Source organism: Cornus florida, unplaced genomic scaffold (genome assembly GCF_030987335.1).
Source record: "Cornus florida cultivar Cherokee Brave unplaced genomic scaffold, ASM3098733v1 CherokeeBrave_3.0.0_Hap2_Chr05, whole genome shotgun sequence".
In the NCBI taxonomy this organism is placed as follows: Eukaryota; Viridiplantae; Streptophyta; class Magnoliopsida; order Cornales; family Cornaceae; genus Cornus; species Cornus florida.
In genome coordinates this window covers 47,555,010-47,627,098 of record NW_026775575.1, presented here as the reverse complement: position 1 = coordinate 47,627,098, position 72,089 = coordinate 47,555,010, and the positions used below count along the sequence as shown (strand labels likewise).

The window sequence follows — 72,089 nt, the reverse complement described above, 5'->3', positions numbered from 1 at the left end:
CCTGTAACGACCCGGTCATTTGCCTTCCTTTCATTTTTCCTGAAATTTTACGAATGAATTTTTTTCGTTTAATTTTCTTTTCTGAGCTCTATTTCGTGTCGCTTAGTGTCATTTCGAGTGCTCGAAATTGGTTTCTGAGACTCTTTCATGTGAATTGGCAACTTCCTTTGAGGACCGAGTCATTTTCGCATTTTCACTTTTCGAACACTATGCGCCTTTCATCCTTTTCCCTGTTTCGTCTTTTTCCCAATTCTGTCTTTTCCCCATTTGTCACATTATTGGCACAACCTCACTTCTCATGCTCAGAGTTGGTTTTTGAATTTACGTGCCTTCATCTTGAGTGGTTTCCTCAAAATACGTATCTTTACTTTTGCAAGAAAGTACTCTGGTTGCTTTCGGTGTCCATAGGGGCATGGATGCACAATTCTTCAGAATCTTTTTCATTTCTTAGGGTGTTTTTCGTAAATATCTTTTGAAGATATTTTATTTTAAGAGTATCTAAGAAAATATCTTTTGGAAGATATTTTCATTCTGGGACAGTTTCGCAGTTAACCCTTTTTGTAAGGGCCATTGTGCAATTAACGAAAGTTATTGCAAAAATGTCTCGTCTGGAGCCTGGATCCTCGTACGAGATTCATTTTCACATTTTGTCGAGTTGTGGACTCTTAGAATTCCGTTCTGGTTGTTTTTCTCCAGTTTCAGAGTTTCTGGACTCGGTTGCCGCCGAACTTGTTCGGGGCATAACTTTCTGCTCGGGACTCAGTTTTCGATGCCGTTTCTTCCGTTGTTCATATTTTCTTATTTTAAATCTTTTTCATTCAAAGATTTTTGCCGTTTGAGTATGTTTTCTCAAAATCCACTTTTTCGGACCCGGCGGGGTCCTTTCAAGGCACTTTTTGAGACTTACTATAAATAGAAAGTCTTAAAGTGAAAAATTACTTTTTCACTCATCTTCTCCACCTCTTGGCCGGCAGCCATGGGAGCTCCTTGGCTGCCACCCTTTCTCCTTCTCCTCCACTTGATTTCCTTAGTAGAAATCCTTCGGCCTTTACATTTATTGTTCCCCTCGACGTGTTCTACAAATCCCCCTTATTAGAATTCATTTCTGACCATTTCTTGAGTTTGGGTTTGAGGTCAAGTTGTGATTTTCATGGGGCTTCCTTCAGATTCATGTAGATCGTGTTGTCCCTGACAAAACCCTTCAGTTTCGGCGAATTCGGCACACTTTTTTTTCAGTGGGGATTTGAGATTTTCATCTCAAATTGAGGTAGGGGTGTTATAATTTAAATTCTTGCTATATTACATGCTTGTGATGCTTATACAACTTGATTACATGCTTGGATTCAAAATCTAGAGATTTTATTATTTATTTTTCTTGTGAAGGATTTAATTTTCCCGGTTATCCATAACTTTGTTTAATCATGTGGCATGATAGAATATTACCCCTTGATATGTAGATTGACATATATTAAACCTAGATTATTTGGACAAGAAATGAAGATTTTATTTAATATTTATCTTGAGTAAAATATTAAATCATGTGGCCTTATCTAGCTTTAAATCAACATGTGATAGCATATTATATTAGCCCATAGCATACTCTTCAACATAGATTAAATTGAGAGTAATCGGAGAAGTTTTGAAATCTAGTAATATTTAATTTATTAGACTAATTAATTTGCTCCAAGTGTACTATTCATCCCGTTGGATTTCCGACTTGAAATTCTTGATGTGCATCAATATAGTTTCACATATATTAAAACTAGAATATTTGATTTGGTTTTGAAGCCTTTCATTTATTATTTTTCTTGTATTAAAGTTTAATACACATGGCCGTAACTTGTATAGAATGTACTTGTATTATGCTCTTAAATCAAGTCTTGACATGTTTAATAGCATATATTAATTTGAGATCATTTGGACGAGTTTCAAAATCTAGAAATTTTAATTTAATGAATTAATTAAAATCCATTCAATGGTTCCATGAGCTAGATTAAGTTTCTAACCTTGTATTCATGATTTCCTTGGCAAGTTCCCTCATGTGTATCAAATCAAGAATAATCGGATAAGTCTTCAAATTTATATTTAATTAATTCCCTCACATGGTTGCATCTTGTATGTAATGGACTTGTAACTTGACAATGAAGTTGGCCTTGACATGACCCTTGAAATAACTTGTTCGTAGAATATTTGGACTTGCCATGCAACCTTGATAATTTAATCCCTTAGGTAGATTAAATTTCCTTTTATGTCTCCCTCGAGTTAATCATGCCTTGATATCATGTATCTAGACTTCTTGTATCTTCGTTTCATTAATATGCGTAATGAACATACTCATTTGTTTCGGAATGGTTTATTCACACATGTGTTGTTTAGTATACAATTGAATCATGTATCTTATACTTATGGTATATTTGCTTCGATGGATTCCATGTGCTATTTCTCTTGGTTGTGGTTTATATAAATGCACACATTGATTTCTTGATATTTCACATGCCATCATAGTTGAGAACTTAAGGCATGACTTGTGTGTTCCAAAATCTTGGTTGTGCATGATATTTGGTTAATGTATTTCTTATATTTTGATACAATCTTGACTTGCACAACTTGTTGATTTTGGGACTTGGGATATCAATCAAGAATTGTCATGGCTAGGACTTGGTTCTAGTACGGGGGATTGTCCTCCTACACTATAGTGCGCACTAGGGGAAAGGTACCCATGGGTTAGTAGCCCTAAAGTGATCTCAAGAGTACGGTTTTAATCCGGGCGATATCCAAGTTTCCATATTGGTTGATTTCACTCTTTAAATTTCAAGTTGCTATTCCTTGAAGATTTCAACTTGTCGTGTATGTGAAATGCACCAGTCTTGTCTCATTGAATAGATTTTATGCTTCATTCGTGATTTAACTCCTTATATTTTAAGTGTTGTATTCCTTGAAGATTTAAGACTCTTTTCATGTTATGTGGTAGATTCTACCCATGTTTAAATGCATAGATATTATGCCTTGCTCCTGACTCCATGTATCTTCCTTTTCGTGTTTTATGGAATATCCTATCTTTGTTTAATTGCGTAGATATTATGCATTATCCTTGATGTCATGTGTAACTCTTTTCGTGTTATGTGAATGGTTCCAACTTTGTCTAATAGCATAGATATTATGCCATGTTCTTGATTTCGTGTATTAACCCTTTCGTGTTAATTGGAATGCTCCAATCATGTCAATTGTATTGATAATGCAATTCATGTTAGTCTATGTTCTAGTATCCTTTTGTCGTGTTGTATGGAATTATTCCAAGCCTTGTTTAATTGTATTGATAATGCAATTCATGTTAATCTATGTTCAAGTAACCTTCTTGTTATGTTCTTGGATTATCCCAACTTTAACTTGTCTTATATATGTATATATATCTTGATTCTTGTTGCTTATACTCCATGGTAGCTTAGGATGATCCCTGAGTTTGATCTTTGACATAGACGTTAGGTGGCATGATCCCTTTTGAACTATATCATGTTAGTCCTAAAAATCTCTAAAGAAATCGAGTCGATGCATGCTCATCCCCTACGAATAAACTTGTTAGTCTTGTTTATACAACCCGAAGTTACTGGGTGTTTTGCAGGTAAAGAAGCTTTGTTGTGGGATACACAACACTTTTAGACATGCTAGAAGTCTTGAAGTATTTTTGATGACATTGAATATGCAAATGTTAACATATCATGTTTGCTTTTGTTTATTTTGACAAAGCTTGTATCTTTTGATTCCATGTATGTAATGTGTACCTAAGTACACTCTTTACAATGTATTTGATATGTATGAGATGAGGCCGGAGGCCATTGACATGTATATTAAATTCTATGTATGTTTTAACTTCATGAAATATTATGAAAATATTGAAAAATGCCAAATCATTGTCTCACCATGGTTGCATCGGATGTGGGAATTCTATTTTCATTCTTTCATAGGGTCTCATAAATCTTGTATAAAGTGTGGCCAAAGGCCAAACGGTCATTTGAAATCATTTATCAATTTTGGTTTTCATGTTTTCCATTTCAAATCCATTTTTGCCTTTTCAGCCGTTGGGGGGTCAGATTTTGCATCAATGGTATTTTTAAGCCGTGGATCATTGTAGAGCATCCAAATAGGTAAGTTATGTTTGTGTGCATGATCGTTTTCAAGAAAAATCTCATCCTTGGTGATTTGGGCCTCTTGTGGACTCATTTTACAACTTTGTTGCATAATCTAATTTTAGGGTATCCTGGGGTTTTCCTTCAAGACATAAATTCCGGTCTTCACATGGTCACTTAGAAAACGTGATTTTAGGAGGGGTTACTTTTTCGTGTTTTTCCAGAAAATGTCGTCTTGGTGCCGGAAATTGATCGCAAAGTTCAGCTTTCTGTTTTTTTTAGCAGCTTTTTGGACCTCCATGACCAGATTTCATGGAGGGGCATTTCGGGCATTCTACATTGCGTTTTTTTTTTTAATTCTGTGAGATTCACATAGAAAACTCAATTTTGAGGAGGGTTTCTTTTTTGTGTTTTTCCAGAAAAATTCATCTTCTAGCCCGTTTTTGCTCTCAGTTGCAGACAGTCACTGTAGCAACTTTTAACCCTCTTGTTCAATTCTGATCTAGGGGCATTTCGGGAATTTTCTTTGAAAAATAAATTTCTTTCTTGACATGTTCACATAGAAAACGTGATTTTAGGGGGGGTTTCTTCACAACATTTTTCTAGAAAACGTCATCTCGGACCCGAAAAGCCAGCGCCAAAATCTAATTTCCTGTGCGCATTTGCACTATTTGAACAAGTCTGTTGTAGGGGCATTTTGGGGATTTCATGTCAAAAATAAATTTTTCTTTTGACATGATCAGCTTGGAAAAATTATTTTAAGGGGGGTTTCTTCTTCGTGTTTTTCCAGAAAACATCGTTTAGTACCTCAAAACAGTACACAAACTTCAGCATTTTCCCCAAGTTACTATTCACGACCGCGGCGACGTCAAAACTTTGTTTTGACTTTTCTCTTCCATCCGGACTCCGAATCAAGTGATTCTTGAGTCTAACTTAATTCATTTTTCACTGTCTTCCCAGCGGTGTGCTTGGTAGCACCCAATTTTATACTTTTTTAGAAATGACCATTTTGCCCTTGAGGCTATTTTTGTCCGGTTTTCGTGTAATTCGCTTCCGCTACTTTCTTTTGAGTTCCGTGACTTCACGGGAAGTCATGGATGTTTCTCGAGAATAATTTACATTCTAGGGACGTCATTTTTATGTAAAATGACTATTTTGCCCCTGGGGGCTTATTTGTTATATTTTTGACCTTTTGCTTCGCATCAGTTCTCATTGAGTTCTACGACCTCATGGAAGGTCACTTTGACTTCATAGAGTCTTATTTTCTGTTTTCGCTTCTGCATTTCAGATCCGTTATCGGATCATCCTTTCGATTCATCGCAGGACACGCTGGCCTAAAAACTAGGGTCGTCACATATCCTCCGATTCCAACCATAACCATCGGTTTCCATCTCTAATTTCTATCCAAAAAAAAAAATAGCACAGCGAAGAAAAGAAAAAGATCGAAAAGCTTTGTCAACTCCGAATCCCATAACCATCAATTTCTAGTTGTATCACAATATTATCAGAGTTGAGAGAGAATGGGACGAAAGAGACGAAGACGAGAGAGAACTAACCTTATTGTTGCCACAGAGTTCTATGATTTTGTTGCCGAGTGGTTGCCGGCACAGCTGCACAAGGAAATGTTTTACGCCTAGTTTAGGGTTTCTATCTTGTTTAAGTTGTGATGTAAGAAATTTATTCAATGGCTAAGATTAAATCATGAGTTGGGCTAGACTATTTAGTTAATAAAATTGACTTCTAATCTGAAAAAGAAGAAGAAGAAAAGAACAGGTTTGTAAAGATTATAATATGAATTGGGCCCATGAGAGATATGTAATATATGGGTTACCTTTGCATGGATGGACTAAGCTTTTACATATATAGTAATTTAAATATAATTAATTTTATGTAAATGAGCTTGTTCACGAGCTTCGTGAGCTGAGCTTACTATTGCTCAAGCTCGGCTCGTTTACTAAACGAGCCTGAAAATTGAGCTCAAGCTTGGCTCGTTTAGTTAACGAACGAGCTCGAGCTAAGCTTTTAACAAGCCGAGCCCGAGCTGTTCGTAAATGAATCGGTTCATTTGCAACTCTACTACAATTAGTTCAGACAAGCTAAAGAAGAGACAAGCCACATGGGGCAATTCTGCAATACTGCAGGTTAATGTCTCTCATGTTTTTCACACACTCATTGTATGTGATATTGTCGTATTTTAGAGAAAGAAGTGTGTGGGTGTCATTTATTGAAGGCTGATATGGCATGTTGACAAGTCAGAACGATGCTAATCAAATCCTCCGTGGTGATTTAAAAAGTCAAAAGTCTCGAGGGACCAACTTTCGAGCACCTTAAGCCTTGGCATCACTCCAGGCCCATTAAGCCTCGAAAAATCAAACTTCGAGTACCTTAAGCCCTGGCATCGCTCCAGGCCTATCAAGCCTTGAAGAATTAAACTTTGAGCACCCTAAGCCCTGGCGTAGATCCAAGCCCATCAAGCCTCGAAAAATCAAACTTCGAGCACCTTAAGCCCTGGCATCGCTCTAGGCCCATCAAGCCTCGAATAATTAAATGTCGAGCACCCTAAGCCCTGGCATCGATCCAGGCCCATCAAGCCTCAAAAGATCAAACTTCGAGCACCGTAAGCCCTGGTATCGCTCCGGCCCATCAAGCCTCGAAAAATTAAACTTCGAGCACCTTAAGCCTTGGCATCGCTGTAGGCCCATCAAGTCTCGAAGAATTAAACTTCGAGCACCCTAAGCCCTAATGTCGATCCAGGCCCATCAAGCCTCGAAAGATCAAACTTCGAGCACCCTAAGCCCTGGCGTCACTCTAGGCCTATCAAGCCTCGAGGAACCAATCCTCGAGCGCCCTGAGCTCTAGCATCGCTCCAAGCCCATCATGCCTCGAGGGACTAACTCTCGAATACCCCCAAGCCCTTGCGTTGCGCCAAACAACATCACGTTGAAGGACTAGAGCCCCAAGGGACTCGCCATTAGAAGATTGCATATAGCATAAAACGAAGGTAGGGCCTTTGCAGCTATAGGGGATCTATGCTTGGGAAACTTAGGAGGATCTTGGATTGGTGGATGAAAAGTCAAGAGGTGCCTTCGCTCTCAGCAAGGCCCGATTAGCAAGATGATGGGATTATACATGTCATGACAGCAAACCTTAAAATCACATTTAATGCTGTGTCAGGCTTGACCAACTGACGGCCAAACAACATTTAATGCCCCTGATTAAGGGAGAAGTGACATAGCAATGTAGGGCAAGGATCAAGGAAAAGGATTAGACCCTTCAGACTCCTAAATCTCCAGGATTACTCACGTAATCCAGATTGGGAGTAATGCATGCAAGTAACCATGCACGGAAGGGACCATTGGATAATAACCAATGGAATCCAGATCTATAAATAGTACTGTCCTATAAAGGAATAACCAACCTAAGAAAAGGAGGTTGTCATAAGATATTATATACTCGCCCTACTGCCATCTTTATCTTGATAATTGGTCTTCTTCTCTTCCACCTACACTGAGTATTTCCTCTGTTTTTCCTCGTATTTGTATTTCTAATATCACTATTGTATTATTGTATTACTTGATAAAAAAAAGAACCCCTATATTTTGGCGACTCTACTGGGGATATCAGTACTAGCAGATGGAATCACAAGATATGACAACTCACCATTCAGAACCCTCTGTTGGAGGAGGTGGTGACTCTCCCCTCCAGTCTCAAGTGCCGTCATGTGTTTCCAATGTTCGTGCACTACACATCATAATGCCGGACAGCTCAGCAGCCCCTTCCGTTCATGAGAAGTTGCAGTCCAACCGTGACCTTAATGATTGCCTTAATAGACTGAAGGCCCTGATTATGGAAAGTACACGGGCCAGAACCGCTTCTCCCGCAAGGGTAGCCTTGCCTGAGCACGACCAGCCAGGCAACTCATCCACTCATGTGCCACCACTGTGGTATCCACCAACGCAGGCCTAGGCAGCCCCAAAGCCCACCCCGGTTCAAGTTGTTCCTCCCGCAAACCCTTCCCCGGAGTATGTCACTGAATCCATGCTACGTAATTTCTTCATAAAGCATGCCCCGTCCGTTGTACGCGCGTTAGTTCTACGTACGGAACCTCCGCACCCAAAAAGCTTCGCTCAGACTCCATACCCATAAGGGTACATCATCCTAAAATTTCCCAAGTATGACGGTGTCAAAGGGGATGCCGATGAACACTTACAAAGATTCGGAGAATCTCTAGGCCAGTATTGCCACGACGAGATCCTGCGTCTTCGAGAATTCTCCAAGTCTCTCACAGGGCTCGCATACAGATAGTTACGAAGCCTATAGCCAGACTCAATTACCACTTGGCAACAGCTCTCCCAAAAGTTTTATAACAAGTTTGGCCAAGCCATCGAGAGGGTCACTACCCTCTCCCTCACCAAAGAAACACAAGAGCCTCATGAGGAGCCCCTTAAGTTCATCTCTCGCTTCCCAGCCCGTGTGAGGGAATGCTTTGAGGGTAGCAGCGAGAGGGATCTGGTTGATATTTGCATATAAGGCATGACCAAGACTTACAGGATATACTTAGTCAACTTGGGACTCAACAGCTTCAGTGACCTCACCACAGCTGTGCGAAACATTTGAAAGACCTTGCACCTCCCAAAGCAGAGGTCGCTGGACAGGTCACTCACAAAGACACGCCAGCTGCTCCTCGTAATGACAGAGCAAAGAAGCGCCGCGAAGTAGATGCCAGAGCCAAAGGATCTCATGTTGAGCGAGCTAATGATCCTCCCCCATTCCCAATGTGTATGGAAGAAGTCACCACCACCCTTGAACAATAGGTCAAGCATAGCGTAGTCGTGCTACCTGTTCCTCACAAAAAGCCAACTGCGGAGGATCGCGCCAGTCCAAATTTTTGTATCTTCTATCAAGCTACCACACATCTGACGAGCGCCTGTAGAACTCTGAGGCGAATCTTTCAACAGCAGCTCTAGGTTGGTGATCTCAAGTTGACCGCATCGAAGGATGTGCGACGCAATCCTTATCCTCGCCATCGCGGAATGGCTGTGGTCACGTATTATGATGAGCTAGAAGAAACCAATCCCATGCAGTCAAAGACTCAAGTAGAACATAGTGAAGAAGAGTGTTGCGCAGTCACTTCGTCAATTCAGCGCATCTCTCAACAGACCCCTTTGACTATTTCTTTCTTCGAATTTGACAAGAGGGTGTCTACTCCTTAGAATCGTCCTCTCTATGTCACTGTGTAGGTCAATGGTAGGGAGTTCTGGTGTGCTTTTCTAGATAATGGATCCTCCATTAACATTGTGTCATGGGTAACTTTTCAAAAAGCCAGTTTGCCCCAAGATCGTCTTGTCATGGAGGCCATCGAAGTTTATGGTTTCGGCGATGAATCCCACCAAACCCTTGGTTATGTAAATTTTAATCTAGTAGTCGGCAGATTCTGCGCTCCCACCAAGTTTCATGTCATTAAAGCCAATACTTCCTACTCCTCGGACAGGCATGGATGCACAGTTTCGGCATATTGGCCTCGACCTATCACCAATGTTTCAAAGGCATTTTGGGTAACAAAGTCATTGCGGTCCCATGCTCCGATAAGCCCTTTGCCAAACACGAGGTGCACTTTACTGAGGCCCTCTTCTTCGATGAGTTGGACGATGAGGATGAAGAAGGAGAGGCGCATATCATTTGTACTCTGCTGCCCAAGTGGGAAGAGGTACAGCAAGGTATCTTCTACCCCCCACAACCATACATTCCCCACCGTGACACAGGAACCACTATCCCCCAGGAATGTAAACGAGTCCAGCTGCCGAATGGGCGATATGTCTGCCATTTATGATAGTGTGCGGGATCAGCTTCAGCGAGCCTAGTTCTTAAGACTGCATCTGTGGAAGAAGAACCACTGCACCTTCCAAAGCTCGAAGAAGCAAATCTAGCCCCCGCCGAACAAGAGCCACGGACTACCTTCTTCTCCTCGTAACTGGACCCATAATTTCAAAGTAGTCTCGTTTGCTTGTTGAAAGAATTTTCAGATATTTTTGCTTGGACCTACAGCGAGATGTCAGGGTTAGACCCCCAGCTCGTGACACATCATCTCAGCACCATGCCTGGATCGCGCCCTGTCAATCAAGCACCTCGAGTCTATCGACCGGAGCTCGAACTTCAGATCAAGACAGAAGTTGAAAATTTACTTCTCGCAGGTTTCATTAAACCAATCTTACATCCTATTTGGCTGGCAAACATTGTCCCTGTGAAGAAAAAGAACGGGCAAATCTGCATCTGTGTTGATTTTCATGATCTCAACAAGGCATGCCTAAAAGATGATTTCCCCCTCCCAATCATTGACACGCTGGTTGATGCAACGGCCGGGCATTCACTTTTTTCCTTCATGGATGGTTACAGTGGCTACAATCAGATACGGATGGCCGAAGAGGATGCGTACAAAACCGCATTTCGATCACCGCTTGGCAATTTTCATTATACCGTCATGCCCTTCAAGTTAAAAAATACAGGTGCCACGTATCAGAGAGCCATGACTGCCATTTTCCATGACATGCTACATCACACAGTAAAAGATTATGTTGATGACTTAGTGGTGAAATCCAAGCAACAAGAAGGTCATCTTTAAGACCTGCGCCAAGTGTTCGAGCGCTACCACATGTACAATCTACGTATGAACCCTCTTAAGTGCGAGTTTGGAGTAAGTCGAGGCAACTTCTTGCGTTTTTCAGTGCACCGACAGGGGATTGATCTTGACCCCACCAAAGCTCGCATAATCACGGACATGCCTCGCCCTTGCTCTTTCAAGCAGCTCAAGAGTTTTTTGGGCAAGGTTTTCTATCTGCGTAGATTTATACCAGCACTGGCAGAGGTATCTCACCCTTTCAGCTCACTGATTAAAGGCAATGCTAAGTTTATTTAGATAAAAGCTCATCAAAAAGCCTTCGAGAAGATCAAGTCTATTCTCAGCTCCTCGACCACTATGTACCCACCTATCAAGGAGCAGCCACTGCTCCTCTACCTCACCTCGACTGACAAGTCTATTGGTGCCTTCCTCGCTCAAATGGTCAAGGGGCAGGAACGCCTCGTCTATTATCTTAGCCGACTTATCCAAGAGGCTGAAACTCGCTACTTGGCCATTGAGCGTCATTACCTTACGCTCGTCTTCGCCATATAAAAGTTCAGATACTACTTCATGGCCCACCCTATCCATTTAATCACACGATGCGATCCGTACAGACATCTCCTCTCCAAGCCCATCATCTCTAGAAAGGCGTCACGATGGCTCTTAGCCATCTCAGAGTTTGATATCACATGCCATGCACTGTGAGGTATCAAGAGCCAAGCTTTAGTTGACCTGTTCGCTCAATTCCTAGAGCAAAAATACGAACCCTTTGATGACGCGTTACCTCTTGATGAGCTCCAGGTCACGGCTATACAGGACAGTAATGATGAGTAGCAACTTACTTTTGATGGCTCGTCCACTACTAAGGGAGGAGGAGCAGGCATCGTCCTCACATCTCCAGCTCAGCAGGTCACCACGTCTTTCAAGCTTGTGTTTCACTGTTTTAACAACAAAGCTGAATATGAGGCATTAATTCTGGGACTCCTAGCAGCCCTAGATAAGGGTATCTCGAGGCTATGCATATGTGGAGATTCCAAACTAGTTATCAGACAGGTAACCGGCGAGTATGCTATTTGTGAGCCTGCACTCGCATCTTACCGGACCATCATCCAGAAGCTCCTCGCCAAGTTCTTTTCCATCCGTTTCACACACGTACCTCGCTCCAGCAATAGATATTCGGACGCGCTCGCAACATTAGCCTCCAAACTGACAATCGCAGATGATATGATTCAAGACCACATTGCTAAGCACATTAGCCCAACCACAATCACCGAGCTTTTTCTAGCCATGTCTGTTCCAGACAATAACTAGCAGACCCTAATCATTAATCAGCTCAAGTGCATGATAGGGCCTTTGCCAGTCTCACAATTGAAGTCATTTCAACTCTTGTAAGGGTTGCTGTACTTCTGTCTACCATGTGGAGCATTGCCTAGGTGTTTGGACCCCAAGAGACAGAGGCAACCCTCAAGACAACTCACGAGCAGCACTGTGCTACCCCCCTTGCGCTGTATCAACGGCTCCAGCATTATGGTTACTATTAGCCAGAAATGGCCATACAGGCCAATACCCTTCAGCGCACCTGCTCGCAATATCAAGCCATGATGGATGAGATGGAGTCTTATCTCCTCGAGGTTGCTGATTGGCGGTACCCATTTTATCAAATTCTTATTGCATGGCACTCTCCCCGAAGATAAGTAAGCTACTGCGAAGATAAGAAGAAAATCTGTACGGTTCGAGCTTAAGGAGGGAGAACTTTTTTAACGTGCCCTCAATGGCGTGTATTTATAATGCTTGTCCCAAGGTCCTAAAACAAGCTCACCAATTCGAGCATCAAGGCGCGCACAAGCTTTTCGCGCATTTGCTGCGCAAGGGAGTTTATTGGCCCACCATGGAGCGCAATACCAAGTCTCATGTACAGAAGTGCAAGTCTTGCCAGCACCATCATCATTAGATCCACACTCCAGCTATTCCCTTCCATCCCATTGAGGCCCCTTGGCCATTTCACATGTGGGGGTTAGATCTTATTAGCCCGATCCACCCGCCCCGTGCGAGGTCACATGTGGATCCTAGATGCAACGGAGTTTTTCACCAAATTGATCAAGGTTATCCCTCTCAAGCATGCCACCAGTGGGGCTATCACTGCATTCATACAAGAAAATATCATCTGTCAGTTTGGAATTCCTCAATATCTCCTCACCGACAATGGTACCCCTTTTGTAAATCGCAAAGTCAAAAGGCTACTCGTGTAATATAACGTCCAACATATACGCTCGTCGCCTTATTACTCATAGGGCAATGGCCAAGCAGAGGCCTCCAACAAAAATATCATCCGCATCCTAAGCCGAACTCTTGAAGAAAACCCGACCACATAGGTCGACCAATTGCCCCTGGCACTGTGGGCTTACCACACTTCCAGCAAACGTTCTACTGGTCAAACTATGTTCTCCCTTGTCTATTGAACCGAGGTTGTCTTACCAGTAGACATTATAATCCCTGCAGCATAGCTCGCCTTGCAAAGCATGGTTCACATGTCTCGAGATAACGAATTGGAAGCCCTCAACAAAAGACGCGAGGCAGCCCTGCAGCATCTCCAGCAATATCAGCTCAGCATAGCGCGAGCATACAACAAGCATGTCCAACCTCGACAATTCAAGCCAGGCGAGCTCGTCCTTAAAGCCGCCCCACACATTATGCGAGGTCTCTCAGCTCCCAAGTTCTCACCTAATTGGGAGGGCCCCTACATTGTCAGAACATTTAGTGATAGTGGTTTAGTGAAGTCCTACTTTTGTTAAGCTTGGTTATCCCAAATGAAAATTTGTCTTGTTTATTTATTTTGGTGCATGCCTCACGTTTTTGCAAGGTTCAATCATGACAAGGGAGGGAGAGAACAAACAAAAAAGAAAGAAAATCATAATTTTTCTCATTCAATGTTTTAAATTACAATGGTTGAGTCCTCGACTCTTACATACATCAATAACAAAAGAGCAACCTATGACTCTAGTCCGAATACGAGGACAGCAGTGAGTAATCATCGTTGAGCTCCTGTGAGTATGCCACCATCACCACCAAACTTTCTCGCTCCTATGAGAGCTCCCCCTTTAACCTTTCAATGCGAGCTTGTGTTTCATGAAGGCGTGGTGTGAGCAATCGCTGCTGGAGGCATTTCTAAGCCATATATAGTCGTTTTCGCAGCCATGAAACAGGAACCTCTAGCCTTTGAACATCATCCAATAGGAATGTGGCCTCCCTGACGAGATTTTCATTGGTCAAGCCCTGTTCGATCTCCACAAAAAATTCTAAAATCTTGCCAAGGCATAAGTACATGGATTGCCATACATATGCATGGCGCAACGATAGAAATTGTGACACCTCAGGGTGATGCATGAGAGTCGTCTTGAGAAGCTGTACATAAGCCCGAGGGAGTGGCATGCCCATCCATTCCACCTCCACACTAGTAGTATATGTTCCTGCACCAATATCAGCGACTTGCTCACTTACCAAAATTGGCTCACTAAGTGGGCGCGAAGCCTGTTCTGTTTGAGCAACAACTTGTTCACCCCCCAAGCCTGTTGCAGTTCGCTCAACAATAGGAGATGTAAACTGTCTCGTTTGAGTACCTATGGCATCCACCATAGGGGTCTCAATCTGCAACTCCGGGAGGTCTTGCGAAGTTTGCAACCCTGTCAAAGGAGAAGATTGAGTCCTTTCCTCTAGGGAAGCCTCCTCGTTCATGAGGGAAACCTGCTCTGCCTCTCGTGTTTCTAAGGGTGAGATTTGATCTTCTCTGTTTGATGCCCTATCCCTCTCAGAAGAAGCTCGCTCTGCCATATTTTCATCCCTAGGTTGTGAAGGCTCTCGCACTTCTATGGGTGAGCTCAGGGCTATCTCTGTACTTTTTTTGCAAGGGCACTTCTACATTTTCACCCCTGAGTGACCCAACTATAAGTTTGTTTGAATGAATTGTCACTTCAGGAGTAGGGGATTTCAACCAGTTCTCATCCCTCGCTGGGGCATCATCGCGAGCCATATTTTCCCCCTCTCGGGGAAGTGCTGTCTCCTCAGTAATGTCAGCATTTGCTCGAGGTGACTCTGTGTCACTAACATACTCTTGCATCATTTCTACCACCGCAACAGCATGGGTATGTACAGGCATGTCTCGAATGGTAATGAGAAGTGAGACATCCAGCGCTAGATCTTCCATTTCTTCTTCTCTTGCTCTCGCTAATGTATCCTCCTGACCACAACAATGTAAGGCACTCTCACCTAAGGCTTGTATAAAGTCAAAAGTAGGTAAATTTAGAAATTCACTGTCAGAAGCTAATACCTCGCCAGAGCTTATGTCGTGGATGATGGCGTCAATTCCGCCATCTCGCACACGGCCAAGCCTGTGTGCTCCACCTCGACCAGGCCCAAAGGTAGTAGCCATCGAGCCATGCTCTCCAACGAGAGGCTACTCTCCATCATCTTCAGAAGTGTTAACATCTTCACTCTCGGATGGCTCATCCATGAGTGGAATTCTGCTAGAGGAGGCCATGGGTCGAGATGTGTTTGGCGCTGAAGGCCTCACACTCTCCCCCCTCGCAGTTGCAATAGCTGGCTTTGCAGCACTTATAGCTGCTCGCTTTCCAGGGGGGCAATGTTTGCTCGGGAGCTGGCTCTTGTTTTGTGCCTACGGGCAGGCGCTGGGGCTACCTCGACCTCCGGAATAACTGTCCTCGTGGCAGGCTGCGAGGACTCCCCTTGTTGCATTACAGCCGACGCAGGATCAGGGGAAAAATTACAAAGGGCCCCCCTGTCAAATTCTATAGGGAGTCTCAACGAGTGGTCCCCCGCGTAGATCACTAACGCCTTTGCACATTAGGCAGGACTTGGGCAAAAATCCTTCCAGCTCGCTAACTCTATAGCCCAGAGTGAGCGAGCTACCTCTGTACACCTAGGGATCCTGCCTCTCCCTAGCAGGAAGAAAAAGCCAATCCCTTCGTGAAGCAGTCCAATGCGATCCGTTACAAATCTCGCAAAGCTGCTCTCGTAGGAGTCCTCACCCTCAACAAAGATGTATTGCGAAGGCACCCCTCTATCATAGCCAAATTATAGAGGCACTCTGCGAGGATTGTATGTCTTCGATATTTGGCCATCCTCCCATATGGCGAGCAAATAACCAGGGGTGGTCATTAGTAGAAACACCAGCACCTCGCTCACGTTTAATCAATGAGCACCTGCTGGAATATGCTCATCGTCGTCAAAGTACATGGGCAGGGTCAATGCCCCAGGTAGGATCGCAGCATAAGGGCGACTAACAAATTGGAAGCTTTGGTCCAAGGTATATCCTAGCCATCCTCGCGGAGAGTGTCCATGCCACCTCATGCCTCGTACTACCTCTTCATCCAAGGCTAAGTCTGCTGAGATGGGAGCATAAGATTAGAACCTCTCATACAGAAACATCTATAAGAAGAGGGTAGACGTGTAAGAGCAATGGACATAGCGCCCCACAAACCGTACCATGTCCTCTCCCACTATATCGAGGCGATGGTACAATGTCCCCAAAAATAGAAGCGCGAGGGCCACTTTCACACCGCTCACTAGCTTCACTGTGAGGTCTAAAAGCCGCAGTAGCGGAGCATTTTCAGGGGTGCCTTCAAGTACGTACCTCGATAGCCAACATAGTAAGTAGGCCGCGAGACTGGAAGAGTTGTCAATCCAGGACCTGGAATTTCTTTTATTCCCTCGTCTGAGAGATTTTTCCTCGCCATTGGAAAATCCTTAAAGTAGTACCGCACCAAAGCCCCGAGAGTGGCTTTGCGCATACCCTTGCCTCGAGTAGCATGGCGAACACCCTGTGCTCCCCACATTGACCTGAAGTCTTTGGTTTCCTCTAAGGCTGCCTCGAGGTCCTGCACTAAAGTCTCTTCAGTTGGCAAGAATTCCCAAGAGCCAGGATTCTCCACCCCCTGAAAAGGTAGACCCAATAGCTGGCTTACATCCTCAATAGTGGGTGTAAACTCTCCCTACGCAGTAACAAAAGTGTACGAGCTTGAGCTCCACCGCGAGGTCAATTCCCATAAACCGGTAGTGTCGCGAGGAATTTGTATTTGGCAAAACAGCTTAATACAAGGTGTCAAGCTCGTCGCATCCAAAACTGCCTTGTACGCAGGGTTAGCGAGGATTGTATCAGTCCATTTGTCCCAACTATGGGCAGGACTAATGTAATTGTTAAAATTCACATAAGACTGTGGATATTGCCCTTGCTCGACCCGAAATCGCAAAATGGTATCAGTAAGGATGCGAGGAGCTAGGTTAATCTTAACCTCCTCTTCCATCAACTCAACCACTTCAAGTGGTTCACCGGCAACCACAGCCTTACTTGCCCGAGACCAAAACAAGTCGTTCTTCCCAAAGAAGGATGCCCGCCGCCATTCCGAATCTATTGACACTTTAGAGGGAGGACAATCCTTCTTGCATAGCTTTTATTTTTTACTAACCATGATGGCAATCTCTCCAACTAAGAAAAAACGAACAAAAAGCTTTAAATTTTAGCAGGTCTTCTTTGCTGGCGATGATGGAAACGAAGGTAACCATAGTAATTTCTAAGTTCTCTTTTCATAAATAGCCCTTCACATCGTTGCTATCCCCTTTTAATAGCCTTCTCACCTCGGGAACCCCTAAAAATCAAAGCAGCAATAGACGGCGCATTAATAACTAGAGGCGACCTTTCAAGCTTGCGTCCCTTCAATCTTCTCGAAGACATAAATGACCTAGCCGTCTAGCCTTGCACATGCAGCAATACGTTACAAATCGCCACACGTGTAGGGGGACAAAATGTGGGTGTCATTTATTGAAGGCTGACATGGCATGTTGACAAATCAGAACGACGCTAATCAAATCCCCTATGGCGATTTGAAAAGTCAAAAGTTTCGAGGGACCAACCTTCGAGCACCTTAAGCCCTAGCATCGCTCCAGGCCCATTAAGCCTCGAAAAATCAAACTTCAAGCACCTTAAGCCCTAACATCGCTCTAGGCCCATCAAGCCTCGAAAAATCAAACTTTGAGCACCTTAAGCCCTGGCATCGCTCTAGGCCCATCAAGTCTCAAAGAATTAAACTTCGAGCACCCTAAGCCCTGGCGTCGATCCAGACCCATCAAGCCAAAAATCAAACTTCGAGCACCTTAAGCCCTAGCATCGCTTCAGGCCCATCAAGCGCGAAAAATCAAACTTCGAGCACCTTAAGCCCTGGCATCGCTCCAGGCTCATCAAGCCTCAAAGAATTAAACGTCGAGCACCCTAAGCCCTAGCGTTGATCCAGGCCCATCAAGCCACGAAAGATCAAACTTCAAGTACCCTAAGCCTTGGCATCGCTCCAGGCCCATCAAGCCTCGAAAAATTAAATTTCGAGCACCTTAAGCTCTGGCATCGCTCCAGGCCTATCAAGTCTAGAAGAATTAAACTTCGAACACCCTAAGCCCTTGGCGTCAATCTAGGCCCATCAAGCCTCGAAAGATCAAACTTCGAGTACCCTAAGTCCTGGTGTCGCTCCAGGCCCATCAAGCCTTGAGGAACCAATCCTTGAGCGCCTTGAGCTCTAGTGTTGCTCTAGGCCCATCATGCCTCGAAGGACTAACTCTCGAATACCCCAAGCACTGGCGTTGCGCCAGGCAACATCACGTTGAAGGACTGGAGCCCAAGGGACTCGCCATTAGAAGATTGCGTATAGCACGAAACGAAGGTGGGGCCTTCGCAGCTATAGGGGATCTATGTCAAGAGGTGCCTTCGCTCTCAGCAATGCCCGATTAGCAAGATGATGGGATTATACATGTCATGACAGCAAACCTTAAAATCACATTTAATGCTGTGTCAGGCTTGACCAACCGACGGCTAAGCAACATTTAATGCCCCTAATTAAAGGAAAAGTGACATGGCAATGTAGGACAAGGCTCGAGGAAAGGATTAGACCCTTCAGACTCCTAAATCTCCAGGATTACTCACGTAATCCAGATTGGGAGTAATGCATGCGAGGAACCATGCACGGAAGGGACCATTGGACAATAACCAATGGAATCCGGATCTATAAATAGTACTGTCCTATAAAGGAATAACTAACCCAAGAAGAGGAGGCTGTCATAAGATATTGTAAACTCGCCCTACCGCCATCTTTATCTTGATAGTTGGTCTTCATCTCCTCCTCTTACACTGAGTATTTCCTCTGTTTTTCCTCGTATTTGTATTTCTAATATTACCATTGTATTATTGTATTACATGATCGAAAAAAGAACCCCTACAAAGTGTATATATATAGAGAGATGGTCTCATAGCTACATCTACATCTACCAGTAGTAAAGTTAGGAGCCCTTACTCTGAAGACAGCCTACAAACCCGTCATCACTAATTAACTCAAGAAAAAGGCCAGTTTACACCCAAAGTTCCGTCCCTTCATCATCAACATTGCACAGGTTTCACACTACACCTCCATATTTCATGATCTCCATCTCTTCATTTCTCAACTCTTTCCAACAAATTAATGCATTTTTAGAGAATTGGTTTAGAGGCAATGACATGCATGTTTATATATGTGTGTGTACTATGTATATAGTAGGCTAGCAGCATATGTAGTAGTAAATTAGTTATGCACAAGATGCAAACTCATGAATCCCTTAGTTGGCTCTTGAAGTGTTGTCTACAAATGGGGCCAGTAGTTGTTTTGACTCAAAAAAAAAAAGAAAAAAAAAAGAAGAAGAAGAAGCCCATTAAGGGTTTTATGTTATCTCCTACTAATCCTTTTAAATATGGCTCCTTTCGGTTGTTTCTGATGGCGTTGGGACGATCTAGGTCTAAACTTTTGCCTGATATGATCAAAGCTATAAAATGATTTGTTGAGGATCTGTTTGGAACACCAAACAGAGTATTAAATTTGACGGGCTCATGGTTGGCCTTGGACGCAAGCGATCACTTAGGGCTTCCAATTTGGAAGCGCCTCAAATACTAATTTTTATTTTTTTTTATCCCTTCAAATTAGGGGAAGAGAAACTCGAATACGGGTATACTTGTTCTGTGAGCTGAGCATTCCATCATTTAGGTCACATAATAATGCTTCACTCGAACATAATTGACACTCCCTCAGTCCCAATTTAAGTGTCGCTTTTAGAAAGTAGTATTTTTTAAAGGGGCATGTGAGATCTGCATTGTTTTCCTGAAAAGTTACTAAATTATCTTTTTAAGTTTTGAATATTGAAATTTGAAATTTAAAATTCAAAGGACATTTATGAAAATATGTGATATATTATTTAAAAAATAAAAATTAATAATTATTTTAAAACAGACAAAGAAAGAAAGCACCCACTTATTTAGAGAGAGAAAAAAGCATTACACTTATCAAGTGATTGTGTCATTTTACGCATGTGGAATTTGTAAGCTATCTGGAATCCAAAGTGATTAACAGGTAGCTAGTTTGGTTCTTCGTTACTAAAAAAAGGTCAAAAATAATACTAATAATAGACTTGTGTTAACTTAAATGACAGTCTTACCCCTTAATACGAATCAGATTTCAGACGCAGAAAAGGAGAAGACGCCACCAATGTCTGAATTCCACACCGATCAGCTCCCCGACGCTCGTTGATGTCTCTCGTCTTCATCACACTCCCACAGACCTAACATCAAACAGGTGGTGTGTGCTACTGTGTGATCTCGCTCACATCACACACCCCCTATGATAAATACGATAGCGTGGGTTTGAGAGAGAGAGGGTGTGTTTCTAGAGAGAGAGTGATTTTATAGAGAGATGATTCTACCATTTCTGAAGCTTGGGACCCTTGCTCTGAAGACAGCCTGCAAACCCATCGCTAATCGACTCAAGAAAGAGGCTGGTTTGCACCCAAAGTTCCGTGAATTCATCATCAACTTTGCGCAGGTTTCACACATCCATATTTGATTTCTCTTCATTTTATAGCTTCAAATCATTGTGGGTAATTTGGATCTTGAACTTGGCATAGCTCTACAGCTTGTATCGAAGTTGATTTTGTTTTACAATTTGCTACTGTTTTCTGCATCATGTTGGACGCTCTAGATCACTCTGCAATTTTAATTACATTTACTCATTTAGTGTGGTATGAATCATATTTTAGCACATTTCCTGGCAAATAAAATAAAATAAAATAAAATAAAAATTCATATATAGTTGCAGCCTGATAATAGTTGGAACTACACATGGGGAACATTGTCACTCAAATTTTTTTAAATTATAAAAAGTTCTACTTTATTTTCCCATTTTTTAGGGTTCATGGGTAACATGGGACAATAGAATGTAATTATTTATCATTCGATTTTAGTAAGTTTATATTTTAGTTTGAGTGTCTTCTGCAACTAGTAGATCAGAGTAGACAGGATTTTCAATATCTCCAACTCAACAAAGCCTTTTCAACTGCATGAATCCAATTATCAATCACATGTTATCATGTCCTTCCTTATTTACTCAACCCATGTTAATTTTTGTCTTCCCTTCCCCTAGCATTACCCTCAATGTAGAGCATGTCTCTCCCCTTAACTGGTGCACTTAGTGGTCTTTTTGCACATATCTAAATCATCTTAATCAATTTTCTCTCATTTTATTACAATTGGTGCTACTTCTACCATCTCATGAATGTTTTTATTTATAATTCTATCATTTCTTGTCTTGCTGCACATCCATCTCAACATTCGCATTTCTAGCACACACACTTTATGCATATGTTATTTCTTTGTTGCCAAATATTTTGTCTCTTAACGATTTCTTTTATAGAACTTCCCTTGAAATGTTGGATTGATACATCATACTCCAATTGCACAATATACCAGGCACAGTCCTTCAATTAACACATCTTGCTTTGATTATGGTATTAACATCATCTCCAATTTCACCTTTTTTGTGAATAATTGAGTCCAAATAACAATAATGTTCACTTTTTGGTATCTTTTGATCCTCCCCCCCCCCCCCCCCCCCCCCCCCTCCTCCTCTTTTTTGATAAGTTTTTCGTAAACCCTTTTAATTCCAGAGCTTCATAACAAACCTCCAATTCATTAATTAAAACAATATCATCAACAAATATCATATAAATTTCACTTGTTTTCCCTACATTTCTTCTAACTATAGTCACACATTCATCATATATGTTCTTTTGTTGTACTACTATACCCCTTTATGACTTCTTTCTTTTCTAAACTGTTTCATATTTGATCTCTAAGTAGTAAGCATCATATCACAGGCCTCCTCTAAATCAATAGTGACCGTACAAAGATCTTCTTTTTCAATCTATATATTTCCATTAGTCTTCTCGATAAGTAAACTAGCCTTCATCAAGCTCCCCAGCAAGAATCCAAATTGCTTTTCTGACACTTTTGTTTCTCATCTTAGTCGTTGTGCAGTCATTCTCCAAAGTTTCGTAGTATGACTCATTAAATTAATATCATGATAAGTATTACAACTTTATATATATATTTTTCATTTTTCTTTAGTTAGTAAAATACTTTTACAACACTCATCAAACATTCTCTTAATTGTTATTATCTTAATTATCTTATTAGACAATTTGCCATCATCCCTTAAACACTTCAAATCTCAATAGTAATGCCATTTGGTCCTAAACGTTCCTGATTTCATCTTCCTTATTACATTTTTAACATCATACTCCTCGATCCTAAGAAAAAATATGTTATCCCTAAATTTATTATGTTTTTCTAAGCTAAACTTCCTTAATGATTTCATTTAATGCCATCTCAAAGTAACTTTTCTATCTTTCATTTATTTTGTCATCTTTAACTAAAATCAGTACATCTTCACTTTGATGCATTTAATATTATTAAAATCTCTAGTTTTTCTCTCCCTTAGTTTAGCAAGTTTATATATATTCCTTTCCCCCTTTCCCACCTATTTTAGAATATAGATGATTGTATTCTCTATATTTAGCTTCACTCACAACTTTTTTGACTTCCTTGTTGACATCTTTATATTTTTCAAAGGTTTCTCTATTTCTAGGTTTTTTAGCATTCTTATTTTTTTATTTTTATTTTTTTTTAATGATGTTTTCGACTGGTTCATTACACTACCAAGTATTCTTAGACAATGACCATATTCCTTTTGATTCTAGGATAAAGTATGATAGGAAACTTTACACGATCTCTCCTAAGTTTTGGATAATTACAGTTAACCCCTTCTAGTATACATTTTTGTAACAAACTGATCCCTACGGTAAGTTTTACCAACGGTCAAAGATGATCAATGCTGATGTGGCAAATTTTTGAGCTCCATATGACCAATGCCCTTCAAATTACTGTGAAGACACTTTTGTCTAATGCTTGTTGTGCAAAAACACGATTATACCCAACTAAAGAAAATGGGATTGATGGAATTCCTAGTTGACATTGTGTCATATATATGTTTGTTGTTTGTATAAACTATTTGCTTTTTACTTTGTTCGTGGAGAGATCATCTGGTTCACTCCTTTAGTCAACTCTACAGTACATTCTCCTGCACGCGCAAACACAATAATAAGGGCATGTCAGTTACTAATCTGTATCTCACCGGGGGTCTGAAATGTCCGAAACCTCACAAATTTGACAGAGATCTCTCACTCTTTCTTTAGTTCCACTGCTTTAAAGTCAACTTTTCATTTGATTTTGGCCATTGTATCATACTGTGTTCGCTGGCTACGGCCATGAGACTCTGCCGCTTGTTATCGGTGACTCATCAGTCTGGTTTTCCATCAATTTTCTTAGCTTTGAGCTGATTTTGGAACATGGTTTTTGATAATTAGCCTGTCTAAGTGTCTATGAATCTGGGTTTCTTATTAGAGGTTAATCATAATCTATTAGGTGTGAACAAGCAAGATAGACTTGCAGATATAGATATCTTCAGTCTAAACCCTAGAAAAGCGTATCCACATGGAAACAACATTGCAATTGGTGTATTCTTTTGTAGACTCTGCGCTTGAACTCAATGATGCATCAGAAATGTTTAATGATATGCCCGTGATGAATGTTGTTTTTTTTGGAAATGCCCTCTTATTGGTTATATAGAGAAAGTTTTTAAATTTTGAGTTTTTGTATTACTTACTAACTACTACCACAATGGCTAGGCGGCAGGTGGATACCATGCTGACATCCACGGTTTTCTCTATTGGCTACCCTTAAAATCCCATTTTTGTAACAATTTCATCATGATGTTAGTTGAATCAGACAACTTGTCCACCATGAACGGTTCACAGCTTCTGGAGAAGGAACTGGTCTTCTCATTTGGGCTAGCATTTATTGAAGGGGGCTTTGTAAGTGGGAAGAGAGAGACACAGAAATTGGATTCTGTTAAAAAATCATTTAAAATAATAAGGGCATAAGAGTAATTTCACATGCTCCGCTAAAAAACATGAACACTATCAGTTATAAGGGAGGTAACTATAATTATCCAAAACTTAGGGGAGGTCCGAGTAATTTTCCCTATCTTGAGAGGAGGTAAGTGCAGTTTACCCTTGATTCTCCAAGGATATGTTTTGATGCTCTTATAATACATCCAGCCATCCTATTGCACGTTATGCTTGTATTATCTTCTAAATTTCCTATTACTTCTTTTAGCATCCTATTCTTAAATAATTCTACTTTCTCCCCCTCTTAAATTCCACCACCTAGTTCTTGAGTTTATAATTCTATTTCTCCTTTTCACTAGTCCTTTTATATATACATCTAAAACTAGTAGCCTATGTTGTGATATTAAACTCTGTCATGGCATAACCTTACAATCTTTGCTTGTTAATTAATCTACCTTTCTAGTTAGAAAAAAGTCAATTTGGCTTATTTTGTTTACACTCTTAAACATTATTAAATGTTTATCTCTCTTTTTAAATAAGTACTCTCAATTATAAGATCAGATGTCACTGCAAATTTACGATAGCCTACCTAACATTATTTCTATCTCCAAACCAGTGTCTAGCATCTACCATCTCAGATCCTTCCACAATCTTTTACTACATGACTGTTAAAGTCTCTTCCGACGTATAATTAAACTATTAGAGTCTCTTCAGATGTATAATTTTTCTCCTCCGGGTATCCCTTGAATTAACTCGTCCATATGTTTCCGAAATTGTGCTGTACTGTGTTCATCTAGACCAACTTGGGATGCATAAGCGCTAACTATATTTCCTCCTAATTCAAGTTTTACGAATATAATTTGTGTTGTCAAAGCATTGGCATAAGCAAATTTTCTAGAACTAGTTAAAAATATGTGCGATGCACATATTTGAAAATTTTTGTGAATTTTAAGGAAGCAATACTAAAAAAATACAAGAACATTGCATAATAAATGAACATTGTTTTCCTTAAAATTTCAATATAAAAATTTTCTACCTGATATTTATCTTGTCTTATCAAATTTGAAAGCTCTTCGGCCTGTTAAAGAACTATATTAAAATATATCATGCATAATAAGTAGAAATTTTTAAAACTCTTGAAATGTGAATTCTTGGAATTATGTTGTGATTTTTTTACCATATTAATTTAGATGAAAAGAGGAAAAAAAGAGAGAGGAAAATTCAGAGCCATTAGACATTTAATTAGTGGGCAATCCAAAAGGGTGTGAAGGCGACCTCTTGGTGTTCACTGAGTAGTCTTTCATTAAGTAGTTTTAAAAAATAATAATAATAATAGACCAATAGGTAATAAATAATGCAAATCTATAACTTTAGAAAAATACAAATAAATACAAGTTGATAGTTTCATGAACATACAAATAAATAAATAATTGACTAATAGAAATTGTAAGTAAATATGTGATTTTTTATTTATGAAAAAATGTGTATAAAAAATAAAAATCCTATTTACATTTATATAGTAGCATAGAAATGCGTATGACATCTAAGGAATCTTATAATAATTTAGGAGTTACTCGTTAAAGGAAACTGTTAAATCTCAAAATTGCAGATACTTGTAACTATGTCTGAAACAATTAGAATGAAAGAACATAAAATCTTTGATCATTTTATGCGAAGCTGAGTAATATGTCAATATCAGTTTTAACCCAAGTGTTCCTGAATATGGTGTAGTTAGAAAAATATTCAGATCTTTGGCTAATATATTTCAATATAAGGAAGGAAAAATATATATAATATATATATATATATATACATATACATATATATAAATATCTAAGGTCATAGGTTACAAAAGAAGGCAAATATCTCGACTTAACAAAACAGAGAAACTTGGAGGTTTATTATGCACTTAATTTGCCTCAACCAAAGATGTCATTATTTTTTATTGTAACACTTTGTTACTAGATTTTAGTATAAGATCATGGTTATCTTGACTCAACAAAATGGAGGAACTTGTTGGCTTATTGCAAACTTATGAGCTTAATTAAGATCTTTGGCTACTATATTTCAATCTAAGGAAATAAAAAGAAAAGAAAAAAAAAAACAAATATATATATATATATATATCAATCTAAGGTCATAGTTACAAAAGAAGGCAAAGATCTTTAATTTGCCTAAACAAAAGAAGTATAAAAGTATTGCTTTGAAAAATATTGAGATTGAATCTGATGAGTGTTCACTGAAAAGAATTGTAGGTTTTAAATCTTTTCTTATTACTTTAAGTGAAGGTAAATCTGGAGAAGAAGACAATGAAGATGTTAACTATGGTGAACAAACAATATTTGGAATGCTTTTAGTCAAATGATTGAAGTTAAGACAAAAAAGGCTAAGAAGAAGTTGGGAAGCCAAGGCATGTAGAGTGAAACACTTGCTTGTGGACTACCAGAACCTCGCCATCGTGACAATTCGCAGCGATTAACATGTTTTTTCCTTATCCAGAATCTTAAGAACATTATAGATAATTCATCCAGTAATTGCAGTTGGACAGTACCAGAATGAAGAGTTTGCTTATCGTGACTGATAGTATGGGATGCTTTGCACATTTAAAACCTATGGTGGCAGTGTGGAGTGTTGGGAATCACAAGGCAAATTATTGAGTAGGAACTCATGCCTTTGTAGTTATATTTTATAATTTACATTATCCATACTGTTTGTGCATCATGGATACCCCTGCTGCTTAGGTAAATGCTAATAATGGCACATGCTTGGGTTGGAGTTTCTGAGGATTTTGAACATCAGATATGTTTCCAATGCCTAATATGTATCAATTTGGGGTTCGCGAATTAGGGGTGGGACTGGGTGGGCCTAACCCAATCAACCCAAATCCAACCTGAAAATTTTTTGTGCTTGGAAAGAGTATTTGGGATCTTGTGATGGGGTTCGAGTTCAAATTTTAGAGCCTGAATTCATTTTAAATGGGAATTGTGCAAGGTTTTGTCTAACTCAAGAAACCCGAAGTATAAAAAAAAATTATATTTTTTTAGAGTTTCAAGACTATATGCTATTAACAATTATTGAGGTTAAAGTTCCATGCTTTACTTTTTGGTGTATTATATTACTGATTTTTGAACCTGTTGTTGACATATATTTTACTATAGTCATAGTTTATCGCAATTCATAACTTGGTTAATTTTATTACAAATTTTTATGACATATATGAACAGCTATATTACAAGTTATTTTTCTTTTTATACGAAATTTTGTCTATTAGCATGTTATATTCACCTAGCTAACTCATTTGACTCGCTTAAATTCTTGAAAGCTTGGGCAACTTGATGCAGAACCTGATGAACCCTAACGAGATGACGCTGGTTGAGTTTTCTTGGGTTCTTTAATTTTTGGGCATGGTGCTGGTAGATTGTTCAGTATCTATTTATAGAGCCCTAAACCCGATTCCTTGTTGGATAAGGATTACAATTCATTGGAGCCCAAGATTTGCCCAACAAGATATATCCTAAAATACAACTCTAAAATAGAAGCCTAATTAAACTAGAAATTTTATACACAATACCTAACACTGACCCGTACTCCTGCCCCTGTCCCTCCCCTAATGCAAATATGCTACCAAATTATATTAAACAAATTTTGAAGTGTAATGAGTGGTCATGCAATTGGATGTGTGAGAGCTGGGAGAATTTAATTTGCATGTTTTGTTCATAGTCATACAATTTACATAAAGCATTTGGAGTTATTTGTCTCATCAAAATAAGATGTTCTTAGAAATTGTGGGCCAAAAGAACATTTGACTCAGCCCATGGATCTAGTGGCGCTGTGTGGGTCCATTTGATGGTCTATATTTTTTTGATTTAACAGAAGTTGGAAAATTATAAAGCTTATAGTTATTTTGTGGGAGTCATGCATTTATTAGGATGGAATTTCAAGGAGGAAAAGACATTAACAAATGTAGATTCAAGACATGCAAAGCAGTTCCAGTGAGTAATTACTGTAGCTGTATTATAATTTTGAATGTAATCTTTTAGATTTATATATAAGCCTTGAAGACACAGGTAAAAGAATGCTTTTGCTGAGTATTTTTTGTTTAGTTCTTTGTAAGCCTCAGACAAAGAGCTGAGTGATTCCACTCATCAATCAAGCATTTCACTTTGTTGCATGAGTGCTTGTGCTTCTGTGATTAGTAACATGAGTTTGATTACCTCAGTTGAGTACTTGAGTGAATTCTAGATTACTAATTCCTTTGTGGTTAATTTCGGTCCCTTTGTCTTCTTATCAGTTATCCAATTCTAATCTTTCCATAAAATTATTAGATGGAATTGCTGTTTGTTTATTGAATGAAGCTTTTACTGATCCATATGATCTTTTGTTAAATGGATATGCCCCTTTTGTTGATTAATATAATTTTTCTTCTTTTCTTTATGCATAAGATAGATCTGCTGGCTTACATAATGTGAATTTTGTTGACACTGTTTCTTTTTCTCCTCCTTTCTTTGTTGTTGTTGTTGTTGATAAGTGTGATTTTTGTTAATACTATATCAGGCAAATCATCGATTCACAACGACAATGCAAAGACGCATATATGGTCATGCAACTGATGTTGAAATTCGTCCTCTGAATGAGGAAAAGGCTGTCCAAGCTGCGGCAGATCTTCTTGGCGAACTGTTTGTGTTTACGGTAATAATTATTCCTGATTTCAAACTCTTCTTTGGCATCTTAAATTTTCATTGACGATGAACATGTTTGCATATTTAACCACAACCTTATTTAGCTGTGGGATTGTGGTTATATTAGTTGTTTTGCGCTTGTGTGTGGCATTCACTGGAAATAAAGTGAAAAAAAGAAAAGAAAAAGAAAAGAAAAAAGAAAACCCAATTAAGATAGTTTGAACATATACAACAACGACCAATAATTGCATCAGCAAGGGTAAAATTATTCACCTTTGAGCATAGTGCTAGGGAATTAGAAAATCAAAACTAATATAGATTGAGATTGATGTAAATTGGTAGGGAACCCAATGGCTACATTGAAGGTAGTTTCAAACAAACCCAGATCAAAGCTGAATTTTGCTTAAATATATTTTTGTTTAGAAATCTGCAATTTCCAGCACTGTAGACTCAACTATGGGGCTCAAAATATTGCCTAGGAAGAAAGAAAGAGCATAAAAAAGAGACTATATTTAGACTATATTTCTCCAAAAGTAAAATTTTCATTCAAATCATTATTACTATATACATTTAAATAGTTAAATAATTTGCTCCTCAAGCATATTATTTGTGTCTAAAGTAACTTCATTGCTTCAATTTCCTTAATTACTTGGTACTTCATCCCATGTAATTCACCGTCAACCGCAGTAGTGACTGTTCGGACTCATTACAACCAATGAACAATTGAAATAGAACCCATGAACCCAACCCTGCCCATGTCTTCACTTTGATCCTCAAAACTTAAATAAACTGTTGCCTACATCCCATAGCAAATGTCCCTCTTTCCATTTCTACGAACCCTGAATAAGTCTACAAATTTGATTACATCAAGAATTTTACATGTTAATAAAAATCCCTGCTAAGCATCCATGTCTGAATGGTTAAAGTGCTCAACTCATAGCTGGCAAAATCTTATGTTTGATTCCTATTGGATGCATGCCTATGAGACCCTCCAATAGATAGGGACCTATTTTTCATCACATGCCCAGCGACAAACTCTTGTTTGTCTTTTGGTAACGGTATTTCTCAGCAAGTTCCTGGTTAACAAGTCTAAAGGTCTTGTTATATCGATAGTGATGATATTAACGCTGGTGAAGATATTTATGACCGTGATGATATCTAATGTGACCTTGTTACAGGCTGGAGCTGCTATATATGACATATGTATTCATGGTTGGATGAGGTTTAACTAAAATGATGGTACACAAAAAGGAACGGCGAGACAGTGTTCATTTAGTTGCTCCCATATAGTTGTCACAAGGCTTTATGGAGCTTAGTAGAGTTGCATTAGTCTGGGTTCACATTGGCGAGTGGTTTTTTTTTTTTTTTTGATAAGTCACATTGGCAAGTGCTTGACTATGTGTTTGGTCGGTTGTAGTGGTGACTGGTGTATGTATTCTGGGCTGAGGATTCATGTGCTTGCATTCTGGTTTCCATTGGGTGCATTATGTTCTTCTGCATGCATACCTTGAATTTATAAATACCAATGCTCATGTGCATCTAGCAATTTATAGAATTTGATGTTGATTTCAATTTTATTTATTTATTTATATTTTTTTTTGTGTGTGTTTTGGGTGGTTGGGTTGCTTATGCTTTGATGTGATCAGTAGGTTTTTATTGTAGTGCAATCATGCAGACATACAAGTCATCATGAGTATACCGCAATTGTTTTTGTCATTGTATTTATCTGGCATGTAGTCCAAGTAATTTAGGAAGCAGGAGTAACACAATGATTAGATAACTCAATGGTGCCATTGTGCTTGCACTAATGCACGTGAGTCTACATGCGTGTATTTGGTATGTGATGAAGTAAAACTAACCAAAGATAAATTAATATGCATAAAAGAATGAGCTTTTCAACAAGGGGATGGTATGTCTGGCAGTTCAACCTTACAACACCTCACTTTATGCAGAATGGGGAATTGCTGTTGGGGCTGCAGTTACAGGACTTGTTCTCGTCTTAAACATATAAGAGCATATTTTTCTGGGGAAAAAAAAAATTTAAAACAGACTTAGAATCCCATAACTAAGAGGCTTGATTCTTTTAACATAAAAAGCTATGGATTGACAACCTACAGATAATGTTTATTCCCTGACCATTCATTTTCAAGTTGAAAATTTCACCTATACCGCATTTTGGAAGAAATGTTTTTTGTCTACTCAATTTACTAAACTAGACACCAATGTGCCCAAGACCGGTTTCTGATCGAGTGTGATGGGTCATGGGTACGATGGACTTGGAGTTGCCTGTAATGGAAGTGATACTTTGTACCACTGTCTTAATAAGAATAATAATAATAAATTGTCAACTTTCTGGTACACATGGTATGGTTCCTTGTAGTCTTACTTGCATTGAAACTCTTGCGATACATTGTGGAGCAATAAGAGGCTGTACATCCTTATAGCATATGCATGTGGCTCATACATGGTCGACATTACTATTTGTGAACTTGGGAAAGTCGATTGATATTTTACATCATTTTCATTTTCTGGTCACCAAAATTTTGTTTCCAATTAAATTTGGAAACAACGGCTGGTTGTGTTATCTTTCAATATAGGAGATGTTTTATTTGAGATATACATTATTTTTGCATTAAGATTCTTTTATACTTAGATTTACATGCTCCATTTGATTTGCTTAGGTTGCTGGTGCTGCTGTTATCGTTGAGGTGCAAAGAAGTTCTAGATCAGAAGCTAGAAAGGAGGAACTGCGCAAACAGGAATTAGAGGTTTATTTTTAATCACCTCCTTCATTACAGGACACAATTTTTTTTTATTTTGTGAGGCATTTTTTTCTCCCCTTGAATCAAGTGGCCTTCAAATGGTGTTCCTTTTGGTAAATGTTCCAAGGGAAGAGGTGAGGAGTTGTGATACCAAAAGAAAAAAAAAAAAAAAGAGGTGTAAAGCAGAAAATCGAGAGATCAAGGGTGTGACTGAAGCAGTATGTTCCTTTTATGGCATGTTATCAAATTTTGCTAACTCATAGCTTATTTGTCATGGACAGAGTGACCAATACTGAGGGATAGCCTGAGGGAAAATTTATTAATAATAAGATGAACCTCAATAAAATTAATCACACTATTGGCAGTTTATATTGGCGATGATGCAGCTGAAAATTTTTATTGTAAATGCTGGCTGCTTTTCTAATTGCTTCTGTTCTTTCTATTGACTCTGCATATAAATTATTTAGAACTTTTCAATTACAATTAGAAATAATCTTATGGGAATTTTCCAAGTTATGGTGATAAATAGTTCATTTAGTTTATATGAATGTGCATAGTTTCTGATTTAATGATTATAAAACAGGTTTAAAGCCATAAATATCTGGTCGTTCTGCTGTTAATTTGAAAATTTGCGACTCTCTTTGCATTTAGGCATTGAGGCAACGAGAGGAAGAGATAGCAAAAGAGATTGAACTTCTTAAACAGAAAGTTGGTGAGCTAGAGCAACTTGGCAAAGGACGAGGACTTAGTGGTCTTTTTCACTTCAAGCATGCTCCTGGCACCGAAGAAGGACAAAAAAATCAACCCTGATCATTCAAGGCTTGGTAACATGATGTTCCAAACTTGTTGGCCAAGTTCAAGGCTTGGTAGATGATGATGATGATAAACTAGATTTTCTTAGATTGTTATCCCGGTTATTGTTACAGTTTTACCATCGAACAGAGTTAAATCCACACAAAGTTTGACAAAGCACCCTTCATGGCGCAAGGATACCCCCTAGCTAACTTTGGGGTTTATACATGCTGATGGGTTTTAACTTTTAATGTTGTATTTGTTGCAAATTTTGTAAAGCCATCCTATGATTTAACAGCTGCATATTCTGCCATTGACCACCAAAAAAAACAGTGAAACGCAAATTTCTTTCATATTCAGTTGGTTTTGAAGTGATAAAACTCTTGAAAAGTATATGATTGATTGAAAATAATTGCTTGTTATTCTTAGCACTAGTGTAGGTTGAAGAACTGCTTGTTAATCTTAGCTGCCCCACATTGAACAAAAAAGGGTATGAATCTCACATATCAGTTCAATGAAAGAGCTTATTGTCCATGTTTAAGAAGGATGCATGACCTTCGAGAGGACAATTCCTGTGCAGACTTCCTGTTAAATGAGGGCCGCAACCTGGTCTCATCGAGTGGGATTTTTGAAGAGCAGCAGCGGCAGCAACAATTGGCTCTCTTCATATTAGTCCCAACTTATTTTTGGAAGTGTACTGCGGATCAATGTGTTGCTGAGCAGGACAAAGGGAGGTTCTTGCTTGGAGAGATTGTGGATCTGTTTCTAGCGAGAGAATCAGGTTGGTTTAGAGGTCCATTACAACCGTGGATAGCAACCACCAAAGGCTGTGGTCTAGTTGTACTTTTTCTCAAAGTAGAAGGTCGAGGATTCACGTCCCATACTTATTGGGACAAGTATGGGTGTGTAAATGTATTTTTTCCCAAAAAAAAAAAAAATAATAAAAAAATAAGCAAGGAAAGAAAAAAAACTTGGTGGTATGTATGATCCTTTCTTATATAAAGAATAATTTGGCGCACAAAGAGTATATAGGACTGGGAGAAGATTTAACTTACAACAAAATTTTGAATTAGATGAATTGAGAAAGTATAAACCATCAAAACCTCAAAACCAGTTGTGTATCCCCAACAGATTCTATATTTTATAACGGTTGCTTTAGAAAAAATTTGGTATTTTCTTATGAAATTTGTTCAAAATGCACTCAAAACTATTAATTCTTTACAAAACAGCAATTTTTGTATTTGTGGGTTGAATCAACTCTTTCTTCTCACCTATGACTTGGTTTATAAGTATGGAATCTCAGAAAATTTGGTTTAGTTTTTTGAAAAGGAAAATGTTTAAATATTTAAAGCTCTTACAACTGTCTTTTATTATTTTCTAAAAACTGTTTTATACTCTCTGAATTCTTGAACTATTTTCAAAATTATAAACCAAGCGGACCCTAATTGCATTTTCTTCCTTCAAGGCAACCAATCTCAACAGCTATAATAATTCAGCGGAAGCATTTTTGCAGGCTGTTTGAATTAAAAATTGTTCACCTTCTTCATCACTTTTAAGGTACTAGGCAAACAGGAATTAGATTCAAGTGTACTCAACAGTAGAAAATAAACAGAACCATCATACTAATAATAATATCATCAGAAGGATCGAACTAGAATCATTTTGTTGTTTAGTTTCTTTTAAACTTTCTTAAAGTATCAACAAGCCAGTGACCTAGCGGTATCAGCCTCTTATTTTCCAAAGAGAGGTCATGGATTCAAGTCTCAAAAAAAATGTCAAAAAACTTTCTTAGGGCAACTTCTCAAACAGGCGACAAAAAATAATTTCTAACTTCAATCAGAAATAATAACAATAAAAAAAAATTTAATAAATGAATGCGGAAGAAAAGAAAGGACCAAGATTCAAATGTGTAACTTGAGCTTGTTGATAAACTTTAGGTCGTCAAAATGTAATCAACCTAACATTCCACTACCATTATGCAAAAATTAATCAACCATTTCGATGCAAAAATAAGGAAATAAAAAAAAAAAAAAAACATTCCAGATCAAATCCTGAGCAATCATATATAGACTAACCTAAAGAGTGACCAAAAAAACCTCTAATAATACACCGAGGAAAGGGAAAAATTACAGAGACGAGATGGAAGAAGAAGAATGCAAATAAAATCACTGAAATCTTTAACTCTTCGCATTCCTTATAATTGGTTTTTGCCACTGGAATATCTTCGTTTCTTTAGACTATGATGAGCAGCATCCAACTTTTTTCACGGCTGATACATCGTCTTTGCCGCCCATATTAATGGTCTGCCCCTTGGGCAAAGCTGTCGGATCATCCCCGATTTCAAGTGCCTTTTTGCTGACGACGCGATATATCTGAGAGAGCACTTCTGTGAAAGCATTTTCCACATTCATGGACTCTAGAGCAGAGGTCTCCATAAAGAAGGTTCTCTCCCTTTCGGCAAATCCCTTCGCATCCTCAGTGGAAACAGCACGCAAATGACGCAAATCCGCCTTGTTCCCCACAAGCATGATCACGATGTTTTGGTCTGTGTGATCGCGAAGTTCCTTTAACCATCTCTCTACGTTCTCAAACGTGATTTGCCGGGTGACGTCATAAACAAGCAATGCACCAACAGCTCCTCGATAGTATGCACTCGTAATTGCACGATATCTTTAACAAAGACATTGAAATGAGAAGATCATATAATTTAGAGGAACGTACTTGAGATACAAATATTTGTTTGAGCTTAAATAACCAATACGGGTGAGATGAAGATCTATTCTTAAGAATCATACAACAAAAACACGGAAATATGTGAAAAGATAAATACTACGAAGCAAAAGAATAAATTGAAGCAAGCAGTCAATTGACATGTACACAAAAGGGAAATAAGGGAAGCGCAGCAAAAAACATCTGTTTGAAACATGAAAGCTGAAACCTGTTAAAACTCGTGTTTGTTAGTTATATCAAAGCAAGCACCCAAAACTTAACGAAACTATGTCTCTATCAAATCATCACCCGGTAATTGATCGATTAATAATGTACTGCTCAAATGAAATTTTTAAATCATTGGAATCTGTTCTTATTACAGAGTTGATGGGCACAAAAGACATTTTTCTGCTGAGAAGAAATAATGGGCTATTCAATAGCTAATAAGGATAAAAAGGCAAAAGCAGTTTTCCATTTTATATCATACTATTACTAGATGTTGTTGGTAGCTTAGACCTATGTTACATGGACTCGGGTACGGGTGTGACACGAGTATGTATCCCTGTGTCAGACGTGTCAAATCTCTGAATAGAAGGACACACGGACACGACTAAATATTCATTTTATTATTTATTTTATTTTATTTTCTAGAGTAAAGTAGTGTTTTTATCTAATATAATGTTCAATATAGGCATTTAACTCATTTTAAAGTAATAATATAATATAATTGAATAATTGGATATGCTTTTTAAATACATGTCCAACCAAAAGTGTCGGACACATATCCCATACCCATGTCCGAGGGATATGTGTCTGACAAGGGTACTTCAATACTTTTAAAGAGTCCATGTAACAGAGGCTTAGACATTTCAAGTCCCTTTTCTCTCTCCACTGTAACCAATTTCAAGCCAAAGCATAAACATAAGAGATAGCAGACATGTCAAACAAATATTTAGTAAATTAGACTCGTCTCTGCAATGAAGTAACAATATTTATAACGCCCAATATATAGAGCATCTCAGCATGCTGTGGGAGTACTAAGATGGTCAATAATTTGCTCCCATAGAAAAGTAACACATCTAAAGCACCATAAAAATAAAAAATATTAGGAAACCAGTGAATCCAGGGATTTTCACAACACATCTTTAGAAATAAGTCAACCATTAATACTATGTTTGGCTGGAAGGAAAGATTGAGGAAGGATTGAAGAGAGGACGAATAGAAGAAGCTTCCTTTGTTTGGTTGGAAGGGAAGAGAGGGATAAAGCATCCCTCCTAGCCCATGTTTTCTTATCCGTCCAAAATTAACGGGAGAGGAAAAAAAGAAAAACTACCCTACAAATATGTAATACCAAACAAAATCACTTGTTAGACCCAAATGAATATTTACCTTTTATAAACTTATCTAATGAGGATACATTGGTAAAAATATATATATCTAATAACACCCCTTTCCCTTCCCTTCCCTTCCCTTCCAACCAAACTAAAAAAAGAAAAAAGTGAAAATTTATACTTTTATTTTGGATCGAGTAAGAGATGATTCCCTTCCCTAGGGATGCATCATCCATTCCTTCTCCTCTCCCTTCCATTCATTTTTCCATCCCTCCAACAAAACAAAGCAACGAATACATTTGGGGTGTGTTTGGATGTCTTGTCGAATTTGAATCATACGGATATTTTACAAGATTTTCTAACTATCATCTTGGATTAGGCCATCTTAGAAAATGGCAACCATCACAAAATGTTGTTCACAATAATAAATTTTATCATTTCAAGGAAACTGAAAATGATAACATGCCATGATATATAATAAACTCCCCTATTTTTCTCAATGCCCCAAATTCGAAGATGATTTTTCACTTCAAATTGCATACCGCATAGAAAATGCAATGGGGCTAATCAAAACTAAAGGGATGCCAAGCGTACTCAGTTTCTGTGAAGATGCTAGAGAGGAAAGATTTTTAATTTTTTATCATAATTAACCACGATACAGAATAAACAGCATTAATCATTACCAAAAGGCTGGTCCTGCACAGGAGGTGCCATGAGGAGGGAAAATTGTAGACAGATCTAACTTGTGACATTATTTTGTATAAGTGACTACTCTCAAACTTGAACCTACATTCTCACTTTTCTTCGTCACTGCTACTACTGTAGCAAGTAATGCCCCTAATGTGAATCTAAGAAACCGTTCAAGATGTGGAAATGATTAGTGTTGCTGAGGGTGTATAACCAAGACGGGGTCGAAAATCCAAGTAAACCTGAAACAAAGTATATTGCCTTAGAGTGATACAACAATTTGGGTTAATTAAGGTGAATCTTTGCTTCGTTTAGCAACCGAAAACATGAACTACCAATCCAAATTTATCCACTTGTATCAAATTCAAATATGAGAATGAAATTTAAAAGTTTATAATTTCCTCAATTCCCTCAGCAATCAATCAAAAGCGTGAAAAGCCAAACTTCAGATCTGATTAGGGGTAAGGTCCAGTGCACGGGATCAATGTCTATACAACAACAAATTTCAAACAATTTGTACAAAAAGACAGAAAATTTCCAGACATTGTGAACCAAAATCCAGTTATGCATTGCAAAAGTTTACAAGTTATCATCCGTGAATGGGAGAAATAGCCTGAAATTATGAACTTCATAAACGTATATACATATATAGATATGTGTGGGTATATATATATATATATATATATATACCTATTGGCATTGTGGAATTGATAATATCTAGACAAATATACACACGAACAATTAGTATATTGTTATCTAAGATGCATAGGAAAAGGAGATAGAACGTGAGATCAGATCTAAACCTTTCTTGGCCAGCGGTGTCCCAAATCTGAGCCTTGATGACTTTGTCGTCGACATGAATGCTGCGAGTGGCGAATTCGACGCCGATTGTGGATTTGGACTCGAGGCTGAACTCGTTCCTGGTGAATCTGGAGAGAAGGTTGGATTTGCCGACGCCTGAGTCGCCGATGAGAACCACTTTGAACAAGTAATCGTAATCGTCGTCAGCTCTGTACGCCCCCATTTACGTTCGAAATTCTAGTAGAAAGAGAGATCTGAAGATGGTTTTGCAGATCAAAGTGTCAGAATCTCTCGTTTATCTGTTGATCTTACACCGTATAGATGCCAACATTTCTAGAGAGAGAAATTTGGAGAGAGAAGGAGGGTTTCAAGAATCTGATCTTCAAATGTTGTCGACACTGCGAAGAGAGAGAGAGAGAGGGCACCGTTATAAAAAGTGTTTTGAGAGAGAGAAAAGAAGAGGGAGAGGTGTTTAAAGAGGAATGCACAGGGCTTGCTTCAACCTACCCAATTTGATTCAACTTTGTTACTATTATTATAATTCATTTTGTTGTTTAAATTGGTTAACTTAGAAATTCTACTTATAAATTGGTTAACTTAGAAATTCTACTTATATATATATATATATATAATTCATTTTGTTGTTTAAATTGGTTAACTTAGAAATTCTACTAATAAATTGGTTAACTTAGAAATTCTACTTATATATATATATATATATATATATTTTGGAAGTTAATTTTTTAATTTTACCAAATTCTTCACATTCCAAAACACTCCAAGGTTTGAGTTTTTTACTTTCCATAATTGGATGTGTAAGTTTTTTTTTGTTAAATAATAATAATAATAATTTTGTCTTCCTTTTAATTAAATTTCTAGTTTCGCCTCTTTGGCTCCTTTTGTTTCAAATTAAAATATTATTTTTGAAAAATATTTTTTTTCAAGTAAAATATTATTTTATTTTTACTTTGTCAGTGTTTGGCAAAGGTCTACGTCGAGGTTGAGGTAGAGTCCATCCGGCAGGATATGTACCTGCCGAAAATTGATAAATAAGTTATTTATGTTAAATTTTAATAATTTTTTTCTTCATAAATATTTTACTAGAACCAAACATCATAAAATAAAAAAATATTTTTTGAAAAATATTTTACGTTCAAACAAACGAATCCATCATTTGATTTGTTAACAAAAAGAATATTACGAAAGTTCTTTAATTGGAGAATTTGAAAAGTGCAATTAGAATTTTTTTTCAAGTGTTTGTTGATACATTATAATAAGTATTTTTTTAAATTAAATTATTTTATAATTTATTTAGTAACATTATAAAAACACTTTTATTACTTAATTTTACAATAATATTCTTTAATAGGGTGTTACCATATTTGATAATAGCAACTTTATTAAGGAATGAATGTAATTATCTTTATAAAAGATAAAAAAGACAAATTTATGTAAAGAAAAAAAAGTTACCTAAAATATTGAACCTCTGTCAAAGAATGCAGTTTTGCAAGTTCCAAATTCAACCTTCATTCAAAAAGCTAATTAACCTAAATTGGGTAACTACTAAAAACACTTTTAATGAGTTAAAATACACCTAAAGACAATTTTTCAAAATAAAAACTGTAGAAATATCAATCATTGTAACTGTAATTAAGGTAGTGTTTCTATTTTTAAGGAAGTTAAAAACTTACCTATTTTAAGACAAAATTGTCCCTTATAGCAATTCTTTCTTTTCACTTGTTTCATATGTGCCTAGACACACGCACACATATATCACACCTTCAGTCTAACGCCTCGAAAATGAAAAAATAAAAATAAAAAAATTCTAATGTCCGATAAAATTAAAGAAACATTTATTCTTTCCTTTTCACTTTTTTTCTATTTTCTTCTAATGATTTATATATATATATATATATATATAGTAGTGATCTCTTACTCTCCATATAGAAAGAAAATTATTCAACATTTTTTATAGTGACCATTAGATTTAGATTAAATCTATCTAAATCTAATGGTTACATTCTAAACCTACCTATATACTTTCATTTTAATACAAAATCACTACCACTATTTCTAGTTTCCAAATTTAATATTTATTAATACAATTAATTATAATAATAAAAGGTAAGTACTCAAAAAATAAAAATAGAAATGTCTTCAAATCACATCTAACCACTAATTGGAATTTTTTTTTATAAAAATAGAAATCTCTTCAAATCACATCTCACTACTAATTGGAATTTTTTTTTCTTTAATTTTTTTTTTTTGTAAGTGTTAGAAAATTACATCCATAACTTGATACTAAAGTTGATATTGCCGGTTTGAGTGTGAAAAAGAAATTAAAAATTACACCATTGACATACAAAACAATGAAACATCGACTAAAAAATAATAATAAAATTAAAAATAAAATCTCTATTTTTTTTATCCACTTAATTAACTTAAGGTAACCTGTGATTTGCACAATACTTCACCCATAAAACATTTAATAGATTACAATTTAAATTATTGTATATCTCCCTAAATGCATGCTATTTAAAAATTAAAATTTCAATCTATTTTTCTCTGACCCTTTGTTACAAATTGTCTCATCTTTCTTATTAATTTTGTTTTATTTTATTCCAAATTCTAACTAGTTGTAAAAACATTCCAATTATTCATCTATCTTAATAAGTTGGACAATATCTTTTTTCAAGTTCTACTATATAAGTCACACAATATCTTTTTTCTAGTTCTATATATATGCACACTTTAAAAGTGACGAATCCATCAATTATTTCCTTTCCTTTTTTTTTTTTTCCTTTGTTTACATATATATATATATATATATATATATATATATATATTTATACATATATGTATTGTGAATAGATTATGATCTCTCTTCCACAAATAAAAAAAAAAAACACAAATTCTACAATTTTACTTTAATTAACCCTTAAAATCATAAAAACTCACTGTGTATACTGGACTAAAGTGTAGAGATGAAAAGAATACCCAAAAATACCCGTCAATTAGAAACCTGATATAAATTAGTAATATAATACCCGTTTTACCCTTTTACTCTCTTAGTATAAAAAAAAGGGTTATATATAATACTAATCTCTTAGTATAGGGGTTGGATTTTTTGAGAGTTCAACTTACTAGTTTTCTACTAAATTTTTTTTTCTTTATTTTATTTTTTTTCTCGTAGCAACACTATTAAATAAAATAAAAAGGAAAAAATTTTCAATCTCAGAGTTTGGACCATATTTGTTTTCTTTAGTTTGCAGTTTGGAGCACATTTTTATTTTCATTTTTATTTTCTAGTTTTATCTTTACTTTTCTTTTATACTTATATTTTTATTTTATATTTTTATCTTTACTTGTCCATTGTCGGCATCCTCCAATAGTATTATTTTCAGTCATTTTACAAAATTATATATTTTATATATTTTATAAAATAGTTTAATAAGGGTAATTTAGTCAACTTAGGGTTTAAATTTTTCAGAGAGACTTATTTGCACCAAATTGAAACTTTAGGAACTTTTTTGCATGTGAGGGGCGTCCTCCAATAATGTCATTTTTGGTTATTTTACAAAATTATTTATTTTTATATATTTTATAAAATGTTTAGTAAAGATAATTTAGTCAATTTAGAGTTTAAATTTATTAAAGGGATTTATTTGCACCAAATTGAAACTTTATGCTTGTTTTTTGCACGTGTGTAAGCCCATCTCTTAATTTCCTAAAATTTTTATTTTTAAAATATAAAAAGACTAATTAAAGCACTTATCTACATTATACCTTATTAAAGTACAAACATGAATTATTATTAATAAATGGAGTTGATTAGTATTTATTCTTCAACGTTTTCTTTTGTGGAAACACTTCAAAGGACACAAACGTTTTTCTTAAACCAAAAAAAAATTGCTATGTTATAAGTAAGAATTGAAGTTTTCTCTATTTCTTAACATTTTTCATTTTTTTTAAATAAAAATTCTAATAAAGTATCTTTAAATCATAATTATTAACTCTGGTTTAGTTTGGAATTCTTAAAGGATTTTTTAGAAACAATAATTATAATTGTTCACTATTGTTCAGTTTGGAATGCTAAAAGGTACCAAATTAATCACACTAAAAAGACACAAATTATAAAAAAGGATAATTTTATTTATTTTTTTCCTATTCCTTCTTTCTCTTCTTTAATTGTCCGCCATCGCCAAAATCATTTGTGAAGAAAATGCCAAGGCAAAATCATGTGGGGTTTTCTGGGAAGGAAAAAAAGGTTGAGTTGTTTTCTTTTTTGAATCTTCTACTTGGTTCAATTAAGAGCTTTTGGTTGCTGCCAGATTGGTGATAAGTGCTGAAAAGTGCACATTTAAACCCCTTAAGCTTGACTGTTATAGTACCTTATTATATCTTATTTTCTCATTTTAGTCTAATTTCATGTTATATTCCTTTTCAGGCACTTATCCCCAAAATAAGTCAATTCAGCTGAATTAGAGTATAAAAGAAGCAATCTCAAGCTTAGTGGAAGAAAGGAGCAAAGTGGTGAAAATAAGCCCTCTTCGATCGATCGAATCAATCTCCGATCGATCACACTGTGATTGTTCCAACCATGTTATGATGGATCGAGTCTTTTGTCCTTATATGCAGGAAATTTCCCTTTTCGATCGATCCAACCTCTCCTTCGATTAATCGAACATTTTTGATCTTATCCTCACCTACCACTTTTGTCCTTTTCCCAAAAATATCCCAAAAATATCTCAGCTTTGTCATTATTCAAAAAGGTGCCGCCATAGTTCGATCGATCCAAGCACCCTTGTGATCGATCGAACTTCCTCAAGTGCGTTAAAAACAGAGTTCCAGCCAATTAAAAAGTGTGCTCGTGGTGCAATCATTGGGAGGCCCTAGTGCAGAAGGTCTGACCATTGGGTGTGACATTTGAGTTACCTGTATAAGGATTTTAGCTATTTGGATGAAAAAACAACATTAATATAGAAGAGAGAGGCTAAAGATAAGAGAGAGATATACACCATTTGGGAAAAGTTTTTCCACTCATCTAGGGTTCCTACTAAGAAGAGGAGGATCATTTTTTACCATGGAGATAGCCTGTAATGACCCAGTCATTTGCCTTCCTTTCCTTTTTCCTGAAATTTTACGAATAAATTTTTTTCGTTTAATTTTCTTTTCTAAGCTCTGTTTCGTGTCGCTTAGTGTCATCTCGAGTGCTCGAAATTGGTTCCTGAGACTCTTTTCCATGGATTGACAACTTCCTTTGAGGACCGAGTCATTTTCACATTTTTCGTTTTTCGACACTATGCACTATTTCGTCTTTTTCCCTATTATGTCTTTTCCCCATTTGTCACATTGTTGGCACAACCTCACTTCTCATGCTCGGAGTTGGTTTTTGACTTCATGTGCCTTTATCTTGAGTGGTTTCCACGAAATACGTATCTTTACTTTTACAAGAAAGTACTCTGGTTGCTCCCGGTGTCCATAGGGGGCATGATGCAAAGCTTTTTGAAATTATTTTCTTTTCTTAGGGTGTTTTTCGTAAATATCTTTTGAAGATATTTTATTTCAGGGGTTTTTAAGAAAATATTTTTGGAAGATATTTTCATTCTGGGCCATAAGTGCAGTTTTCACTTTTTGGAGGGGCCATTGTGCAATTAATGAAAGTTATTGCAAAATGTTTTGTTTTGTACCTGGATCCTCGTACGGGATTCATTTTCACATTTCGTCGAGTTGTGTACTCTTGGAATTTCCTCCTGGTTGATGTTTTCCAGTTTCAGGGTTTCTGGCCTTGGTTTTCGCCAAACTTGTTTTGGGCATAACTTTCTACTCAGGACTCGGTTTTTGACGCCGTTTCTTCCGTTATTCATATTTTATCATTTTAAATCTTTTTCGTTCACAAAGTTTTGCCATTTGAGTACGTCTGCTCAAATTTTACTTTTTCGGACTTGGCGGGGCCTGTTCGGGGCACTTTTTGAGATTTCTATAAAAGGGGGGTGAGATATTTCATTTTTCATCTTCTCCCCTCTTCATGCACGACCTGGAGCTCCCATGGCAGCCCAAGGGGTGCTGCCATCTTCTCTCTCCTCTTTTGGTTCACTTTTCCTTGATGGAAAGTCTTCGGCCTTAACGTTTGTTGTTCCCCTCGCCGTGCTCTACCTTTCCCCCTTATTAGAATTCAGTTTTGACCATTTCTTGAGTTTGGTTTTGAGATCAAGTTATGATTTTGATGGGGCTTTCATGGGGGTTATGTTCATGGCGTTGTCCCCGACAAAACCTCTCGGTATCGTCGAATTCGGAGCACTTTTATTTTGGTGGGCCTTTGGGATTTTCATCTCAAATTGAGGTAGGAGATGTTTTAGGTTTAAATTCTTGTTATATAGCATGCTTGTGATGCTTATACTACTTGTTTGCATGATTAAATATAAAATCTAGAGATTTTATTATTTATTTTTCTTGTACGGGATCTAATTTTCCCGGTTGCTCATGACTTGGTTTAAACATGTAGCATGATTTTATATTGCCCCTTGATATGCTCATTGTCGTGTATTAAAATTGGAACATTTGAATAAGTATTAAAGATTTTATTTAATATTTATCTTAGGTGAAAGATTAATTCACATGGCCTTAACTAGCTTGAAATTAATATGTGTTAGCATATTATATTAGGCCTTAGCATGCTCTTCAACATAGTTGAATTCGAAAGTAATTGGAAGTGTTTTGAAAATTAGTAATTATTAATTAATTTGCCCCGAGTGCACTATTCACTCTATTTGAATTCCGACTTGATATTCTTGATCTATATGCCATATAGCTTCATATATATTTGATTTAGAATATTCGGTGAGGTTTTGAAACCTTTCATTTAATTAATTTCCTTATTTAAGATTTAATTCTCATGGTGATATACAACTTGGAATTGAATTGTGGCATGCTAGAAAATTAAGCTTTGGTGTGATTGTTCACATATATTAAATTGGGATTAATTGCATGAGAATTGCAACCTTTATTTTATATTTAACTTTAGTGAAAGTTTAATTTACATAGGTGTAATTTGCATGAAATAAGCTTGTAATGTGATATTACATTAGTTCTTAGCATGTTCTCTAAGATATGTTAAATTGAGAGCATTTGGTTAAGTTTGAAAATCTAGAGATTTTAATTAAAAGAATTAATTAAAATCTATTTTGTGGTCCCATTAGCTTAATTAAGGTTTTAACTTGATGTTTGTATTGGCCATGACTTGTTTACTAGTATATATTAATTGTGGACCATTTGAAGTTGCTTTAGAACCTTGGTAATTAAATTAGCATGATTTAATTAGAGTTCTACTTTGTTATTCCAATAACCTAATTGAGTTTTAGAATGGATATAGGTGATGACCATGCCATGTTCTTTAATATGTATTAACTTGAGGTTATTTGGAATTGAATTAGAATCTAGGGAATTTAATTATTTTTATTTAATTAAATTCTATCGAATTGAGCCATGGATTTAATTGTGTATGAAAGTCGTTTCTATATCAAAATTCTGGACATGGACTTGTTGTATATTCATTTGGTTATGTTTTGAGCATTGAATAACATAGTTGCTATGTTTGTACTCATGGGAATATGTTTTTCTTATTGAATATATTATTGTTTTGTGTAATGATTTGCACACTTCGTATTTAATATCATTCATACATAGCGTGTAACGAATCGCACACTGAAGATTCGACATTCATCACATCATATTAGTTGTGGACTTAGAGCATGTATTGTATAGGTTTCCAAATTTGGTTGTGCTTGGTAGATAGTTGATTATCTTGCATATTCCTATTGATATATGAGTTGTTGCACAACTTGTTGCACAACTTGTTGATTTTGGAAACTTGGAGATGTCGTTGTTTGACTATGGCTAGGACGTGGTTCTAGTACGGGGGATAGTCCCTCTATATGGTCTAGTGCGCACATAGGGAGGTTACCCATGGACTAGTAACCCTAAATTAACTATGTTGTCGGTCTGATCCGGCGTGACGTCTGAGTATCCACTTTATTTGATTTCGCATTTCATTTTCAAGTTGATAACTAGATGATGTTGTAACTTGTTGTTTCTTATTTGTCGTTCCATTTTAAGTTACAGGATGTTAACTTTGCAAAATTGTGCTTTATGCATTGTATTGGAAGTTCCAATGTTGATTAAATTGTATCGATATTGAAAATCGTGTTTTGACGTTCTAATAAAGCTTAGGATTGATCCTATTGATTCATTTATAACATAGACGTTAGGTGGCATGAACCACTACTGTTATTTTGTGCTTTAGATTCTAAGTTGATGGCTTTGAGAACTTAAACCTTGTTGCATTATATAACATGCTCTTTTGTTGTTGAATTGCATGGATAATGTGATTCTTTTTAACTTGTATTCAAATATGCTTTTGTCATGTTGTATGGATTACTCTAGACCTAGTTCAATTGTATTGAAAATGCAATTCATGTTAATCTATGCTTAAGCATTCTTCTTGTTGTGTTCTTTGGATTATCCCAACTATGATTCGTTTCGTACACGTATGTATATCATGATTCTTGTTGTTTAGACTCTAAGGTAGCTTAGGATGCTCCCCGAGTCTCATTTGGACATAGACGTTAGGTGGCATGAGCCCCTTTAACATGTTTCACCTTAAGGTGATAAATTTGTAAAATGCTAGGTCGATGCATGCTCATCTCCTACGAGTAGCTTTATGTTACTCACCCCTACGATATTGGGGCATATTTCAGGTACGAAGACTTGGTTCGTGACGCCTAGCATTCCTTGGATGTTGTGTAGCTTTCAAGTTTCCATTTCATGCAAATGTTAGCATGAAATGTCATTTTGTAGACTTATATGTCAAAATATGTATATTTGATTCCATGTATGTAATATGTACTTAAGTACACTCCTTTCAATGTATTTGATATGTATGAGATGAGGCTGGAATCCAATGACATGTATATTGTATTCTATGCAACTTTTTAACTTCATAAAATGTTATGAAAACCTTGAAAAATCGCAAGTCATTGCTTCACCATGGTTGCATCGGGTGTGGGAATTCCATTTTCATTCTTTCATAGGGTCTTATTAATCTTATATGAAGTGTGACCAAGGGCTAAATGGTCATTTGACTCCATTTTACATTTTTGGATTCCATATTTTCTATTCTAAGTGCATTTTTGCCTTTTTGCCCGTTGGGGGGTCGGATTTTGTATCGGCTATATTTTTAAGCCATGGACCATTATAGCGCGTCTAAATAGGTAAGTTACGTTTGCGTGCATGGTCGTTTCTGGGTAAAACCTTATCGTTTGTGTTTTGAGCCTCTTGTGAATTCATTTCGCATTTTTTTTGCATATTTTGATCTAGGGGCATTATGGACCTTTCACATCAGTTTTATTTTCTTCTTTTGACATGGTTGAATAGAAAACATGATTTTAGGGGGGGGGAGGGGGGTTTCTTCTTCGTGTTTTTCCAGAAAATGTCGTCTTGGTACCGGAAATCCCTCGTGAAGTTTCAGCTTCCAGTTTTCATTTAGCAGCTTTATGACCCTCTTGTTCAGTTCTGATCTAGGGGCATTTTCAGGATTTCACAGTGAGTTTTTTTCGATTCCGTTTGCGTTATCGGGTAGAAAACTCGATTTTAGGGGGGGGGGGGGTTTCTTCTTCGTGTTTTTCCAGAAAAACTCGTCTTGACCTCCGTTTCAAGCCTTAGTTCTGGGCAGATCAAAAAAAATGTAGCAGCAGCCAAGGGCTACCACCATGCCATGTCTTTGGGCGCCGGCGTGCACGCCGGTGGGCTCGCGCATGGGCGCCGTGTGCGCCATGGCCCCTCGTTGGGCCGCCGCGACGTCAATTCTTCTTTTGGGCTTTTCTCCTTCGTCCGGACTCCGATTCAAGTGAATTTTTTTTTGAACTTGACTAATTTTTCGCTGTCTTTCCAACAGTGTGCTCGGTTGCACCCGGTTCTTCCTAGATAATTATCAGTTTACCCTTTTTGCCTTAAGTGCTTGTTTTTCTTCGTCATGCCGTTTCTCCTTCGTCCGGACTCCGAATCATGCGATTCTTGAGTCCATCTTGATTAGTTTTTCGTTCTCCTTCCAGCGGTGTGCTCGGTGGCACCCGAATCTATAGTTTTCAGAAATGACTATTTTGCCCCTGGGGGCTTATTTGTCATATTTTTGATCTTTTGCTTCCGCATCAGTTCTTGTTGAGTTCCACGACCTCATGGAAGGTCACTTTGACTTCTTAGAGTCTTATTTTCTATTTTCGCTTCCGCATTTGGATCCGTTATCGGATCATCCTTACGGTTCATCACAGGACAAGCTGGCCTAAAAACCAGGGTCGTCACATAGCCCTTGAGGGTTAGATGACAAAATCAATGAATGGCTAAACCATTCTCTTGGGGCTAGAGATAGCCCTAAGCATTCCTCCTAGACTTTGATGTTTTGTAATTAAAAGGGATTTGTGATGTAATTCTTGTCTTGACATCTTATATATATATGAATATTGTTTCTACAATGATTTATGTTACTTAATACTTCCAATTAATCATTTAATTCTATCCATATGTCTATGCATGCTAGAGTGAATGTTCATGTGTTTATTTCTAGATTTTGTGATATTGATGCATGTCTATGTGTGTTGATATTATGAATCTAGTGATGGTCAAGGCATGGTGCTTAAATAGATTACTCTTGTGGTTTGTTTGATGGTACTTACTTATTTCTTGATGGATCGTACCTCCTCCTTAGTTTAATTAGTTTAATTTTTATGTCACTAGCTTAGTTGTAGTGTAATTGTCTTACTTTCTTAGATAAGATAACAATCCATGCTTGTTGTTTGATGTTTCATGCTTATGAATGTAAGTAGCATATTTCTCTAATTTAACGGGTGTGCATTAATTGTGAACTTATGGTGGGATTAATGGCTTAATTTGATATGTTGAGCTATTCACTAGATTGGCTAGACAATGTATAGTTACTTGGCCATCCATGCTTGATATTCAATTAATGGCACACACTTCCATTTACAACAGACAATCCCTCTAATCCATTAAATATTGAATGTCTAGGAAGGTAATGCTTAGTGGTGAACTCTATGACCTAAGACCCTTCTCTCATATTCTCTACACCTCATACTTGCTTTAGTTATTCTACATTGCATTTATTTAGTTTGAATCATAGTTTAAGTTCACAACCAACCATCTTTTGATCATTCGACTTACTAGTCCAACATTGATTTCCAAGAAAAAATACACTTCCTTTCCCTTGGGACGATACCTAATTACTTTAGCTATATTAATAGTTAGTAGTGGTAGTGGCACTCTATACATTTAAACTTGGCCACACTACACATTTGGTAACATACTTGCCCTGACTCACACCAAATCGAAGCAGAAAAGATGGATCTTTGTAGCAATGTTGGTATGCAAATCTAAAACAAATTTTGCTAGGATCATTGTGGAGGGAAATTTCCCCACCAATCATTAAATTCCATGTGTATCCAATTAAGTAAAAAGGCTATCCCAAAGAACCAGGCTAGAATGAAAGAAGCCCAAACCAAATAAGCCAACCCAAAGGCCAAAAGGGAATTTCCGAGCATCATTTGAGCCCAAGAACAACAAGCCCACAGAAGCTCGAAATAGAGTCTTGATTACCTTAACTGAAAGTAACGCCAAAACAAGAAATTAAGAATTACTGTGCATATTGAATGGGAAAATCACTAACAGTCCCATGAAAATCTCTTTGTACAAATATAAATATGGGCAAAACCCAAATGAAAGGGCATTCGAATTTTGATCTGATTCAATTTTTTACTCTTCCTCTGTTACAAAATTTTATATACAATTCATCAAGATTTTTAGTCTTTTATTTTTGAGTGTTTGATTATTCGATATTTTGTATTGAACCCCCTTCGCATACACTTTGGCGCCGTTTGTGGGAAGCTACAAAAAGCCTCTCACTACTACTCTGAACTTTGATACATGCGACATCGCTCCAGGATGGCGACAGGATCAGATGCCGTTCAACTACAATAATTGGAAATTATACAAAAAATATAAGAGGAAATACAGGCACAATTTAACACCATATGCCAGGCTAATGAAGCTAGCGCTGAACAAATCAATGCCTTAAGGTAAGCCAACAAAGCCAGTATAACACATATTAACGTTTTGTGTCAAGAGAATGAGGAACTTAGGGTTGTGGTCCAATAAGATAATGTACCACCACCTCCACTGGCGGGCTTGTAGCCGGCCCCATTCGGTTATTAACCCGAACTACAGAATGGGTGGTTGAACCCGCCACCAGCCCAGAGTGTCAATGCGAGGGGCCCTTCGACAACCACCAAATCTCAACATACTACGAGTTATTCCAGAACGGCGGGATGATGATGACGTAGCTAGCTAATCCCATATAGCGGCAGGTTCCACATTGGGGGGACCATGATTGACTCGGACCCAGGTCTTAGAAGACCATGCCGAGTCAGGAAGGCAAAATACCTGGGTCCCAGGCGGACATCACCAACACTTTCCAGGCAACAACGTCTTAGCAAATTTCTAAAAAGAAGAAGACGAGCAGATTAAGGGGCTGAATCCCCAGACACCTAAGGATATGATAAGGGATTTCACTGCCTCCATAATTAAAACCCCAGTCACAGATGAGATAGAGCAGGTCATTCACTATGTCAAAGTTCATTAAGAGTCTATTTGTAGCTACTCTTTAGGGTCTTTGGTAGGGCAGGAATTCAAAACTACATGGACACTCTTAATAAGATCCTGAAGCCTTGGCTAGAAAAATGCTTTTAGAGACTTTGGACATTCAGAAGTCTACAATTCATGATATTATTCTCTAGTTTTGTTTTTCATCACCTTGTTATGTATTGGAAGTGGGCCTTTTCCATTTTACTTTTTGGTTTAGTCTCTTGCTTTATTATGATGGAATGCCCTCTGTGCTCCTGTACTTGATTCTTTATCTTTAATCTAACACCAACACCAATTATGAAAAAAAAAGTCTGTACCAAACTTTGAAACACTATGTACAACATTTTTTGCCCAATGGTGGTTTAAGCCGCGGTCCACCAAAAGTTTGCAAGGAGATGAACTAAGAGTGTGAGTGTGCAATGTGGCCAAGTTTTAAATTTATAAAAGCCACTACTACGTCTAACTAAAAATATAGTTAGGGTGAGTAGGGATCATCCCAAGGGATTGTGGGTGCCTTTGCAATGGAAACAATATATAGGGTTAGTAGGTCGAGTGATCAAAGATTGGTTGGATTGATTGATTAAGTTATTATGCAAATGAAATTAAAGTAAACAAAATTCAATGATTAATAAAGTAGAGAAAGATATAGAGGAGAGGACTTGGGGTACTAGAGCTCACCATTAAGCTTGACTTCACTAGACACTAGCAATTGTATATTAATGGGGAGATTGACTTGTAACTTATGTGTGTGTGTGTGACATTAATTGAAACTAGGAATGGATGACAAATAAGTATAGATTGTCAAGCCAAATCAAATGGAAAACACAACCTATCAAATGAGACCAAAATCCATTAAATGAAACCACAATTTATGTACACACAATTATCTAGAAACATACACCTAATGCATTCATAAGTATGGAACACCAAGGCATAAGAGTAGATTGTCCACTTACTTATGAATTTAAAGCAACTACACTACATCTACACTAAAGACATGAAATTAAACTAAGTGAGCCAAATGTGTGGTACAATCCATCAAGAAACAAGTGTGAACCATCAAATACAGTGTAAAAGTGTTCAATTAAGCTCTATGTTTTGACCATCTTTAGATTAACTTCATCTATACATATAGACATGCATAAATTCCACTAAATCTAGAGAAAAGCACATGAATCATCCATTTTAGCATACATAGACATATGGTTAGAAGTAGATAATCAATTGAAAATATTAATCCATACACATCAAGTAGAAACCATAATATATATATATATAAATCCAAGATCAAGACATTGTTACAAATAAATCCCCAAAAATATACAAAGAATTAAGTCTAGGAAGTAAACTTAAGGGCTACTCTAGCCCCAAGTAGATGTCTTGCCACTAATTGAAGTAGTCATTCAACCCTCAAGGGCTATCTCCATGGTAGGAATGACCTCATTCTTGATGGAAACCCTAGAAGAATAGAAGAACTCCCAAAATGTGTAAAGCTCTCTAATCTCTAGCCTCCTCTCCAAGATATGAAAAAATACAAGTTATGTTGAATGTTACAAGTTATGATGTAAAAATGGCTCAAAATCCTTATATAGGTAGGTCAAGTGTCACACCCAATGGTCTGGGCTCGTACACCAAGGTCCCTCCAATGATTGCACCATGAGCCAACTTTTAATGAGCTGGAATCTATTTTTTTTTGGGACTTGAGGAGGTTCGATCGATTGAACTGTGGTGAAATCGATCGAACTTGCCTGAGATCCATCGAATACTGCAGAGATCGATCATCCTTGGCGGCACCTTTTTGAATAAAGACAAATCTCTGAGATATTTTGGGATATTTTTGGGAAGAAGACAAAAGTGATAGGTGGGTGGTAGGTGTGGATAAGATCAAATCATTTCGATCGATCTGGGAAATGTTGGATCGATCGATCGAACTTGTTAGATTCTTTTGGATAAGGACAAGGGCTTGGCTCCATCTTGAATTGTTTAGATCGATGAACTTTCGATCGATCGAAGAAATGTTGAGATCGATCGAACATGCTGAATTTCCACACTTTGCTTCATTTAGCTTTCACTTTGCTCCTTTCTTCCATTCAGCTTGAGTTAACTTCTTTAATGCTCTTATTTGGCTGAACTGACTTATTTTTAGGATAAACACCTGAAAAGGGCAATAACACGAAATTAGAATAAAACGGGAAAATAAGATAGATAAAGGTCAAGGAATACTCAAGCTTAAGGGGTTTAAACGCACACTTTTCAGTGCTCATCACACTCCCAAACTTAAATATTGCTAGTCCCTAGTAATGAACTACAAAGTAAAGGAATGAAATGAACAACTATATAACTATGATCTAAAAATTAATAAATAGATAACGCCACTTTCGTAGGGAACACGATTGCATTTAGCATATGCAACAAGCCTTTTAAACCCCTAGATTACCCCTAGTGGACGAGTGAAGTCTCATGAGGGTTTCCAGAAATGATACCCACAAACATTAAGCTCATTCTCACTAGAGAGGCACCAATATTGCAAACAAGTATTGGGAGAAAACTACCTCAAGTATGCAATTTTTCAACCCTTTCCAAGCAATCTCCCAAAATTTCAACATCAAGCAATCAAGTATGGTCCTCCACACATCAAGAAAATGATCATGCAAATCAAAACAACTTTAGAATCCTTTTTGAGTGGACCGGCATCAAATATGTTGCTATCTAAGCCAACTAAAGAAATGATCACATCTTTATTCTCAAACTAGCACACAAATCTAGTACCGATCATCAAGACAAAGAGTGGACCTTTTATTAAAGCTTTATTCATCTAGGTGCGCTTATTCTTTTCACTTGATTTTTTTTTTTTTTTTCAAATTCAATTATTAACCTAGAGTTTGGGCCTTCCACCTTTCGGCGCGAGAAATTCAATGCTTGATGAGGCTAGAATCCCGGCTACTCAATGAAAATGGTTTGTTATCCACTTTTATCAAGATGAAAACTTTCAATGCACAACTAGCCCAATTAGGATATAACCAATTCAATAATCAATAAAGCATATACCCCACAAATGAATACTAGTGTGCGCCTGTGCTAGTGTAGAATCCTAGAGTGAATCTCAAAACAATCACACAATCAGGATGATGTGGACCACAAGTGCAAGCAAGATATCAATCTTTAAAAAAGTTACTCCTAAATGGCATCCACAAGGCATACAAGGAGTATTGGACTCTCAAGTCAAGTAAATTTTAAATTCTAAGCAATATAGTCCTCAAAAGATCAAAATCATAGCTAACATCAATCTCTAATCTCAATCATGCATTTAAAGTTCAACTTTAAGTATAATGCAACAAAGTCACCTTACCCCCAAACTTAAACCGCACATTGTCCTCAATGTGCAATGAGAACAATGGAAAAGATGGAAAGAGTATACCATGGTGGCAAAGACATGAAGCCCGATAGTGATCCAATTCGAAAGACGTCTCCCCCAAACTTGAAATCAACAACCTATTTGAATAACCACACTAGCAAACTCACATCAAACACTAAATGGGAGAAGAGTAATCAACTTATGCATTATAAGATAATATAGCAGAAGGTGAAAGAGATATATGAGATTAAACCCTAACTAAAGCATAAAGTATGCATGACTACACCTAAACAAATTGTTGTATTTTTCTCTTTTTTTTTTTTTTTTTTTTTTTTTAAGATTAAATGAAAGCAAGATTAAATAAAATGTAAGAAAATATGAACAATGATTGCTACGTTTAATGTCTCTAGCTAGATGGAATGCTGCTTTAAACGATCAAATTTATTTATTTCAAGTAGAAAGCTTCAGATTGATCGAACTTAGATCGATCCAATTTTCAATCGATCGAAATGGTGAAATCCTACAAACAAGTTCGATCGATACACAGAGAGGTGAAATATGCAGAGATCCAAAAATTTTCTAAGTATGGAACTGAGATTGATCGAATATAAAGTTCGATCAATCTTGGAAGACTTAGATCGATCTAAGGAAATTTTTGATTGATACACAGAGAGCTGAAATATGCAGGGAATTCTTAATCGATGGGACTGAGAGATGATTGGATGTAGAGAGTGATGTTTGATCGATCGAACCTTTCTTGAGATCGATCGAACAGCAAAAAATAAGCAAGAATTTTGAACTTCACTTTAAGAACATTGAGCACGACACTAGATCTCTTCATATACTGGATCTACCAAAAGGGCTACTTCCATATGCCTTTGAAAAACTTACCCTTCAATGTAGGGTTTCAACCTTTGCCCATTTACCTTGAATGTGTTGCCATTCTTTAAACTTTGAATCTTAACCGCCCCATGCAGTGCAACAGAGATGATCTCGTATGGACCTTCCCATTTGGTTCGCAACTTTCCCGGAAAGATTTTTAACCTAGAGTTGAAAAGCCAAGCTTTTTGACTAGGCTCAAAAGATTTCTTCACAATGTGTTTGTTATGAAAAGCTTTAGTTCTCTCTTTATAGAGTTTGGCATTGTCATAGGCATTGTGTCTCAACTCTTTCAACTCATTCAATTGGAGTAAGCGATTCTCTCCGGCTTTGTCAAGGTCAAAATTGAGCTTTTCAACCGCTTACATAGCTTTGTGTTCTAGCTCAATCGGAAGATGGCAAGGCTTTCCATAAACAAGTCTATAAGGAGACATGCCAATTGGAGTCTTATATGCCATTCGGTAAGCCTACAAAGCATCATTCAATTTGCGCGACCAATCCTTCTGGGTTGTGTTCACCGTTTTCTCAAGAATATGCTTAATTTCCCGGTTTGACACTTCTACTTGTCCACTTGTTTGAGGATGATAAGGAGTGGCGACTTTATGTGTAACAGAGTACTTAAGAAAGAGTTTCCTTAAGAATTAATTGCAAAAATGCCTTCTTCTGTCACTTATCATAGCCCTTGGTATACCAAAATGAGCAACGATATTGGATTTAATGAATTGAATAACCACGGAGTGGTCATTTGTTTTAGTAGCACAAGCCTCCACCCACTTGGAAACATAATCGATGGCAAGTAGAATATATTGAAAACCATAGGACATAGGAAATAGACCCATAAAATCAATGCCACATATGTCAAAGATCTCTACAACAAGAATATTTGTCAAAGGCATCATGTCTCTTCTTGACATTGAGCCCATCTTTTAACATATTTCACACGATTTGCAAAAATTGTAAGCATCTCTATGGATGGTGATCCAAAATAACCCACTTTGAAGTATCTTCAAGGCGGTTTTCTTTGTACTAAAATGCCCACTGCATGTAAGGGTATGGCAAAACACAACACTTGGAATTTCACTCTTTGGAATACATCTTCTCATAATTTGATCTGGACAATATCAAAACAAGATAGGATCCTCCCCAATAGTAATTCTGGATGTTGGTAAAGAAACGCTTCTTCGCTTGCTTTGACCAATTACTTGGAAGCTTGCCAATTGCAAGAAAATTCACTATATCGGCAAACCAAGGCATTTGCCCATTAGAGACTTGGAAGAGTTGTTCATCCGAAAATGAATCACGAATTGGTGGGATAGGGGAAGATCCAACTACAAACCTTGAGAGATGATCGGCAACCACATTTTCGGTGCCTTTCTTATCTTTGATTTCAAAGTCAAATTCCTGAAGGAGCAAAATCTATCTTATCAAACGAGGTTTTGTTTCTTTCTTGGTCAAAAGATGCCTCAAAGCAGCATGATCAGAATAGACAATGACTTTTGACCCTAAGAGGTAGGACCGAAATTTATTAAGGGCGTACATTACGGCAAGTAATTCCTTCTCGGTGGTGGAGTAATTCAATTGAGGTCCCGAGAGGGTCTTGCTTGCATAATATACGGCGCATGGAAGTTTTCCTACCCTTTGCCCCAAAACAGCTCCCATGGCATAATCAGAAGCATCACACATAATTTTAAATGGTAATGACCAATTGGGAGGTTGCATAATAGAAGTAGATGACAACAAGTCACACAATTTGTGGAAAGCATCTAGGCATGCTTGATCAAAAACGAATGGTGTTTCCTTGGCAAGAAGATTGCACAAAGGTCTAGCAATCTTGCTAAATTTTCATGGAGGATTTGGAATTCAGTGGAGCTCCTACACAGAGGTAGCATCCACAATGGAATGGAAATGAATTTTAATGAGCATAATTTAGAGTTTCGTGAATTCTGAGGACGGAATTCCTTTTGTTAGGGGGGAAGAATGTGATACCCCTAGTTTCAAAAGGATATAATTGGCAATTAATTATTTTATTTTATTGTATTTTAGTTGTTCGTGTGTTCTTAAGTGTTTTTAATTAATTGTGTAAAGGTTTTTAAATTACAATTTTGACTGTTTGCTTGATTGTCTAAATGTTTAATTGGTTAATTAAATTATTTGTTTTAATTGAATTATATGCTTAGTTGGCATTTGAATGTGTAATTAAATGTGTTATTTTATTTATTTATCTTTAAAACGAGGTTGGGCTTGGATAGGATTAACGGACTATTTGGATAGTGCAAATGGGTGCAGCTTTTACCCATGGAGGTATATCCATGTATATATATGGGTATATATGTATTTAGAGTTAGTTTTAATTATTGGTGTATATTAATAATTAAACTTGTTTTATTAATCATAATTTAATATATGTTATAATTTTAGGGTTACGTATATTTTCATGTATTTAGCCGACTGAGAATATAACTTTTGTGGTTATTCTTTTCTTTCTCGGATTAGAATTAGAATTAGGTTTTTAGTTTTCTAAACCTATAAATATATCATTAGACGTCGGCTTAGGGTTAGGAATCACTAAAACTTCATTCACAAACACTCGTTCACAAACAGAGAGTTATAGAGAGAAAACAGAGAGAGAGAGATTGTAAGGAAAATAGAGGGATTTGTGTCAGGGTTCGGCTGTGGATTAAAGGATGAACCTAGGAGAAGGGAAGGTGGAGCAATAGGAGATTGATAGTGAATTAGACGTCGTTAGAAAATCTAGGAAGACAACGACAAGGTTTTTATTCAAAAACCATAGAGGCAAGTTCTTTCCTTTCTCTCTCCCGTTGCCTGTGTTCTGTGAATCCTTAGACTGTCTCTAGGGTTTTAATTGATCATTAATTAAAGTTTACATGCTTATTATATGCTAAATTAGATATTTATATGCATGGAATTGTTCTGTTATAGTTCTTGTATCTTTGGGTTTTAGTTTGCGTTAAAAGCATGTTAAATCGGTAACGACTTTAATCACTTTAATTGATTTAAACTATTGTGAAAAAGTTATGGGGGATGATATTAGGTATATATAGGACTCTGAGGTTTAGTATTACAGATGAATAGAAGGTTAGGAATGGCCAGAAACGAAGCTGAAAGTCGAAACTGCGCAAAACTGGAAGGAGAAGGCTCTCAGAGAGGGAGAGCCGGCTCTGGGACGCAAAGAGTTGGCTCCCACTCTATTAGAGCTGGCTCCAAGGTTATGGGAGCCGGCTCTAGGCAGATTGGAGCCTGCTCCAATTGGTTTGGGAGCAGGCTCTATGATCCTATGTGTGTACTGAAGCTGTTTATGCATTATTTGGTTCAGACTGTGTTTTCTCCACTGCGTTTGGGTTAATGTGATGGTTTTTGTAATGACCCAGTCATTTTATTTCCTTTCATTTTCTTAGATTTTCACGGATATTTTTTTTTTGTTGATCTTTTCCTTTCTGAGTTCGGTTTCTCGTCACTTAGTGTCATCTTGAGTGCTCGGGGATAGTTTTCGAGACTCTTTTCCATGGATTGACAACTTCGTTTGAGGACCGAGTCATTTTCACATTTTCACTTTTGTGACACTATTCACCTTTCTTCTTTTTCTCGGTTGTCACTTGTTGGTATAACCTCACTTTTTGTGTTCGGATTCGATTCCGGTTTTGCATGCATCCACGACATTTAAATTCCATCCTATGTGCATTTTCACTTTTGTAGAAAAGCATGCTAAGTGCTTACTTTTCTTGTAAAGGGTATAGATGCATGATCTTTTTGTAATTTTCCTAACTTTTGTGGTTTTTGTGTAATTACTGTAAAGTAATTATTTTTCGTCTTAGGGACCATTTTGTATTTTAATTTGGAAGATATTTTCAAAAAGGACCTTTTTGCAATTTTTTAAAAGTGTGACAAGTGTCACACTCTCATTGGTCCACTTGTTGACATGTGTGTGGAAACACTTTGAGGCCTTGGATGAGGACATGTGGAGGGTGGAGATTTAACCACTTGTTGGCCTAGGATTGGTGCACTTGTTAGCTTGGATGGTTGACAAGTGTAGGCTTAGGATTATGCCTACAATGGATGCTTGGATGAGTGACAAGTGTAGGCTCACAATTTGATCTTGCATTAGTGTGTGTGTGAGAGGTAGTGTAAGAGCACATAGTGAGTGGAGGATCTCTATCCCCTCCACTCACATTTTATCTTGATTATTTTCCATTTCCTCCCTCTCTTGTAAAGAAAACCCTAGCCTCCATGGATGAAGCCTAAAGCCTTAAGCTTTAACCTTGATTTTTGAGAGTCTTCCATTGATTTCCAAGCTTGAACTTGGGAATACATTTTGTTCCCCTCATCTTCCTCTTCATAACCCTAGAAGGGTTTGCTATTTTGTGTTGATTTTGCCTTGGATTCTAGAGAGACACTTCTCTAGTGAGGTAGGGGATGTTTTAGGGTTGTGTTTTTTGTTATCTTGCATGCTATTGATGCTTATATAAGTTGTATACATGTCGTTTGTTAATTTGATAAATTAGTGATTTATCATATCTTGTATATAACTCATTTTAGACTTGGTAAATAGCATGGCCATGAGTTGATCTTTGATATATATTAATTTGGGATGATTTAGATGAGTTTTCAAAGTTAGAGATTAAATGGATTTAATTTGATTTAAATTCTAGTAAATTGTATTTTACTTGTATCCCATTTTGGACTTGAGATATGGTATGACCAAGACTTGGTGCTTGATATATATTAATTTAGAATCATTTGAATAACTTTTGCAATCTAGAGATTCGATTAATTTGAATTAATTAAATTCTATATGATGCTATCTTGCTCATTTGATATATGTAATGAGCATGCTATGTTGTTTAACATGTATTAATTTGAGGTTATTCGAATTTGATTTGAAATCTAGAGAATTTGATTATCTTATTTAATTAAATTCTATCTAATGGCTCCATGGATCTATTGGTATTTTAGAAGTTGTTTCTATATTCAAATCATGGACTTGAACTTGTTATGTATTCACTTTGTTGTGTTTTGAGCATTAGACAACTTTGTTGTTATATTTATATTCATGAGAACATGTTTTCTTTATGGAATATATTGATGCCATGTGTAGTGAATTGCACATTTGTAATTGATATTATGTATGTCATTTTAGAATTGAAACTCTAAGGCATGGATTGTGTGGTTTCAACCTACTTGTGCATGGAAGGTGTTTTCATGCATTATATAAGTTATGTATAAGTTGTGAACTTATTTGATTATTTTGGATTCTCTTGGGACATGGTTACTAGTAACATGGCTATAGTTTGGCTTTAGTGCGGGAGGTATGAGTTCTCTCTAATTGAGATAGTGCGCACTTAGGGTGGTCTTCCCTGTGGGTTAGTGCCCGGAATAACCATTGAGGTCTCGACAGAATTCCGAGCCTAGATGTCCAAGTCTTCCACTATTTGGTTTCGCATTCAATTACAAGTTAACAATCATGTTTATATTGTAACTTGTGGTTTTGGTTATTGGCGATTCTTGAGTCTAAATTGACAACGTTGAAGTAAGCTTTCCAATGGTTCCAATTTCAGATTCAGATTATTCTTATAGCTTAAGATATTCGAGTTTTAGTGATGTAGTGTCAGAATTTGGTTCGAATCGGGATGGGGTTTCCATTCCTTCAACTTCAGGACTTGTTATCTTTGCGTTCGGACTCCAAATCAAGTGATTCTTGAGTCTATCTTTTTTAATTTTTCATTGTCTTTCCAATGGTGTGCACGGTGGCACCCATTTCAGTGTGAAATGACCATTTTGCCCCTAGGTTCATTCTTGTCCATTTTTTAAACGTTGCTTCCGCATTTTCTTCCTTTGGGTTTCATGACCTCATTGAGGGTCACATCGATGTCTTGGAGGACTGTTGTATCTCTAGAGACCATTGTTCTATCTTTTGCTTCCGTGTTTTGGATCCGTTTTGGGTCATCACAAGACACACTGGGTTGAAAAATCTAGGGTCGTCACAGTTTTAAACATTAATTCGTGGAGCGTTAAAGACCTAGGATGAATTAATTTATTTATATGCTAATGTCTTAAACCGTAGGAAAATCTAAAGCAAGTCGGAGGCGGTTTACGAACTTAACGGACCAGTAGGTGCAAACTGTGTTTAGAAATTAAAAAAGGTTGGAACATGTATTCCAAACAATATTACCATGCCATATTAGAGCCACCTTTAATAAATTAAGGTCTTAGTACTGATGGATTTAACGGTAGGAAAGTATACGACGGTACAGGTGGTTAACAGATGGAACAAGTTTAATTGCCTAATTTACTTTTAGCAATTTCACGGAGTGTGTATATATTTATGAATCTTATTTTGGTTGCATTCTAGGATATTTGAATTAACAAGTTTGATCTATGCATATCTTGGATTTTAATGGTTGAAATACTATATTCTCTTCTGCAATTACTTGGACTATGGGTTTGGATTTTTAATTGCTAGATTATCAAACTGTTTATGCAATAGCTTGGATTAAATGCTTGGATTTTAATTGCTGGATTATTATATTGTTTATGCAATTACTTGAATTATAGATTTGGATTTGTATTGCTGGACTATTAAACTGTTTTAGCAATTACAGGATGGTATTTTGGGATTATAGTTGATGTACTGTTTAAATTCTGCATCTATTAACTATTTGGATTATGTGGACCTTGTTTGATGTACTGCTTAAAATGTTGTATCATTTACGGATCATATGCATGGTATGTATCGGTATGGGATGATGACATATGGAGGGACGGATTAGATCAAAACGCTAATTCCAACCCATTCATACATACGGAATAGATTAACTAAAATAGTTAAATCCTACATGGTTTCATGTCCTGTCAACTAAAATAGTTGAATGACATATTGGATGGTTGTTTATATTTTCTGTTAATAGGAAGGATAGGGATTTAATTAGAACAATTAAATCCTAATTTTATGCCGTGTCATGGCAACGAACAGTTGAGCGGTACTGCATTGGTTTGGATGGGAATTTATATATATAAATTATGGTACCGCGATCTGAGCTTGAGTCTCATAGTAGACGGTTAGGGAGCGTATATGCAGTAGGATGCGTAGCTAGCTATGTTGGTTGAGGTATACCCTGTTAGGCTTAGGTAGTCATGCCCACTCAGGTGCGTTTTGCATGTTACCTTCTATTCAGGTTGAGACCCTCAACATAGTCTAGTGAGAGTCCTATAATGTGGTTATATATTTATCTATGATGGACTATATAGATATGGTGAGACATCTAGGATGTATCTGCGTATCGGGTCTCTGTTTGGATTGTAGTTAGGATAGAACTTGTTCGTGGGCCTGACCCACTATTATTTTTCAGGTAACGGAGGGTTCTAGACTTAGACTTAATCGTGCTGAGCAGAGACTACTACTCACTCTTCTGACGACATATGACTTTTTTCTATGGTTTACTCTGGATGTTCTTTAAGTAGCTTTCATTTCAGTTTTGATTATTATTAGGGGTCCATTAGAGATGGATTCCCAAGTTGTATTAGAAATGGAGAGTTGGATGTATCAGAATATTTTCTTTTTTTATAAAATTTTATTATGAGGTTTCCATATTTGGATTATTATTCTAATTTCTTTTCAGCAGTTTTATTTATTCCTGTTTTCTTAATTGTATTATGTATTCGTTTATTACTAATTGGTTTGATATCATCGGGTAATCGGTCGTGGGCTTGGCCAACCCGCATCCAAAAATCCGGGGGTATCACAGTTGGTATCAGAGCACTCCAGGTTCTATTGTCCTTAGGAGTGTTTTCGTTATAAGACTTTTGCGTTGCGTCTCTTAAAAACTTAGAGCCATATTAAGATTCGTTGTACTCTCTTTACGGTTCGTTAGGGGGAGCTGATGTCAATTATATTCCATAGTTATGGAATGGTTGACACTAGGAGGACGATGGGGTTCACGGCGAGAGCGATACAGACCCAAAGGAGTAATAGTGTACATTGTCGATTTCGTTGCCAGAAGCAAAACTTGGGATTGAAGGTAGTTTTGAGGTTGACATTACTTAGAAAGTTTACGCCAAGGAAGGATTAAGGTGTAGGTGTTAGGTCACCGCATATCAGGGCTAACACAACTTCAGTTGTTCTAAAAAAGGAGACAAGCGAAGAGTAGGAGTCTGAAGAGGATCCCAAAGGAGGAGATTTCAGCGTATCCAAGAAAAGGGATATTGAAGTTTGAGGATGAAAGATCGCACGAGTGTGTTCCCATTCGCCGGTAGTATAGTGAATGATACTAATAGGGTTAGGGTGAACCAATCTACATATAGTTAAAGTTTCGTATCGTCTCTCTGGGAGTTATTTGAGAAGTACTCTTCTGGAGGGTCAGAATTGATGGAGTTCCTATCTGAACGAAGACGTGATTTTATATCACATTCCGGAGCATATGGGGATTAGGTTGTGACATTCTAAGTTGCTTTGTAAAGCCATGTTAGATGGTTTGTATTCCACGTATAAGGAGCACGATGGTTAAGACTTTGGATATTTGCTTAGGCAAACGATTGTGCAGTTAAACTATGGTTAATGGATAGGTTTCAAGGTTGGATGATTACCAACGAAACTACGAAATGAACTTTTATGACCTAATTTGGCAACTTAAGTTCAAAGGAGGTTTTTTTCTCTAGAATGGAGTATGTCTTAAGTAGAATTATTTTTTGGTTGTTTTGTGTATTGTGTGTATCTACGTGTTTCATCTTTGATTGTTATGTGTTTCGGTTTTTTTATTACGTGTTTCATTTTTGTTAATTAGTCCGGCTTGGGAGTATGGATTGGTTAGGGACACAAGTATGTGATTAACCAACTATTATTTTGATGACATAGGAAATAGCGCTACGTATGCTAGGATTTGTGAATGTATGGTCATAAGATTGGGTAGAAATACAAACTTCTAGCCAATCTATTGAACCTGGATATGCATCAATATGGTATGCTATTTAAAATGGGATAGTTTACTATCAACACGAGTCAAATAATCTACAATGATTAGATTCATATGCTCTATGCTAGGTAGGGATTCGTTAGTACAACGCTATAAAAAAATGGTGGTTGTTAATGTTTTGGGGATTCGTGAGGTTGTGATAGGTAAAGATCACTGTAATGCCATTATGGTTCGGATGGAGGATTTCATACTGGTAGGTACTTATTGGAATGACACTGAGGGAGGATAGTGGACTGATGAAATCTTCATCAGTTTATTCGTAACTAAGACATTATTTACGAGGGTGTCATTTGGAGGAGTGGCTGGTGTGCACTTGGAGGAGGAACCAAAGTTTCTACACTGTATAAAATGTGGAATTATTATTATTATTATTATTTTTTTAGGGTTATCTTTTGCAACAATTAGCTGTTGCTCCGACGATGATGACTATATGGAGGATGAGAAAAGTTTCATATCAATTGAAACGAGACAAGGAGTTAACTTGACACTTACCTATAATAGAGAAGTAGGGTGTGTTAAGGATAGGAAGGTGAGACCGAACACCTATATAAGGAAGCGGTACACGGTGTGTGTGAAAAAGTCATAACGAGTTGACCTTCGATGAATGGAATTACCGGTTAATTCTATTATCAGTAAGTTTATCACTAACTGGTGATGCATAGATATAGTTGCAGGGTTAGCTTTTGATAATGTTTTGATGTAAGCAATGGGGTGCAGACGAAAGCTGGTGGTACCAGACCAGTTGGTACTTTCTGTAGACAAACGGGAAGGAAGATATAAGGATTGAGATTCACATCTCTTAGTTTTTATTCATCCCGGTGCAACATAAAATGCTTCATGGTATGAAGCAGTTGTTTGGAGGATCGGTAAGTAGAGGGACGTGGTGATTTGGATACCATTTCTAATATGATCGAGATGGACCATTCGAGATTACGCGACCCTTGTAGACATTTTCTATGTTCAACTGATACGGATTTGGATGAGGGGTTGCTAACTTTTAAAAAGGGTCAGGATTTGGTTGGGATGTTGGTTTGTTTCTTTATTAAATCAACTAAATTCTGGTTTATTATGAACTGGTGGGTCATCAGTTCGTATGAATAGAGGGGATTACAAGATGACTTATATGCCTTAATGTGGTGATTCACATTTTGCATTAAGTTTTGTCCGGGGGAAAGGAATATGGAGGTGGATGCTCTCAACAACCGATCGGATATTCATATCCTGCGATTCATTGTTGAGTTCAAAATGGCAGTTTCACTTGTATAACAATGACACGGGCTGTTATCACAGGAAATAAGGAAGTCAACTCCACATATTGGGGTTGATCTTCGTAGAAGTGTTACCTTACTCAGTTAGAGCTTAAGGTTTTGACGGGCGATTTATAGTTTTGTTAGTGCTGTCAGAATGAATGCGATTTCACAATTGACACTTCTTCCTAATGCACTCAGATGGTTATTGGGAACATCAAGACATCAACTGTCAGTTCTAGGGATCAGGTTTGGGAAAAGACATGTATATAACTATCAATATGAGTAATACTTGTTAGAAAGGTGGATGATGGATAATCGGAGGTCGTTGGAGATCTTTGCCACTGCCTAAATCAAAATGGGAGTGGGAAACAGTTGATTTGGGAATGTCTTCTATATCGGAAGCAAGGTGTGTTATGGAGGAAGGTTAGTTTTTGTTTTTATATTACATTGCCTTTCATAGGGGTTGTTTCTCCATTTAGGGGTCGCCAATCGATTGGTGTGTTTAAAACATTAGGATGAGATGCATAGCTACGGAACTTGGAGGAATGTGGATCTTTACCCCGTATAAACAATTTAGGTAAGGACAGGAAATTGCTCAATCCAACTTACGTGTTGTATAACTTTCATGGTTCCTTGATATCGGACTCATAAATTTTCATGGAGGATTTGGAATTCAGTGGAGCTCCTACACAGAGGCAGCGTCCACAATGGAATGGAAATGAATTTTAATGAACATAATTCAGAGTTTCGTGAATTCTGAGGACGGAATTCCTTTTGTTAGGGGGGAAGAATGTAATACCCCTAGTTTCAAAATGATATAATTGGCAATTAATTATTTTATTGTATTTTAGTTGTTTTTGTGTGCTTAAGTGTTTTTAATTAATTGTGTAAAGGTTTTTAAATTACAATTTTGACTGTTTGCTTGATTGTCTAAATGTTTAATTGGTTAGTTGAATTGTTTGTTTTAATTGAATTATATGCTTAGTTGGCATTTGAATGTGTAATTAAATGTGTTATTTTATTTATTTATCTTTAAAATGAGGTTGGGCTTGGATAGGATTAACGGACTATTTGGATAGTGTAAATGGGTGCAGCTTTTACCCATGGAGGTATATCCATGTATATATATGGGTATATATGTATTTAGAGTTAGTTTTAATTATTAGTGTATATTAATAATTAAACTTGTTTTATTAATCATAATTTAATATATGTTATAATTTTAGGGTTACGTATATTTTCATGTATTTAGCCGACTGAGAATATAACTTTTGTGGTTGTTCTTTTCTTTCTTGGATTAGAATTAGAATTAGGGTTTTAGTTTTCTAAACCTATAAATATATCATTAGACGTTGGCTTAGGGTTAGAATCACTAAAACTTCATTCACAAACACTCGTTCACAAACAGAGAGTTATAGAGAGAAAACAGAGAGAGAGATTGTAAGGAAAATAGAGGGATTTACCGTCAGGGTTCGGCTGTGGATTAAAGGATGAACCTAGGAGAAGGGAAGGTGGAGCAATAGGAGATTGATAGTGAATTGGACGTCGTTAGAAAATCTAGGAAGATTGCGACAAGGTTTTTATTTAAAAACCATAGAGGCAAGTTCTTTTCTTTCTTTCTCCCGTTGCCTGTGTTCTGTGCATCCTTAGACTGTCTCTAGGGTTTTAATTGATCATTAATTAAAGTTTACATGCTTGTTATATGCTAAATCAGATATCTGTATGCATGGAATTGTTCTGTTATAGTTCTTGTATCTCTGGGTTCTAGTTTGCGTTAAAAGCGTGTTAAATCGGTAACGACTTTAATCACTGTAATTGATTTAAAATATTCTAAAAAAGTCATGGGGGATGATATTAGGTAAATATAGGACTCTGAGGTTTAGTATTACTGATGAACAGAAGGTTGGGAATGGCTGAAAACGAAGCTAAAAGTCGAAACTGCGCAAAATTGGAAGGAGAAGGCTCTCAGAGAGGGAGAGCCGGCTTTGGGATGCAAAGAGCTGGCTCCCACTATATTAGAGCTGGCTCCAAGGTTATGGGAGCTGGCTCTAGGCATATTGGAGCCTACTCCAATTGTTTTGGGGGCAGGCTCTGTGATCCTATGTGTGTACTGAAGCTGTTTGTTCATTGTTTGGTTCAAACTGTGTTTTCTCCACTGTGTTTGGGTTAATGTGATGGTTTTAAACATTAATTCATGGAGTGTTAAAGACCTAGGATGCATTAATTTATTTATATGCTAATGTCTTAAACCGTAGGAAAATCTAAAGCAAGTCAAAGGCAGTTTACGGACTTAACGGACTGGAAAGATTTAATGGTGCTAACTGTGTTTAGAAATTAAAAAGGGTTGGAACATGTATTCCAAACAATATTACCATGCTATATTAGAGCCAACTTTAATAAATTAATGTCTTAGTACTCATGGATTTAACCGTAGGAAAGTATACAACGGTACAGGCGGTTAACGGATGGAAAGAGTTTAATTGCCTAATTTACTTTTAGCAATTTCACGGAGTGTGTATATATTTATAAATCTTATTTTGGTTACATGCTAGGATCATTGAATTAACAAGTTTGATCTATGCATATCTTGGATTTTAATGATTGAAATACTATATTCTCTTCTGCAATTACTTGGACTATGGGTTTGGATTTTTAATTGCTAGACTATCAAACTGTTTATGCAATAGCTTGGATTAAATGCTTGGATTTTAATTGCTGGATTATTAAATTGTTTATGAAATTACTTGGATTATAGATTTGGATTTGTATTGCTGGACTATTAAACTGTTTTAGCAATTACAGGATGGTATTTTGGGATTATAGTTGATGTCCTGTTTAAATTCTGCATCTATCAACTATTTGGATTATGTGGACCTTATTTGATGTACTATTTAAAATGTTGTATCATTTACGGATCTTATGCATGGTATGTACCGGTATGTGATGGTGACATACGGAGGGACGGATTAGATCAAAATGCTAATTCCAACCCATTCATACATACATAATGGATTAACTAAAACAGTTAAATCCTGCATGGTTTCATATCCTGTCAACTAAAATAGTTGAACGACATATTGGATGGTTGTTTATATTTTCTGTTAATAGGAAGGATAGGGATTTAATTAGAACAATTAAATCCTAATTTTATGTCGTGTCATGGCAACGAACAGTTGAGCGGCACTACATTGGTTTGGATGGGAATTTATATATATAAATTATGGTACCGCAATCTGAGCTTGAGTCTCATAGTCGACGGTTAGGGAACGTATATGCAGTAGGATGCGTAGCTAGCTATGTTGGTTGAGATATACCCTGTTAGGCTTAGGTAGTCATGTCCACTCAGGTGCATTTTGCATATTGCCTTCTACTCAGATTGAGACCCTCAGCATAGTTTAGTGAGAGTCTTGTAGTGTGGTTATATATTTATCTATTACGGACTATATAGATATGGTTGAGACATGTAGGATGTATCTGCGTATCGGGTCTCTGTTTGGATTGTAGTTAGGATAGAACTTGTTCGTGGGCCTGACCCACTATTATTTTTCAGGTAACGGAGGGTTCTAGACTTAGATTTGATCGTGTTGAGCAGAGGCTACTACTCACTCTTTCGACGACGTAGGACTTTTCTCCATGGTTTACTCTGGATGTTCTTTAAGTAGCTTTCATTTCAGTTTGGATTATTATTAGGGGTCCATTAGAGATGGATTCCGGAGTTGTATTAGAAATGGAGAGTTGGATGTATCAGAATATTTTCTTTATTTATAAAATTTTATTTTGAGGTTTCCATATTTGGATTATCATTCTAATTTCTTTTCAGCAGTTTTATTTATTCTTGTTTTCTTAATTGTATTCTGTGTTCGTTTATTGCTAATTGGTTTGATATCCCCGGGTAATCGGGTGTGGGCCTGGCCAACCCGCAACCAGAAATCCGGGGGTATCACACCCATGCTTGAACAACATGCAAAGAAAAGTAAATTACCTCCACACGGGCTCACGATTTATCTAAGAATGGAAAAAATAAGCCTCCACGCGGGCCGATGATTTATCTAGAGGTTGAGTTAGAAAGATCTCACAAAGAGTCCTTAAGCAACTTCAATTTAACTTTCAACTTTCTAGCCTTGCTTTCCTTAGCAATTTTTTTTATTTAAATTTTAGTCCTTTTGCCTTGCTTAGCTCATTGCTTTGAATTCTCCTTTACTCAACTTCCTTCACTCAATGCACCTACTCAATCAAAAACTAACACAATAAGTAACTAAGAAGAAAATAAAGAAAAGACACGATCAAAAGAGTACTAATTCCTACTTGTTTCCAAAACACGGCGTTGCCAATTAAATCCCCGGCAACGGCACCAAAAACTTAGTGGTTTAAGCCGCTGTCCACCAAAAGTTTGCAAGGAGATGAACTAAGAGTGTGAGTGTGCAATGTGGCCAAGTTTTAAATTTATAAAAGCCACTACTACCTTTAACTAAAAATATAGCTACGGTGAGTAGGGATCGTCCCAAGGGATTATGGGTGCCTTTGCAATGTAAGTAATATATAAGGTTAGTAGGTCGAGTGATCAAATATTGGTTGGATTGATTGATTAAGCTATTATGCAAATGAAATTAAAGTAAACAAAATTCAATGATTAATAAAGTAGAGAAAGATATAGAGGGGAGGACTTGGGGTACTAGAGCTCACCACTAAGTTTGACTTCACTAGACACTAGCAATTGTATATTAATGGGGAGATTGACTTGTAACTTGTGTGTGTGTGTGTGTGACATTAATTTAAACTAGGCATGGATGGCAAATAAGTATAGATTGTCAAGTCAAATCAAATGGAAAACATAACCTATTAAATGAGACCAAAATCCATTCAATGAAACCACAATTTATGCACACAGAACTATCTAGAAACATACACCTAATGCATTCATAAGTATGGAACACCAAAGCACAAGAGTAGATTGTTCACTTATCCATGAATTTAGAGCAACTACACTACATCTACACTAAAGACATGAAATTAAACTAAGTGAGCTAAAGGTGTGGTACAATCCATCAAGAAATGTGACGGCCCAAGTTTTTCAACTTGGTGCGTCAGTGATGAATCGAAAGATGACCAGATAATGGATACGAAATGCGGAAGCAAAAGACAAAACAACAGTCTCTAGAGATACAACATGACTCTAAGACACCAATGTGACACTCAATGAGGTCACGGAACCCAAAGGAAATAAATGCGGAAACAACGTTTCAAAAACGGACAAGGATGTACCTAGGGGCAAAAACATCATTTCCAGCTTATAAGTGGGTACAACTGAGCACACCATTGGAAAGACGATGAAAAATTAATGAACTTAGACTGAAAAATCACTTGATTCGGAGTCCAGATGAAGAAGATATGGCTAAAGGAAGAAACAAGGGCAAAACGGTCAAAAAGTACCAACCCAAGAAAATCTAATCGGTTAGATGACCTATCTAACCGGTTAGAAGGTCAAAAAAACTCAACCAAAACAATGCCCACACTCATCTAACCGGTTATGAAACCCCATCTAACTGTTTAGATGTAAATGAGGCAGAATGGGCAGCAAGAAACCCTGGCAGCAGGGTTTTTTCGGGAAAAAATGGATTTTTGATGGCCTAGATGACATTTTCTGGAAAAACACAAAGAAGAAGCGCCCCTCAAAATCGAGTTTTCTACATGACTTGAGAGAATTAAAAAAAAATGCAATGTAAAATGCCCAAAATGCCACTCCATGAAATCTAGTCATGGAGGTCCAAAAAGCTGCTAAATTGAAAAACTGCGAGCTGAACTTCGTAAGCAATTTCCGATACCAAAACGACATTTTCTAGAAAAACACAAAGAAGAAACCCTGCCTAAAATCATGTTTTCTATTCAACCATATTGAAAGAAGAAAATAAAACCACTGTGAAAAGTCTAAAGTGCCCCTAGATCAGAATATGCAACAAAAGTGCAAAATGAGTCCGTAGAAGGCTCAAAACTCAAACGATGAGGTTTTGCCCGGAAACAACCATGCATGCAAACGTAACTTACCTATTTAGACATGCTACAATGCTCTATAACTTAAAAATACCACCGATGCAAAATCCGACCCCCCCTCCCCCCCCCCCTGAATGGCCAAAAAGGCAAAAATGGACTTGAAATGGAAAACATGAAATCCAAAAATATAAAATGGTTTCAAATTACTGTTTGGCCCTTGGCCACACTTCATACATGATTAATGAGATCCTACGGAAGAATCAAAATGGAATTACCACACCTGATGCAACTATGGTGAAACAATAACTCAACATTTTTCAATATTTTCATAATATTTCATGAAGTTGAAAGTTACATAGAATACAAAATAATGGTCATTGACCTCCGGCCTCATCTCATACATATCAAATACATTGTAAAAGGTATACTTATGTACACATTACATATATGGAATCAAATATACACATTTTGACATATAAGGCTACAATTGACATTCCAAGCCAACCTTCACAAAAATGGAAGTCTCCAAGTCGACAAACCATCCAAGCATGATGAGAATCTCAACTTTGATTCTTGTACCTGAAAATATGCCCCGGTAACTTTGGGGTGAGCAACTTAAAACTACTCATAGGAAATGAGCATGCATCAACCTAGCATTTTATAATTATATCACCTTCTGGTGAAGCATGTTAAAAGGGCTCATGCCACCTAACGTCTATATCAAGTGAGACTCGGGGAGCACCCTAAGCTAGTCATGCAAGTTAAAGAGAACAACGGCATCCAAGTATACATGCTCCAGTACACTAAACCATATTTAAACATGATACATGACATACAAGTACACATGTTCACAAGTATACTAAATCACATTAAACGGGATAGCAATGTCTAGCACACATACACAAGTATAAGATATACATAGAGTACTCATAAATCAAGTATACAAACATAAGTATACTAAGCTAATCAAGTACGCACAAGACAAGTATACATGGCACAAGTATACTAAAATGAAATCCGTATATACAAAACAAGCATACTAAGCGTAAGTATACTAGATAGAGTTTAGATATGCCAACAAGGATACAAGTTCAAGTATACAGT

The 72,089-nt window shown here is 37.1% G+C and overlaps 2 protein-coding genes across 2 annotated transcripts; one reads left to right on the top strand and one right to left on the bottom strand.

Moving 5' to 3' along the window:
- The first annotated feature begins 20,238 nt into the window (after positions 1–20,238).
- LOC132306412 (OPA3-like protein) lies at positions 20,239–32,646 on the top strand. Its single transcript, XM_059803798.1, has 4 exons — positions 20,239–20,639; positions 28,615–28,749; positions 31,421–31,507; positions 32,153–32,646. The coding sequence occupies exons 1-4, from the start codon at positions 20,511–20,513 to the stop codon at positions 32,309–32,311; spliced, it is 510 nt and encodes a 169-aa protein (XP_059659781.1). The 5' UTR covers positions 20,239–20,510; the 3' UTR covers positions 32,312–32,646.
- A 1,553-nt stretch (positions 32,647–34,199) lies between these two features.
- Positions 34,200–38,318, bottom strand: LOC132306411 (ras-related protein RABA1f-like). Its single transcript, XM_059803797.1, has 2 exons — positions 37,824–38,318; positions 34,200–34,963 (listed from the first exon to the last, which is right to left on the bottom strand). Exons 1-2 carry the CDS (start codon positions 38,042–38,044, stop codon positions 34,531–34,533), a joined length of 654 nt encoding a protein of 217 aa, XP_059659780.1. The 5' UTR covers positions 38,045–38,318; the 3' UTR covers positions 34,200–34,530.
- Between the last annotated feature and the right edge of the window lie 33,771 nt (positions 38,319–72,089).

Excerpts from the sequence above, each read along its gene's own strand:
- LOC132306412 (XM_059803798.1), top strand. The coding sequence starts at position 20,511 with ATGATTCTACCATTTCTGAAGCTTGGGACCCTTGCTCTGAAGACAGCC. Across the intron at positions 28,750-31,420 it reads GCGAACTGTTTGTGTTTACG|GTTGCTGGTGCTGCTGTTAT; the intron begins GTAATAATTATT and ends TGATTTGCTTAG. Across the intron at positions 31,508-32,152 it reads TGCGCAAACAGGAATTAGAG|GCATTGAGGCAACGAGAGGA; the intron begins GTTTATTTTTAA and ends CTTTGCATTTAG.
- LOC132306411 (XM_059803797.1), bottom strand. The coding sequence starts at position 38,044 with ATGGGGGCGTACAGAGCTGACGACGATTACGATTACTTGTTCAAAGTG. Across the intron at positions 34,964-37,823 it reads GACACCGCTGGCCAAGAAAG|ATATCGTGCAATTACGAGTG; the intron begins GTTTAGATCTGA and ends TCTTTGTTAAAG.